This window comes from Crocodylus siamensis, chromosome 6, assembly GCF_052110815.1.
Source record: "Crocodylus siamensis isolate JL-2025a chromosome 6, ASM5211081v1, whole genome shotgun sequence".
NCBI lineage: Eukaryota > Metazoa > Chordata > Crocodylia > Crocodylidae > Crocodylus > Crocodylus siamensis.
In genome coordinates this window covers 39423323-39495411 of record NC_143400.1, presented here as the reverse complement: position 1 = coordinate 39495411, position 72089 = coordinate 39423323, and the positions used below count along the sequence as shown (strand labels likewise).

Below are 72089 nucleotides of genomic sequence, written 5' to 3'. Positions count from 1 at the left end.
CTCTGGCTGCTGACAGGCAACACTAGTGACATGGGTGCTTGTGCAATGACTGTGTCTGACTTGGGGCACAGGGGGTGAAAACTGCAGGCCTTCTAGGCCCTGCTGCAGCCATGAAGCCTGCCAGCTGTCAAGGAGATCAGTGCAGTGGGAGTCTGGATTCTGGGGCCCTGAACCCCGCTAGCTGCTGACAGGCAACACTCGTGACATGGGTGGGTGACACTGTGTGTGTGTGTGTGTGGTGTGTGTGTTAAGGTGTGCCCTCACTCAACCAACACCAAGACAGAAAGCAGGGCAGTTCAAACAATACTGCCTTTTATGCAGGTTTTCCATCCCTGGAAAGGACCTCAGGGAAGGATGACAGTCACTGGCTAGCTGCACAGCCCATCATGAGAGCACTCCTTCCCCACCTTCCCCCCTCCCTCTCCTTACTTTAGTTTCTGTTTCCCTGAAGGCAAGCCCAGCTTGAGCTTCCAAACTCAAAACATTTCAAAATTTTCGAAAGGTTTTGACTTGCCTCGTTTCATTTCAAGGATGTTTCAGTGCTCTCTGTTTCATTTTGATTTCACTGTTTTGAGCTCAAAACAGCATCAAAAGAAAATTGCTGGTGAAATTTCACACAACCCTATCAAACAGTTCATTTCATCTCTCTCTGTGTTTAGTCATGTGTGAAATGGGAATACCACCACCTACCTGCATCAAAGAAGCCACATTCATTTTCATAAGATGCTTCAACGTTTTCCAGCATAGAAACTGAGTAGAGTTCCACTAACTTCAGCAGAGCTCTGCTGATTTACTTCACCTGAAGATCTGTGCCTTGGTGTTTGCAGTGGTAAATCAAATAGCTACGGTACAACTCCCTTTCTATTGTAAGCCTCTCTTTCCACCTACTCATGACATTTTCATGTCATGCTCTTCTTCACTAATTTAAGCCCAAAAATAAATACATCCGGGAAAGCCAAGGTCACTAGCATTAACACAGGTTTGCTACCAGAATTTATCTTACTCTTATTTAATCTTTAATTTTAATATCCATGTGGCTAAGTTCTTCTACTAAGCCTATGATTCTGATATGTGCAAACGTATTGTTGAAAAAAGCTCTAAAATGTTTTTAAATGGCAGTTTTTCAAAACCAGGCTTCATCTAGTTCTTGCAGGAAAGGTTAGCTGCTCCACTTTCTTGAACAGCAGACTAGAGAATTAGCACCTTTGTTTCTCAGGATGAAGGTCCATTATATAATATATAAACTATCTGCAGGACTCAGCTTTCCCCAAGACATCTCAGATCCCACAATTCATAGTTTCACAGTTTCTAGGGTTGGAAGGGACCTGAGTAGATCATCTAGTCCGACCCCCTGCCATGGCAGGAAAGAGTACTGGGGTCAAACAACCCCAGCAAGGTGTACATCTAACCTACTCTTAAAGACCCCCAGGGTAGAAGCCTGCACCACTTCTCTTGGAAGTTGGTTCCAGATCCTAGCCGCCCTGACTGTGAAGTCACGTCTCCTGATGTCTAGCCTAAATCTCCCCTCTGCCAGCTTGTCACCGTTATTCCTTGTCACTCCTAGCAGTGCTCAGGGGAACAGGGACTTCCCCAGTGCCTGCTGGTCCTCCCTGATTAATTTGTAACAGGCCACTAGATCCCCCCTCAGCCTTCTCTTGTGGAGGCTGAACAGGTTCAGGTCCCGTCGCCTCTCCTCATAGGGCATGCCCTGCTGCCTCTGATCATGCGAGTGGCCTCTCTGGACCCTCTCCATGTTGCCACATAGAGGGGGAGTATCACCTCCCTGGACCTGCTCAAGATGCATCTGTGGATGCATGACAAGGTGTGGCTGGCCTTCCTGACCGCGTCCCCACACTGCTGGCCTATGTTCATCTTGGCATCAATGATGACTCCAAGATCCTTTTCCGCCTCTGTACTGACAAGAAGGGAGTTCCCCAGCCTGTAAGTATGGTGCCGGTTCTTCCTCCCCGGGTGCATCACTTTGCACTTGTCAGTGTTGGATCCCTCCTATTCTTGTCCGCCCACCCTTGTAACCTGTCTAGGTCTGATTGTAGCCTATTCCTCCCTTCTAGCGTGCCCACATCCCCCCACATCTTAGTGTCATCAGCAAATTTGAACAGGGTGCTTTTTACCGCCTCATCCAAGTCACTGGTGAAGATGTTGAACAGGGTGGGCCCAAGGACTGAGCCCTGGGGGACCACACTGCCCACATCCCTCCAGGTCAAAAATGACCCATTAACCCCTACTCTCTGGGTGCGGCCCTCCAGCCAGTTGGTGACCCAATTGACTGTGTGGGTGTCGACAACACAGTCCCCCAGTTTCTTAATGACAACAGGGTGAGAGACAGTGTCAAAGGCCTTCAGAAAGTCCAGGAAGACTATGTCCACTGCTTCCCCTGTATCTAATGATTTGGTGATCTGATCATAGAAGGCTACCAGGTTCGTCTGACAAGACCTGCCACTAATGAACCCATGTTGGTTGCCCCTAAGCATGACCTCCCCTGCTGGCCCCTCATGGATATGTGCCAGAATAATTTTCTCAAAGAGCTTGCCCAGGATCGAGGTAAGACTAACTGGGTCCTCCTTCTTCCCCTTTTTGAAGATGGGAACCACATTGGCCCCTTCCAGTCCTCTGGCACCACACCAGAGCACCACGAGTGCTCGTACAGCCGTGCCAGGGGTCCTGCAATGACCTCAGCCAATTCCTTTAGTACTCTAGGGTGGAGATCATCTGGACCGGCTGACTTGAATACGTCCAGTCCCTCCAGAAGTTCCCTGACTAGATCCTCACTAACCCTTGGCCTAGGTGCATCTCCCCTGGGGCCTGAGGGGGGCCCAGCATGGGGGTGACTGTTCTGGTCCCTGCTTAGGAAAATGAGGCAAAGAAATCATTAAATATGTTGGCTTTGTCATCTGGTGCGACGTCCAAATTTCCTAATGTGTCCTGCAGGGGCCTCACATTACCTGGAACCTTCTTTTTACCCCCTATATATTTAAAGAAGGACTTCTTATTGTCCTTAATCTGGGAAGCTAGTCCCAGTCCCATCTCCGCCTTGGCCTTCCTGACTGCCCCCCTACATCCCTGAACAACTGCAGTATAGTCATCCCTGGTGATGGCCCCTCCTTTCCATTGGGTGTACACATCCCTTTTAGCTAGGAGACATTCCCAGATGCTTTTGGTGAGCCACAGAGGCTTGTGTGCCCTCCTGCTGTCTTTGATCCACATTGGGATTACCTCCCTTTGGGCTTGGAGGATCATCTCCTTAAGGAGGGACCACTTTCCTTGGACCCCTGGCTCCCCTCCCTTCTAGGACCTCAGTGGTTCCCCGACTATTCTTCTTAGCTCATTGAAGTTTGCCCTCCTGAAATCTAGGGTTGCTTCCTTGCTTCAGGTCTTTGCTACCTTGTACTGGATGGTGAATTCCAGCAGGCGATGATCGCTGTCGCCCAGGTGGTCGAGCACCCGCAGCCCCCTCACCAGGTCATCCCCTGTGGCCAGCACCAACTCCAACAAGGCGTCTCCCTGGTGGGGCTGTGCACCTCCTGGGTTAGATGGAGGTCCTGCACTCTGGCTAAGAACCTACGTGAGCAGTCAGACCTGGCTGACTGCTGTTCCCAGCAGATGTCCCAGCAGATGTCCCCATGACTACCACATCCTCAGACTTCACTGCCTCCGTGAGATGACCTAAGAATTCCTGGTCTAGCTCTTCCCCTTGGTCAGGAGGTCTGTAGTAGACCCCCACTGTTAAGTCTCTTTCCCCTTGACTGCCTTGTATTCTAACCCAAAGCACTTCAGAGTGCCCTTCCTCTGATTCTTTGTTAATTGCTGAAGATGTGTATTCCTCCTTAATATAGAGAGCCACGACCCCACCTTTCCTTCCTATCCTGTCCCTCCTGTACAGCCTATAGCCCTTGACATTCACTGCCCAGTCATGCCCTGGGTCCCACCACGTTTCAGTGATCCCCACTATGTCCGGGATGGTGTCAGCTAGCAGGAGGGTGAGTTCCTCCTGCTTGTTTCCCATACAATGAGCATTTGTGTAGAGGCATTTGAGGCCTCCTGTGAATGTGTGCACTGGCCCCCTAATCACAGCATTGCCCTGGCCCCTGTCACTTACCTGTGTATATGTTTCGCTTGTCGGTCTAGGCTGGGCTGTACTTGTGAGTGCTGCTTGGTCTGGCAGTCCGATGATTCCTCCACCCTCATCTTCCCCTTCCCCCCAATGAGCCTAGTTTAAAGCCCGCTGGAGGAGGTCCACCAACCTAGAAGAAAACACACACTTACCTTTTGGGGAAAGGTGGAGCCCATCCCATCCAAGCATGTCTGTCATGATGTGCCAGTCATGGTTGAGGAAGCCAAAGCCCGCCTCGAGACACCATTCCCGAAGTCGCCAGTTGGTCTCCACGATGCACGTTGCATGCCGTCTTCCACGTCCACTCACTGGTAGGATAGAAGAGAAAACCACCTGTGCGCCTATCTCCTTTAGCACGCACCCCAGAGCGTGGTAGTCCGCCATCAGGTGATCAGGGCTTCTCCTGGCCGCATCATTAGTACCCACATGGACTAGGACCATGGGGTAGTAATCGGTGGGCTGAATCATGGTTTGGAGCATCCCTTTTACTTCATGTAAATTGAATTGATTTAATGTGATCTTATTCACAGGATCACAGCTGGGAATTTCCAAGAAGCCTGAGTGGATTAGGTAGCCAGTTCCCATTGCAGGCCTAACTCCCTTAGCTTTCACTGAAAACTCACAGCCCACCATAGAAAATGCCTTCATGACAAATCAAAAGTATGGATGAGATAAAAGAGAAGCCAGTAGATGCGTGTGTTCAAAAGGCATAGAATACAATTCTTCTGAGATACCAGAAGCTGCCCGCTGAGTGATTTCAGCACGTGTACAAATGCATGATGATATAGGGGTTAAGCAGAAACAAGACCTTTACTGAGTAACATGAGGATACACACATAACAGTTCTTACTCAGGTGACCCAGTGAGTAATTTTAGAAAGGCATTAAAAAGTGATGCTATTGTGTAATTTTCAAAATTACCTGTTTTGAGGAATACTGACAGCTCAGGAAAAGGCCATTTGGTGGTAAAGCTCCCCAAGGTTTTAAAAAATAGCACAACTGGCTCACAGACACAGTTCTTGGTGCATTCACATGCTGATTAACCATCTGATTTGTTAGATATTTAATTCTGACAGCTGCTTTGCAAAATTTAAATGTGCCCATTAAAAACTCGTAAAAACATTTATGGACATTATTACATATCACAGACTGTATGCAACAGGGGAAAAAATCCAACAGTATAAGATTGTTACTGTCTCCAAGTAAAAAGTATTATTAGAACAACTGGAACATCTCCAGTTCTCCAGCCGATCATATTCCGTTCCCACTACTAGCAGGATCTCACTCCTTTTAGAATCAAGAAGGAAACATGCATACCACAATAACAGAAGAATACACATGCCTAAATGCTGCAAGGTTAGTTTTACTAGCCAGAAATTGGATAACAGAAATCAGCAGGATCATCCTACCTGTATAGATACAGTCTAATGCAGTTTTTTTGTTTAGGGGTCTTTAAAACGGTGATAGTGTCCTCCTTGCTCTGCACGCATACAAGTTGCCATAACAGTTCCAAGAGCAGTGTTTAACTATAATGCCCTTGGGCAGATTTCACCCACACTCACTCTCCATGACTTTTCTGTGTCCTTCAATGCCAGACCTTTTTAGGGAGGTGTACAAAGAGTAAAGGAATCTCCTCTCTGTTATTATATATCCCATGCATCAAAGCAAAATAGCTGTAAAATGCCACTATTAGACTCCCTTTTTGCAGTCACATTGCCCAGGAATAAATGAGTACACCAAGTGACAGGCAATAAAGAACTAAGCCCAGTAGTGTTTTAAGTAAAGCATAGGAGTCACCATCATTTAGTGCTTTCCTATTCTCCCAGTTGCAATGGTTCACCTCACATCACTGACTGACTGTAATGGTATCTGCGATCTCATGGACAAAGAATCACCCTAGCCTTCAGTGCAGATTGGCTGGTCCCGGGCGTTTCACTTCATAGACCAATTATTTCATTTTGCATAGTCACTGCTGGGTGGTTTCTTTTGCAGTGAACGATCAATCCTTTTTGTCTGAATCTACTCAAGGTCAGGATGACAAGTTTATTGCAACTTTGCAAACAACAGAGGTTAGAATATCCTGATGGGAATATTTAATGCTGCTTCTTCCATTGTGGTCATAAGTGATTAGTTTGCTGTAATATCTGGATCCACCGGGCATTGTCCACAGTTTGTCATTGTCTTTAGCTTTCATAAATTAATGATTTACATTGTGCAAAGATATACTAATATAAGAAATATTCTAATCTATAGTTTTACTAAACAAGGACCAAGTAAAATGGGCAGGGGAATCCCAATATATTTTTAATGAACATTGATTTTCACGTTTGGGGTCTTTTCTTCTTCCTTTCTTACCCTACATAAGAATCAACCTAAGGATGTCATTCATCCTGGAAATAAGAATGTAAGGGATGATATTGAGAGTCTGTCATTTTCCTATATATTAAAATAAAGCCTGAAAGACACAACTGATGTTAGGAAGCCATTGTGCTGGTCACTTTACAGATGCATAGCAAGAGGTAGGATTAAGGCCCCATTGTTCTGGGCACAGGTGAAATACAATTGCCCTCTTATTAAAATAGTCACTGAGTATGCTTCTTTTCTGTATCCAGCATTATCCAGCACTCACTCTCTATCCAGCATGATCATGTTTTAAAGAACCCCTAAACACAAAACTGCATTAAAGTGTATATGGGTAGGATGAAGACTTCTTAGTTGATGCTGCTGATTTTTGCTATCCAACGTCTGGATAGAGATTCAGATTTTGTTTCCTCTTAGGGCACCATTTTTTTTACCATTTGCAATGATCCAGGTTTTCCAAGTTGGGGCTATGAAGACTCACTTCAACAAAGTGAGGGCTTTAAAAAAAATAATACACCCTACACTGCATCCAAGAGTCAGTTAAAGCAACGTCAGGTAGCTCAGATAGAGATAAACAACTGCCATTGCTGTGAGAATACCCATCTCCTTTTTCTCACGTTCTCCGATTTTATTTCATGGCCAAAAATCACACGTCATTCAAGAAACAACACACTTAGCTGTGCCCATCTCTCGTGACGACATTGCGCTACACAGCTAATAAAATACAGTCCTTGAGATGTGCGAGATCATATTTCAAAGGACCAATGCCCCTGTTCCTCACACCTGTTATTCACGTGAAGCCAGATCCTACGACTCTAATGCAGTTATTACTTGATGTCAGTGAGAAATGAAGCAAATGGGCTTTTGCCTCAGCAATGCAGAGTGATGGTAGCATCTGCCCTGTTGGGATCTCTGTTTTAAAATTCCCAAGGGCCAGATGCTTGTGAATGAGGCAAAGTCTGACTACATGGGATTGTTGCAGGGAAGCCAGGCTGGATTTGGGAGTGAGGAGAGAATTGTTCACTCTAATACTCAACAAGGGGTCAGACTCCCATGTACCACTGCGGGCATAAGGTTTACCTGAGTTCCCAGGCACCAAAGTAGTAGAACACAGCAGCATTAATAAAGCCAAATTCCCTCTCTCTAACTTTCCCTCTCTCTTAACATTTCAATTCTGTTCTCAGTATCCCAAGACTATGTGCATGGAGAGCAGAAAGATGGAAGAGCTGATGCAATTAAGTGACCAGCATCACTGTTTTCATGAAAACGCCGAAGAAAGCTTTGCCTCCGGGGCTTAACTGTCCTTCCTAATTTGTTATGCACTTTGTACTGGCAAGGAGGAAAAAAAACATTAAAATGGACACTAGTAAGCCCAGGTTTTGTTTGTAGATTCAGCATGTAGTACCATTCCTCTTCTATAAAACAGAAAAGTAGCACATCGAGGCCACACTGGAGTTTAATGGATAAATATATTTTTTAAACGTGAGGTGCTCAGGTGCCATGTGCCTGAGATCTAGAATAGTAAATAAAACCAAAAAATGTTGCCCGTGGTGTGAGTAAAAAAACAGGATCTGATACCTGTAAATGACAAGAGAGTGGAGTATCGCACTTGTCATACAGTCCAGGTTCTTCGTCTGCACTGTCAGATAACAGGCAAGTTTGGGGACTGGGCATTGCATTGTCCAAAATTATAACTCTTTGTATCCCAGAGAATGTAAATAACTCTCAAGCTACATGTCCAATGTCTCTCTTACGCCATTCAGAAATGTAACAGTCATCCCTTTTCACACATGGTTAAGCTCCAAATGATAAATGGCTGCTGAAACTAGGAAACTAAAAACATCCCCAGTCATAAAATGAACTCGGGTGTTCTGCCCTTCTCCACCGCCTCATGATCAGTAGTCAACCGAATTTTTCCCTTTATTACGTGGTTCTGCATATAATCCCCAAACTTAGAAGCTGAAGCATAAAACAACATGAATCACACCAGCCGAATTACAATCAGATCCTCACCATGAGGGATTTGAGAACTCTATTTATGAGGTGGCAGATGCTATCAGCTGATGGTCTGGGATTGCTGGAACAGATGTCTTGTCTGTTTGTCCACAAAGCAGATCCGCTCTGGCATGCAGACAACACAATGCAAATGTTCTCATCTCAGTAGACAACCACACTATGTCTCGGCCCATAGAAAATAATAGTTTTGCCATTGACTTCCGTGTGGCCAGGGTGCCATCTATGGCCTCCAAACCATAATCCTGGGCTCTCCCTTCAGTGCAGAGAGAGTTCATCTGTGTTCGTGTTCTGTGGCGCTCTTTATTTAAATAGGCAAGCCCAGCCAAACATTTATGATGATTTTGCAAGGGCAATTGCATAAACTATTCCTCCGTGGCCTAGGCAGAATCAGCCAAACTATCATTGTTAATTCATCAACTGAATTGAAGCCAAATTCTGCTTCCCTTTAAGTCAGTTGCAAAACACTGATAGAGTTCACTGGCTAGTGTCTTAACTTCTTTAAATTTGTCTTTTTTCTATTGCTACTCTGTCCAGCACTTTCGGTTCATTAAAACTGCTCTTCCAGCAGCTTTGTTTTCTCATTTTATTTTTACTTCAAAAAACTTCTTTGACTCAGCTCTTTGACACAACGGCACATCATGTTTTGTCTCAGCTTCTTATAACAGGAAACATGTGACTACCTGCATAGTGCCTTATCTGCATGGCATTTCTTCTTTGTGCCTTTGCCACATGGTGATAAACAGTGGATTTTTGCTTTATAAAAGGTAGGTGAAGTGCTGAGATAGGCTAATGTGACTTGAAATCCCAAATCCTGTCACCTGCAGTATTTGGTAGGAATTGCCTGCCTCCACCTTTTCAGTATTTTTTTTAACATTAAAGATCTAAATTATGACATCTGTAGTGCAGGTGACAGGACCCCATGCCTGAAGTTATAGGGCTGCTATAGAAGAAGAAGGGCTGCTATGCTCAAAAATCAGGGATATCACAGAAAGGAGGATCATAGAACAGTTTTAGAGGCAAGTATAGTCTTAGGCATGAGTTCAACTGTATCCTGGTAGCCTCTGGATCAATAAGGCATGTGGCTTCCCCTGTCACTTTGTGCAGTGAAGGAACACCCCCCCCATGTCTGCACTCGCCTCATACACCCAAATCACTGCCAAAAAACTGTGCATCTCCTCTTTCCATCCTGGCCCATCCCATGCTGCTCTCCTTTAAGACACCTTATGCATGCAGTGACTGAGACAGCTCCCTCTTGTGTATGCAACTTTATTATTTTAACCCAAACTATTTTGTTTAAAAGAACTTGTCAAAGAGTTTTAATCTCGTCTCTGTGCACTTGGAGTAAAGGCGAGGGGACAGGATGGTTCTTTAGCGCTCAGTTGCTGCCAAATCTGCCTTGGTAATATTTGTCATGAACCCAGACACAAAAAACCCTCCTTGTTTCATTATTCACACACCCTGTCTAATTCCCAAACTGGAGGGAATATTTTTGAATGCTGCCAGTTGGATTAGGTCTGTATGATTTGAGTTATAAATATTCCACTGGGACTGGCCTGTTCTGCTTTCTAGCTGAGTTTTAGTGGGCTTGATTGGCATTCTTCATAAACAGTGAACACCATTCACTCTGCTGGTCCCTTTCATTCTGCTTTTCTAGCTGACTCTTTGGTGCGTTAGAGAATGTAGTCACTCCAAAATGAATAGCACGTATCAGATTTTATTCCCTTTCTGCTGTAGAAGTTCAAGGCTGCCTCCTTATTCAGCTCTCAGCTGTAAGAGCTCCATCAAGAAGAGCTGTTTCAGTGGCATAGATGTGATTTACATCTTAATGATTTGATGTGAGCACCTGGGCTGTGTTTGTGAGCCTATGGAAAAGTATTATAATTGCTTTCTGAGAGACAGTGAAAAAATCTCACATTACTGCTATGGATTAGAGGATGCATTAGCTTTGCACTGACCCTTGACCAAGTGCAGCCTTTTTCTTGAGGACAGCTTATCTGGGAGAGAGGGCACTGGAATATGAAGTCGATTCCATTTCATTCCTCACCCTGGAACTAGCACGCAGGGAGTCTCTCAGCAAGTCGCCTCCTTTCTCAAATTTTAAGCGCTTTGGGTAGCAACCTCCTCTGGAAGAGAAAGAATAGTCCAATACTATGATATTAGCTTTGAGTCCAAAAGACTCAAGTTCTACCCCAGACATATTGTATGACTTTTGGATATATTAGTTTGGGCCTCAGTTTTCTGTCTCTGAAAAGGCAACAATAGTACTTCCTTGCCATATCTCCTGAAAACAAATATGTCAGTGATTGTGCATTGTTCATTTTCTACGACAGTGAGAGTCACTGAAGTTTTAAGATAAATTTTACAAATTAAACAAGGTAAAATAGGTTAGTTTTTCCTCCCCCAACACATGGGTGAATAAGCAAGAATAATACTGTTGTATGCTTTATATTGTGGGAGTATAGGGAAGGAGCCTTTCATTAGGCTCTCCACTGAACAAACGTGTCTAGATTTATAAATTACTTATAGTAATATTGGGCGCATCTACACATGCCCCCATCTGCGCACGGGTTGTTTCTGACCCTACTGCACACTAGCAACAAACACACTGCAGTAGCATTGGCATTACGGTTTGTGCCCGCCAATACTACGGCAACGCATTGTCTCATGTAGATGCACCCACTGGTGCCAAAAGCCCCAATCGTGATGAGGACCTTATTGTCCTAGGTACTGAAGGTATTGCCCATATAAAGTAATTGGGTCATATTCATTCTAAGGGTAAACTCTCTGAATTTAGCAGAGTTAATCTGGCCCATTTATTCCAGCGGGCTTTCACAACATACCAGTCAGGACAGAATGAGACTCAGGCCACCTACAGCTTGCTATGAGAAGACACAGGCAGATTAAAAATCACGTAGCAAGTGAGAAGGGTTCATGCTGGAATGTAATAAGCTGCTTCAGAACCAGATACGTAGGCCCCAATGCAGCAAAATAATTCAGCACTTAATTTTAAATGTATTCTTATCTACATCTGTGCACTGGTATATGCAGAAAGCTAAGAGTTTTGCTCAATCAAGGAAGACACGGTTATCTGGGTAAATGTAATATGTTTTAGTAGACCATCTGAATAGCTGGATAAAACAACTATCTTGAATCAACTCTGGGAAAATCAACTATGCTAAATCAAGGCCTCAACGCTTTTACTACACTTATTGACTAGGTACCCTCCAGATCAGGACTGCAGGTATCTGGAAAGACACTGTGGAAGGCAATGTCCCACTAATACCATTCATACTATATGTGTTCCATTGAACACAGGAAATTTTAGACTCCAGATGCTGCCCGCGTGGCCCTTTTCAGCAAAACTAAACACAGAAAATGAAATAGCAAACAAAAAGATAAATGAGAAAATAATAGACTTGTTTGAAAACTTTTTCCAAGACAAACATTAAACATGTCAGTTTAAGTTAAGGGTGTTTTTGAGACATGGAAAATCTAGGAGGACAGTGTGTTTGTATTCTTGGGCAGTTTTCAGTTCTGACATCATGGCACGGCTAATCAGCCCAGGCACACACAAATCATCTGATCAAAATTAAACCCAGTGATGCTGTGGAAGTTGTCAGCCAAAGTATGGATGCATTGTTCCAGGTTGAAATTCAAACCAAGATGTGCTCATTTCCCATCCTCTGTGTGCCGTCCTGCACTGTGTTCCCTCAAGTGAAATTTGCCCTCCATGAAGAGGAACTATACTCAGGTAAGTCCAACTACAGACCCATGTAGAAGATTATAGTAGTTCAGAGCTTTGGCCAGATATATGCACTGTAGCAAGATTTGCCTAAAACACAAACAAAAGAATGTAGGAATTGTCCTACTAATCAGATCAGTGCTCTCCCTGATCCAAATTCCTCTTCACCAGTGATGGTGCAAACACTTCAGAGGCGCGTGAAAGAAACCCTGTTGTAGACTGGTGTGGATAACCTATGTCCAGAGAAAAGTCTTCCACGACTGAGAAGTTGGAACATGCCCCAAAGCCCTAGGGTTAAATCCTTTCCTACACCTTTGGGATTTGGTTTTTCATGTTGTTTGTTTTTAAAAAGCCCCACTCTGAACAGTCTAGTTATTTGTCTAGATGTCTAGGCTTTTTTTCAGTCCTGTTAAGCACTTGGGCTCAATGGCATCTTGCAACTGAGTATAACACTGTGAAGTCCCCAAATTGTTCATAAACATTTTTCTTGCTCTTAGCCTAGCAATAAATATTATGTTCTGAATAATGCTCCTAGTGCAGCTCTTAGAGAAAGTAGATATTCCAACTGGCAAGATTGGGGGAGGTGGTGTTATATCAACTTAACCAAACAATTGTACATGTAAATATAGCCTGCCTCTGCTTTATCAATTGGCTTTTTTCTCCATACCAGTATTTATGATTAGAGACCTACTCAAAACATGATTTTGCAGATTTCATGGAAATAGCGAAATCAGGCCATCTCTGTGAAATCTGGGGAAACTTACCGGAAAAAAAATGCTGGTTCCACAGTGGGAACCAGCAGTCCTCCAAGCCATGCAGCCTAGCACAAATGGAGCTGGTGACACGAGCAGGCAAGATGGCTGCCACCCCCACCCTTCACTGCTGATTGGTGGAGAGGGTTGCCTGTCAGGCAGCCCCACCCCTTTCCACCAATCAGCAATGATGGACAGGGCCAGGTGATTGGCAGCCCTCTCCACAGATCAGCGGTTGGGGCAGGGTCACTGGGTCCTGTCAGCCAATCAGAGGAATGAGGAGTGCCATCACAATAATCCCACAAAAGTGGAGGCTGGCCCCTCAGTCTGCCTGTTTATGATTTTAAACAAAAGCAGAGCGGACACTTCAGCATTTCTTTCACAGCTAATCATTTTTATTCTTTGTTTGATTTCTCATTTCAGCATCGAAAGCCTCATTAGAAAGATATAAATTAGCTTATTTGTCTACAAATGGGGGTTCAGAGAATGAGGGAGGCAACCTAGTGACGGACAATGAGGAAAAAGCTGAAGTACTCAATGTCTTTTTTACCTCACTCTTCACAGGCAAAGTCAGTTCCCAGACTACTGCACCAGGCAGCACAGTTTGGGGAGGAGGTCAGCAGCCCTCAGTGGTGAAAGAACAGGTTTGGGACTATTTAGACAAGCTGAACATGTGCACTGTGCAAGTCCATGGAGCCAGATGCAATGCATCCAAGGGACTGAGAGAGTATGAACAGTAGGATGACACAGAGAAACCAATCAATGATGCCCAGAAATTAAAAGTCATCAGAGGGGAGAAAGAATACAAAGGAAGGATTTCAGAGCAGCAAAGGGTCCCAAAGAGGGAAACCTGAGGCCACCATGGACAGAGGGCATACCACCAGCCTGTCTCACCTACCCCACTTGGGGGAGGAGGGCGGGTCTCAACCTTCAACTTCCAGGCTGCTGACATCTGACATTCAAGAAAGAACCTCAGGGTGAAGCTCATGTACTGGTCAGACATAATTTGACACTGTGACAGCTGTAGAACTTGTAGATATAAAATGTTTGCATTATTCTTATCTGTTATCAGTGTGTGTCAATAAAATTCGCCTATTATCAAATGGAGAGGTCATGGTCAGTCTGAAGGTTTGGATATACACAGAACAAGATATCTGGATCATAAATCCAATGCCAACAATTACCTGAAACTCTTCCACATGTCAAAGTGGATAACAAACTTTTCACAAGTAGAGTTTGCATTCTCGCCTGCATTGCTCTGTGAGTTTTTTAAAATTCTCCGCATTTGATAGTTGCTTTTCAAGGTTCTCTCTCTCTGAACCTTTGAATTCTAAATTCCTGCTGACTGAAAAATAAAACAGTAATAAAGCAATAACATAATGCAAGAATTTGAACAGGACTGTAGTACACCTATTTGGTTTAGTACACCCGACTTAGATCCTTTCCATTTAGTGCTTCCCTCAGTTTTTAGATTATAGTTAGATGATGGTTTTTTGTTTGTCTTAAAACTACAAATCTGTCTCCCTGTTGTAAGAGTAATTGGTATAGGACCTCAATGAACAACATCCAACACTGAGCAACAGTCAATATCAGTGTCAGTATAGTCACACTCCTGTCAAGGAAAAGGGAGTCAGCATGTGCACTTCTGTAGCTTGCTCAAAGATGGATGAATGCCCTTGCTAAATTTTTATTGCTAAATCACCTAGTCCATAATAGAATGTGCACTGATATCCCTTCTATTCACATGAGCTAAATAAATAAGTTTATTCCTATATGGTACTTACCCTGACTACTGTCACTCTTAAAAATAAAATGGACCCACTCTGCATGAGTTGGTTTGAAATGAGATGCATTTCAGCTGCACCCTGCAGACACGCTTTGTAAGTGAGTTCACAATGTGAATTAGGGTAGGATAAGAGCAGCAATATTGCTTAGCATCTGTATTTCTTAAGAGTGTTACTCAATTTCCACCATGAAGGGACTGATCTAAATCCCATAAAAGTTCTTGGCAGGCTTCTAGCACCTGAGAACCAGCCTGCACATTTAAAAGGATAATTTTTAGTTACCTGCCTCTGTTTCCCCTCTTCCTTTACCAGTATCACTCATGATCTTCCAAAGCTCTCCTAACATGGTCATCAAAAGCAGAACCCCAATTTTATGGTATTAGTGTAATGGCGGAGGTGGTTTAATTATTAGGCCTGTGCAAAGTGGCTAGTATTCACTTCAGATTTGGCTGATTTGGGGGACAGTGATTTAATTCGGTGATTCGAATCACTGTCCCAAATTGATCTGGCCAAATCTGATTTGGAGATTCAGCTGCTGCCGAATCTCCAGATCTCCAAATCACATGGGCCCTATCCCCCGCCTACTGTCCCAGCTCCCGGCACTTTGGAAAAAAAAGCCCCAGCTCACCGGGTGCTGCTCAGCAGGGGGGCCATCCCTGCTGCCCACCACTGCCCCATGCTGCATGGGGGGCTCTGCCATGAGCTCCCCCCACCCATGGCTGCCCCACCCACCCCAGCTCCAGCCCTTTAAGAAAAAAAAAAATTCTCACTGGTTCCTGTCCAGCAGGGGGGCAATCCCCACTGCTCCCTGCTGCCCCATGCCTTGTGTGGGGGCTCTTCCATGAGCCCCTCAAAGCCCTGAGGCCACTGCAGGAGCTGGTGAGTGTGGGTTGGTTTGTTTTTTTTTGTGGGGGGGTTCTTAAAGGGCCAGAGCTGGGCTGGATGGAGCAGCCATGGGGGGCACTGGGGGAGCAGACAGGGGTCAGGGAGCTCATGGCAGAGCCCTCCATGCAGCGTGGGGCAGTGGGGGGCAGGAGGGATTGCCCCCCCACCAGGCAGCACCCACTGAATAGGGGCTTCTTTTTAAAACACCAGGAGATGGGGCAGGCAGGACAGCCATGGGGGGGGCTGGGAGAGCACCTGGGGGTCAGAGGGGCTGGGGGAGTACGCAGGGGATGGGGCCTGGCAGGGGTCTCCCCATGGTCCCCTCCCCCTTCCTCCAACTCCCCCCTTCCTCACCCCTACTTATCAGCTCCAAGTCCGGCTCCAGCTCCCTGCTGCAGTGGGCAGGGACTGCCCGAATCATCGAGCCCCTTCAAGTCTTTTCCAAATCAATTTGGAGAGCTTTGCATTGATTCAGACCTTTTTATTGGTCCCGATTCAATTCGGATTTGGAGGTTCAGCCACCAAATTGAGCCAAATTAATTATATCCATGTTACAGTAGAATCTAAAAGTTCCAGGCTGGATCAGATCTCATTGCACTAGGTGCTGTACAAACACATAGTAAGATGCCATCTCTGACTCAGAATTTCTAAGCCAAATGTCTCAAATTATAGAAATATGCATTGCCAACATTACACTGATGTTGCTATAAAAATAGGAGCCAGGGAGCCAGTGATAAAGGCTCTTTGTGAAGTGAACACCAGTATGCAAGACAATGCCAACATTTACCATCTTCAATATCTTTGCACTCAAATCACATTGAGCTCTTTTGCACTCTTTACGTATGAATATATTTCAATATACTTGTGTTGTATTGTTAACATGTTCAGGAGATTTCATAATATATTTGTTATACTTTATTCTTCCTATGACAGTGATACCTAAATGAAATCAGGACCCCATGCATTCCCTGATGGCTGTCAGAATCAGCAGATGAAACAAACCCTACTCATCTGTTATTGTCATCCATGAAAGAAGTTTTCCTCAGGTACAAGGGGTGAGTGGACAGAAGAGAATCCCATAATGCATTCAAATGTATCTGAATAATATTCATTGAGATTTGAGCACCATAGCCAAAATCTTGTCCATGTGTATTTTCCGGTTTCAGGTCAAAGCCAAGAGTTAGCTCACAGTGGACATGTCTACACAAGGCTTTAATGCACAGTTGCCTGTTCTACTGCACATTAAAGTGGTGCATAAAAAACCATGTTAATATGTTAATGCGCAGTAGGACAAGCTACTGCACATTAAGAGTCCCCTGTAAAGTGTCCATTTGTGCATTAGCTCTGTCTAAAGTATGTTTATTTAGCACCTCATATTGGATGGCACTTTTACACGTGCTCTGGGGTGGAACTTTAGTGACAGTGGCTCCAAGAGCTGCTCTAATTAAAGTGCCACTGCTTCTCATGTATCAATATCCCCTCACCTAAAAATGGCAGCAGGGGCACTTGAACTAAAGCACATTCAACAAGATTTAGTCCAAGCGCCCCTGCCGCCATTTTTACATGTGGGGATCCTGATACATGAGATGCAGGAGGGTGCTGAAGCACGGCAGTTGCCACACTCCAGCAGACTCAATTGATGCAGTAGACTTCCAACGCACTGGAGTAGCCTCTGCACTCATGTATAGGTACCCTGAGGTACTAAATTTAATGCACATAGGGAAAAGTGCATTAATTCTTGTGTAGACACACCCAATTTTAAAAAGCCAGGAGGAGCAAGAATAAAAGCCTTTGAAGTTATTTTCCTGTGATTTAAAGGAAACCATTCTTTCTGCATGTTTGCAAGGTAAGTGCTTGTGAACAGCACTGGGGTGACAACCCTGGAACCTGACAGCCTGTGTTCATCCACAGGACCAGGACGACAAGTTCAGCAAAGCAAGTTTCTCCCCCAGTACCCTGCCCATTTGACTCCCCGCTGATCCTTGAATTCTAAGAGATACAGCCATTTCTTGGCCTCTTTAGTATAATACCTATTAAGGACCTAATCCTTTTTCTTTTTTCTGCTACCAATGCCTGCTAGAGTAAAATGCAGAGAGTCCTGGTGTGTGTGCATCAAAACAGCACACAGCATAGAGGCCTTGGTCTCTGCTGAGATGCCAGGTACGACTGTGAAATGAATGAATATCCTAGACACAATCCACTTCAAACAATGGAGTGCCACAACTCTGGACTTGTCAGATCATCACTACCCCATTTCAAGATTCCCCCATCTTACAATACATCAGTGTGATTTCCTTACTCTTTCTGAGTAATGCTTTACTCCAAGCGGTGCCGCTGAAGTCAGTGACTTGACGTAAGTAATGGAGTTGCAGCCTAGGACGTAGGAAGAGGTATGTAATAGGGTATCAGTTCTGTTTATAAGAAATGCATAATTACTTAGAAAATAATTCGCAGTTCACATCTCACAAAACATACTTTTCCCCCAATAATTTATTTACCTACTAAGATTTCATATACATTCAATTTTGTTCAAGAAAATGACCAGCATGACTATTCAAATGTATCACATAATAAACAATGTGTCTATAAAAACAGCATATAGAAAATTCCATAACATTGAAATACCATAATCAAAAAACGCAGTGCCCGTTCCGAAAATGTGAAACATATTAAAAAACATCAGCCGCCCACCTTGTACAGTGAGAATGCAAAATGCTGCATGTGGCTCAAGGAAAACGAACACATTTCTGCAACCAAAAACGGGGCAAGCATTAGAAAGCACACCAGCCTGCATATCATTCCAGCTGTCATCATCACATATAAAGTACAATTGAACAGCCAGCAATATTCAGCAAAGATATTTATTGATCCACAAAATATAATGGCACTACGATCATTAGCTGAGATATCACAAGTCACTGGATAAGCTCCTTCATGTGGAAAATTGTAGAAATGCTGGTGGGTTTTGTGAGTACTGCCTTGCTCAGAAAACTGGCTTACAAAGACCAGGTTTTACAGGAGAAATATGGATCAATAAGACAGCACTTTGCTATTCAATGTGAAACACTGAGTACTGTGATTTTTTTGTTGCTGTTGTTAATGTAGGCATGTGGCCATTCTTGAATGTATTGAAAGAGCTGATAAGATCCCAAGGTGTTAAAGCCAGTGATTTTTTTCAGTGTGAATTTGATTTTAATATTACAGAATGATGCTAACCATATTAATCAGACCTTTCTGTGTGTCATAGTGTTAAAAGACACATTATTTTCTTCATCAGTGGCTGATTACAATCCATAGCTCTTCTTTCTATATTTTCATTTTCCTCATAGCTCATCCTGTCCATTTTCTCTCTTTCTCTGCCAGTATGAATAATATGCTATGCCCTCTGTATATAAAGCATGACATTTTACTTGAACTTTTAATACAAATGTTTAATCTCCTTTTGGGAAATGCTGTGATTCAATTACATTTATCAAGCTAGGTAGAAGATTTTTATTTTAATACGCTATAAACTCTCTCTCAGTGCCTAGGATTTTCATAATACTGTCTTGTAAAGTACAAGATCCACCTCTGAAAACCCTTCCCAAGCAGTTGATTATGTTTATGGATGAGCTGCAACTTATAGATACAGAAGCTTTAGTTTACTTACGTGCAATGATAAGAAATAAATGGATTACCCTGGCAAGATAGTCTACCTTCCCCCTTGAGTTTACGAAGTCTCATTTTAATTAGGCAAGGAACAGAACGGTGCAAATACTGAATGTGAGCTCATAGGAGTCATTCTTTGGGCTTGGTGGGAAAAACAAATGAAAAGTTAAAACGCCAGTTAAATTAAAAGGATTCGGTGTAAAATGATGACTGGAAATAGAACGTGACTAATGCAGTTAACAATAACAGACAGTAGTGCTATAAATGATGCTGCGTCATTGCAACAGTTCTCTTGCTAGCTATTAAACTCTCCCATCCCTCTTGCTGCTTGGCAAACAGTTGCATATTATTGTTGAGTACCTACAGATGCTTTGTGCTTAGGACAGCTTCTTGAAGACCAGCCATTTTTTGCAATGCTGATGGAAGCAATCAACCAGAAAGAATTAGTGTCATCAACTGCAGCCTGTCCTAATGAGCTGCTTTTTAATGTTGATATTTCCTCATCCAAACAGTTTGAGGCCATAAAAGAAAGAGGGTGGGGGCATGGAAAAGATGAATTTATGATTAGGGCACAAGATTTTCTGTCAAACAACCAGAGTGCTATACCCATGGCAGCCAAAATCTAGCCTGGATAAGTCATTGAAGCATGTTGTGCCTCCGTTTCCATGGGTATCATATGTATTTATCCCACAGAAGCATTAGGAGAATTTGTGAATATGTTTAGCGTGCTCAACAACCATAATGAGAAGCATCACACTGATGCCGAGAATTAAATAAATCCAGCTCCCAACACGTTGACAGGAATGCTGCTGTTGACTTCGAGGCGTGTACGACTATGCCCCTAAAATGCTCTAATCCTAAAGCTGTTCCTTTTCACAGAATCAATCAAGGCAGGGATATTTTACTTTCACACAAAAACTGGTGGTACTGGAAGAAATATTTTGTCTCTGTTTTAGTTTGGCAGCTAAAAGATTCAAGAAACAGCTCTAATTAAATGGATTAAAGTACATAAAATGACAGAAAAAATCTTATGCAAGAAAATACTGTTTTACACTATACATAATTAACCCCTTGAATGAACTGGATAATATCAAAATCAGGGGTTTGGCAAGATTTAAACAAAGATCAGATATTTATTTAGATAATGGGAAAATCTGCAGTTACTGTACATTAGATTTTTAAAAGGTTAGAGGGGATATAAATCTGGAATATTAAAAGGAAATGGTCATATGAATGGATATCTAAAGTAACACTGGACAACAGAAGGATGATCTAACTCCTTTTCAGGGGAGATTTTTTTCTGTACTGTCAAAGTCATTTCCACGTCCACCATTTTTCTATTTCAATAACTCTTTGGCCCTCTTTCATTGCACGCATGTACAGCTCCTGGCACAATGGAGTCCCAGTCTCATCTAGGTCCTACTGTAATACATGTAGTAATAAATGGCAGGGTAGTGAGGGAATCTTGCACTGCTAGTGTTTGTTAAGTGGATAGAGACCTTCAGTCTCCATGGTTGTCAATCCTTTACCAGTGCAGAATTCACTTTAAAAAAGAGAGAGAGAAAGAAAGAAGAAAAAATTCAAGTTGGTTAATTCTTCAGTCACTTGATTTTTTCCAGCGTTCCTTAAAATGCTTGTGGCACTGCCAATCCGAAACAGACACTCATGAACTCTATGGAGACGTTGTTGCACACACCAAGGTGCCAGGCCAGTTTCCAAAAGGGATTCCCAGTTGAATGAGTAAAACGAACTGTCTGCATTTATTTCTGCGGATGAAGGTAGCAGCTGTGAGCATGAGCAGAGAAGTAGCTAGTGGCACGATGACCACTAGCCAGCTTGACTGGTTTGAAAGCTGTTTGAGAGAAGAGAAATTCTCTCAGTGGGAGAGAAATGCTGCATGTTTGGGGGGGCAAAAGACAGAGCATCACTTTTTCTGGTATAGGGGAACTTGGAGGCAGCCTGTCTCTCTGCAGAGAGGCTGACAGAATGGGATGGCATCCAGCAATTGTGACCGAAAGGGTGGTGATCCTCCAAATGATCCTTTCAGCAGAAGAGGAAGACTAAGCCAAGCCCAATTGTGACCGAAAGGGTGGTGATCCTCCAAATGATCCTTTCAGCAGAAGAGGAAGACTAAGCCAAGCCAGGCAGACCAGTAGCTGTCTAGTTATACTGCCATAGTGGGAGTCTACGCCCCACTTCTGAGCTCGAGTAGCTCAGCCTCCACACAAACAAGGGCTGGCAATACTGCTAGAGAGACGCACCCTCCCTATCAATTGCTAATGATCACCTGTCATGGATGATTTGGAGAGTTTTATCCCAGAAACTTCTCTTCACTCTCATTCTTGGGGCAGAGTACATTGTGAGAGGTGACTATGAAAGAAGGCACCCAGCAGTTAAATGCCTGGTAGCTACATGAGAGGTAATTCTCAGTGTTGTGAAAAGGACAAAAATGAGCTTTTTTTAGTGTAAAACACTTCAGCATTCTGGCCCTCAACATCCACAACCTGGGAGCACTTTGATCAAAAGGTGACCCTGGCCACTTGTCTATCGATATGCCACCCAACGGTTTTGACATAGTTATGATAACATTGCAGGTTTGAAACATATTATTATTATTACAGGATTACCATCCCACTTGCTCCAACCTATATATAGATATAGAATAATCCTCTCAGTCTTGCAGCTTTAAATATTAAAAATATAGTTTTCTAGAAGCCAAGACTACAGCCCTTCTCTCAAAAGGACTATGGGATGAGTGACAGACAATGATATGTCCATTTAAGGATTTTACTGTTACAATTTACAGGATCCAGAATATGACTGAGCACAAACTCAGAAGATGGAATATCCTGGCTAGTAGGGCCGTGCGAAGCTTTGGGTGCTGATTCGATTTGGAGGAGATTCGGGCCAGTTCAGTGGCGAATCTCCAAATCCGAATTGAATAAGTGGACCAACAAAAAGGTCTGAATCGATTCAAAGGTCTCTGAATCAATTCGGATAAGATTCAGAGAGCTTTGATAATTCAGGCAGTCCCCACCCGCTGCAGCAAGAAGCTGGAGCCGGACTCAGAGCTGGTAAGTAGGGGGCAGGGCAGGGGGCTGCAGAAGTGGGGAGGGGACCATGGAGGGGACCCCTGCCAGGCCCCATCCCCCGCCTGCTCCCCCAGCCCCCCCAACCCCTGCTGTCTGTCCCAGCTCCCTCCGCCATGGCTGTTCCACCTGCCCCAGCTCCCAGTGCTTTAAAAAAAAAGGCCCCGCTCACCAGGTGCTGCCCAGCAGAGGGGCAATCTCCACTGCCCCACACTGCATGGGGGGCTCTGCCACGAGCCCCATGACCCCTGTCCACTCCTCCAGCACCCCCACCCGCCCCAACTCCAGTCCTTTAAGAAAAAAAAACCCTGAACTCACCAGCTCCTGCAGCAGCCTCAGGGCTTCGGTGGGCTCATGCAGAGCCCCCCACGTGGTGCGGGCCAGTGGGAATTGCCCCCTACCAGGCAGGAACCAGTGAATCTGGGGTTTTTTGGGGGGAGGGGTTTCCACAAAGCGCCGGAGCTGGGGTGGATGGGGAGCCATGGGGAGTGGGGCTGGGACAGCAGGGAGGGTCAAGGGGCTCATACAGAGCCCCCCCATGCAGCATGGAGCAGTGGGGAGCAGCAGGGATCACCTCCCCCCTCCCCCCCCTGCCAGGCAGCACCCGATGAATCGGGGCTTTTTCTTTCAAAGTGCCAGGAGCGGGGGGCGGGCAGGACAGCAGTTGGCAAAGCTGGGAGAGCAAACAGGGGATGGCCCTGTGTGATTTGGAGATTCGGCAGCAGCTGAATCTCCAAATCAGACTCGGCCAAATCAATTCGGGACAGTGATTCAAATCACCGAATCAAATCCCTGTCCCCCAAATCGGCCAAATCCAAAGCGAATACTAGCCACTTCGCACAGGCCTACTTGCTAGCAATGTTCTCATTATGAAAACGTGACAATCACTTTCAAAGTATTGCAGAGTTCAGGTTTAGATCAGATGAGAAGCCGAAGTATTTGAAGTCTATAAGGCCGCAGAACTTAGCTTGGACTTTTGAAAGAACAAGATTTGTGTATGATATTTGCAGCTCTTCCCCTTCTGGTCTGGCTTGAAATGCCAAGAAAATAAACTTTGTATGACATTTCAACACACCTGGGTTTAAAATCCTGGAGAATCTTAGAAAAGGGTCAGAACAGCTCTAAAGAAGGTTGGTTTTCTTCCACTGCAGGTGGACACTGCCAGAAATCAGGGCTAAATGCTTTTCTGAAGTTCAGGTATCGTCATGGTCCAGGGTGTTGATTCTAATATTAAACTATATCAAACGTTCTGTAGTTTTTCTAATACAGTATTCATCCGGGAAAACTGAAAAAAATGACTGTGTCTACTTAATCCAATCAACTAAGTGGGATTTCTCACAGCAAGGAAAGCTATAAAGTGTTGTTTACTGACCTGTGGAATACAACAAAGTTTTGATGAACTGGAAAGCTGGAAAACTGGAAAGGAACTGGGAGAACATCTGTTCACTGGGGCACTCCACAGGAAGACAAGAGCTAATGGACACAAACTGCTGGAAGACCGTTTTAGACTGGACATAAGGAAAAACTTCTTTACCGTCCGAGTCTCCAGAGTCTGGAATATACTCCCCACAGAAGTGGTGCAAGCACCTACTCTGGATATCTTTAAGAGATGCTTGGATGCTTATCTTGCTGGGGTGATGGAGTTGCTGACTTCCTGCTACTCGGGCAGGGGGCTGGACCCGATGATTTCACAAGGTGCCTCCCAGCCCTAATGTCTATGAAATCTATTAAATCTACAGCATTGCCTTCCCTTACAACCTAATTTGGCTGTAATGCAGGGCGACTCACATATACAGTCAACCTCTATTTATAGGAAGTATCTGTATAAGTGGAATGGAAATGAATTCATGTCTACAAGACTAATAACTATACCGCTAAGTCAAATGATAGAAGGACTAAACAGCAGCATTAATTATGCTTGGTAACCCTGGTTTACACTCTTCCAAAGCACATACATTCCTAGTCATGTTAGAACATGGCAGGTGGTAATCATTGTGCTGCTGTCCCAGGCTGGAGAGAGTGGCATGCTTGCTTAGTTGGGGTCAGTAATTTCCACCCAAGTGGCTGATCCACAGAGAACAGGAGCCATAAGGAGTCAGGGGGTGCACCAGCATACTCAGGGGGGTGCACCCGTGTCACCACTGGATGTGGCTTTACAAAGCCTTGGCTAGGGTGACGTAGTTAACTGGTCCTGTTTTCAGCAGCGGGTTGGACTAGATGTGACCTCCCGAGGTCCCTTCCAACCCTCATTTTCTATGATTCTATGAACTATTTTGTCTGGAGAAGAGAAAACTGAGAGGGAATTTGATAGCAGCCTTCAGCTCCCTGCAAGGTAGTTCCAAAGAGGATGGAGCTAGACAGTTCTCAGTGGTAGCAGATGACAGAAAAAGGAAAAATGGTCTCAAGTTGCAGCAAAGGAAGTTTGGGTTAGATATCCAGAAAAACTCTCTCACTAGAAGGTTAATAAAGCACTGGAACAGGTTGCCTAGAGAGGTGGTGCAATCTCCATCCTTGGAGGTTTTTAAGGCCTGGCTTGACAAAGCCCTGGCTGGGATGATCTAGTTAGGGATGGTCCCTCTTTGAGCAGGGAGTTGGACTAGATGTGACCTCCTGAGGTCCCTTCCAGCCCTCCTTTTCTATGATTTATGAAAGCAGATGCTGTCATGCTGTATGGGTTCACCCCTAAAAGTCAGCTGCCACATTGCAAACTCAATTTGCTGTGAACAGATTTTATTCTTACAGCACCTGAAAAAACACACATAAAACATGTATTTGAAGTAACTGGTGGAAGGAAAATGGAAGGAACACAAAGGGCGCATCTACATGTCTCCCTATGGCAACATTGCTCCTGCACTGTGTACACGGTGCACAATTAGTTTTAGCCACTAGGGCGCACTAAAACAGGGGAGCACACCACTACGGCAAAAGTAGCTGCTGCTCGTGTAGACTCATGCAGTTGCTACGTCACCGTAGCACTTCGTATGGCAACTTAGCATGTCGCTACAGTGACCTAGGGTGATGTGTAGACGTGCCCAAAGAGTATCTGAAGTGCTCTTGATCAATAGAGCAGAAAGAAACCAACAGTGTTATGAGATCTTTCATGCCTCTTAGGTCTTGAGAAATCTTTGAATTAAACTCATGTTCTCTGAATTGACACCAGCTATTTAGTGCACTCAGAGTACAGCTGCATGGAAATGGAGTGTGAAATTTTGTTGGCCAGTTTAGCTTCTGTTTATAAACTGTCTACCAAAATTATACTTTTTCCTACATTCATCATTAAAAATTGGCTAGTGATACAAGGTCTGTGAATTCTTTTTGACCAGACTAACTGAGAGATCTTTGATAGCTAAGACAACACTGGCCAGATTTCTAAAGGAACTGAAGTAGCTCAAGAGGCAGGTGTGTGCTTTACTAAATACAACTACCTACTGAACAAGGTTAGGCACTTACCTCCCACTGAAAATTAGGAAATAATTCTAACTCCCTTAAATACTCCTATTGACTTTACTGGGCATTTATCTGCACCTTTAGCTGCCTAAATGCCTGTTGTAAGTCTCATCCCCAAGTCTGATGATACTTTGCCTGGGAGTTTCTTGAACTGAAAACATTCTTCTGTATTTTGTTCTTACCTGTAGAACTGATTTACACTAAGTCTGCTTTACAACCTGATGCTGATTTACACTAAGTCTGCTTTATTTCTTCCTGGCCACATAAGAAAGTCTCAACATGGACATTACATCTGCATTCATTTTGCAGTAGCTTTACTGAGAGCCAGAGGTCTAAAGCAACCTGAGTGCATTTGAGAATCAAGCCCTTGAAATGCTAATTTTGCAGTGTTTCACAGAACAGCTGACAAGGTCCAAATGACGCTGTGCATTTGCAGAAGGAAACAGTCTAAGTTGTGCATAACTGAAAGACATTGGAGAATCAAATACCATCAATATGAGGACTAATTACTGAATGAGAGATGAATGAATAGTGATTCCTCATCAGTGATGTCCAGGTCCCTTTTCAAGGCCTTACCCTGCAAAACTCCCAGTCACTCCTTTAGAGGCTGAGAAGTCTCCATCCACATTCATATCAATGGGTATCATCTAGCACCTCACAGGATTGACACATGAGCATCAGGAAAGCTTTGTGCTTTGTGACAAGAAAGCTGCTTTATTACTTGGCAGGCTCAGTAGGTAATTATATTATTTCCTAATATTGTACAAATAATTCCTCCCATCATCACTTCCAGGTGCAGAGCTGTTTATTTGTTTGAATAACTAAGGTAAAAATCACTCCAATTATTTTCCTTCAGCATTCCCAGTCAAGGGCAGGAAGAGAAGAGGACTATTTTATCTCATATATGTTTAACTTCCATTGATCCGAATAGAAATAAGGGGCCAATTCTGAGGTGGGAGTTTCAGGACCTTACTATGGGAGCATCAAAGGAAGGATGCAGTAAAGATCTGCAGTGCCGCAGCAGTAAAACATCTGAATATCTTCCAATGATTGCAATACATCAACATGCCACAACCTGGCTACTGCAAGTACCTGGAACTGGAGGGGTTTAATATGTCAATAGCCCTTTGGAGGCCTTACCATGACTAAGAAAATAAAATGGTGCAAAAAGATCACCCTCAAGATGCATAAATCTCACCTGGATACAGGTATTTTTGTAACTTAACTAAGGTGCAAAATCCTTTTAAATGAACCTGGAAGGACTGAGTTCGCATTTTGTTTGTTTTTAAATTTTTTTTTAAAGAGGAAACTCTGGCAGATTTCTTTTTTTTTCCCCCTCAAATGAGGTGCAGTGCAACTCTTTTGATCATGTTTTGCTTCGAGATGGAGTTTGCTGGAATCCAGAATACAAAGTGGGACTTAGGGCGGTGCTGCCAAGCAGGGCAAAAGCTGAGGGGATGTTTCCATTAAATCTGCAAGTTGAACTCACCAAAACGCCAACATCGTTGAGGTCAAGCCAGGGAATGCTGTCCATTACACGAGGCTATGCCCTCCACTGGTATCGCTCACCATCACTCCATTGACAGTGAAGTGAATGATGCTACACAGATCTGCACCAGTGGAGGACATGACCCAGCGTGTGGTCAACTCCCTGTTTTCTTCAATAGCCCGGGATGCTCAGTACCTCACAGGATTGGGACTGGAACTGAACAGAGGCACAAAACAGTTGAAAAGCCTTCACACATCCCTACTGAATACCCCTGTTGAAGGACACTCCAAGATATGTAACGTTCTGTGCAAAGCTTTCCCTTCCCCAGGCCCTCAGCTTGAACTGCACTGCATCAACAAGTTCAGCCTTAAAAAATAAATAAATAAATAAAAAGAGATCATAAAATGGCTCTAAAATTAGAGCCCTTTGAAAGCATCCATGCCAAAAATCACTAGAATATTTTATGGTACTCATTGGGACTTCCTCCCCTCTGTTTTCACTGAGCTTCAAAACCAGAAGGGTTGGAGCTGTAAAATAAAAAGTTACAGTGGAAAAATAAGGCCACTAAGCAGCAAGGAAACATTGCTGCAATCATTCCAAGTGGCCAGATGACTATCATGTCTGCAATGCCCATTGAACTCAATTGTCAGATTGCCAGCAACTTCACTGGACTTTGGATCAGACCCACCACCACCCACTGAAGTTAACTTCAGTTCTCCACACATCTCAAGCTGCTTTACAAAGCTAAGCTGTTGACCTCTGTGCTCACCGTACTGCAACCCCTACCCTGAATTCCCATTAAGAAAAGTAACGTAACCCCCCACCAGCAGCACCACCAGGTTGCCAGAGCTGAAAAATCACATGTAAAGATTCCTACATGACCCTTCCTGCTAGAGCTCTCAACCCCTTTTTAGACCTCCTCCCCATTCTCACTGAGGGAGATGGTGTGTATTTTAATGGTGGGCACTTTACGGTTCTCCCGGACAGTATTCCCTGATGTGCCAGTACAGCAGCATGCCCTTAGGAACCCTTTGCTCTTTACTTTGGCAACTGTGCAGCTTGACTGGTCCTTAGAAATTGCACTTTTTGCAGACATGCTTTGCACGGTGGAGAACATCTTCCACTCGCAGACCCCATCGGATTTGGAAATCTTATAGAAGGTTTCCCCAGAGCCGACAGGGATACGGACCACGTCCTTGCCACTTCCCATGGCCGGGCTACTTGGATGATTGAGGTTAAAGCCAAAGGATTGCTTCTTGGTAGACTGCTTCCTCGAGGGGCACTGAACTCTTAGGACGTTCTGGAATGCTTTTTTAAACTCTTGACTTGAGCACGGGTAGATGATGGGATTGATGCAGCTGTTTAAATATCCAAGCCAAAATGTTATTTTAAAAACTGTGTCCGGGGGCTTGATTGCAGGAAAGAAAGAACCTGGAATGGAAAAGATGTGGAGCATTAAGGCAAAGCCAGTGAGACATTGTAGATAATCAACTGGAAAAAAACAAATAAAGCACGGGAAAATAAAATTCAAGGCTGTTTGGTTGCTCTGACAACAAATAACTCACAAAACCTCTGCTCTCCTGGTGAAAGAGAGCATCTTAGTGTGCATGGTGTTGAACAGTCATATGCATGGTATCTAACTGTTCCCAAGGGCAGGTTCTACATATCTGCACAATTAGAAAGGCAGCCGTAATTTCATATGTCGGTTCTGCAGAGTCCTAAGGCAAGCAGCTGCAAGTGTTGACATGAAGTGACTTAGGGGAAATTACTTTCTCCCTAGAGATGTAGCACTAGACTGCTCAGCTAAATAACAAGAATACTCAGAAGATAACGGAGTGGGATTTGATATGCAAAGGGAATCACCACTTCAGGGATCAGATCAAATACAAAAGGAGAATCAGTCAGTGGTTCACTTTCTGGCTGATGTTCCTGAAGGAACTGGATACTTCTGAACATCCTTAAGATATTGTTGCATCATGGGACTAATCCATTCAGTTCCCCTTTACTTCAGTGAGCAATGGATCAAGCCCCATGAACTGTAACTACATAAACGTGATGATACAATTTAGTTACTTGTAACAGGAGGGCACTGTACTTGATGGCCCAGGAGATCCCTTCCAGTCCTAAGTCCCCATGAAATCTATAAGCAGTTTCTAAAGGTCTTTAGTTGACCTGCGTAGAGAGTGCCTAGAAACTTAACAGAAGCTGCTAGTGAACTGTAAGGATGTTTCCCACTTAAGTAGCTTAAGGAGAAAAAAGCAAAGTCCTGCACTGCACCTCTGTCAGCAGATATCAAAGCACTTTGCAAAGGCAAACAGTATTATGCTCTCTATTTGACAGATAGGGAAGCCGAGGTACTGAGGGAGAAATGACTCGCCAAAGGTTACCCTCCAGATCAGTGGCAGAACTAGAAATTAAAACCAAGGCTCTATTTTGTAGGCAACACCATCTTTCTTTGTTGAGCTCTGGCCAGCAACAGGGAACACAGTGGTTGAGAAATCACACTTCGGCTCTGCTTTCACTTCCAAAGGAAACCCAGTTGGGAGCTGAGAGGGTGGTCAGGGACACAGTTATAACAACAGTGGGATCCAGCTGTATCTGCTGGGAGAGAATGTGCAGATGTGTCTATGGCAGGCACACTGACCTGACAGCTCACTCCTTAATAACTGAATAAAAATGCAATTGTTCCCATGACTATGATCTATTCATTATTTACTTCAAAAATCCTTCCACTAAAGAAAGCAGCCAGCAATTCAGGATATGATGTCTCCTGGGATCTGTGAAAGCCACAGACCACAGCAGCAATTTGTATGTGGCCAACAACAGGGCACAGAACTGCAGAAACTAGATCAAATCAGGGGCACATCTAGTACAAGCATGTTATTTCTGACAGCAATTAGCACCAGCAGGTTCATCAGAAACTGAAAGAATGGCAGCAGGAAAAAGCTGTAATAGCCTAAGAAGGGCTTTCTCCCTGATAGCCATTAATACAAACTCTCTTTATGCTGTATTTATTTAAACCATAAGCAGAACTAACTGTATATCAGATATTCACAACTGTCCTCAGCACCACTGATTACAGGTACAAGGTTAAATGTAGTTGGTTTATTACATCCCTCCTGGGTTGCAGTAGACTTCCCCTTCTCCAAGCCAAACTTCTACATTCAGGTGGGCCCCTTTATTTTTGGTACACAATATCAAAGAAGGGAAGATTAGATTTTTAGGGGAAAAAAAAAATCACTCATAACCAGGGATCCTGTTTTTTTGTTCACTGCAGGAAAACACAGATTTTCTCACTTTAAGGAGAAAACCACAGATTTTTTTTCCTTTCATGGAGAAAAGCAGGGAACAGCAGGTTTCCCCTTGCAAGCTAGCAGAGTTCCAGCCTGCAAGGGGCTGGAGGGAACGGGAGGAGGGCAATCAGGCAGGGGTGTCACGTGCATGTGCATACAGGCACGTAGCAGCCAGGCAGCATGGAGAGCAGCTCCTGGAGCTCCCTGTAGGTTAGTCTGCGGTGGGACAGATTGAGGCCCCCATAGCAAGGGAGGGAGGAAGCTGGACAGGGCTGGAGGCACTGCCCAGCTGGGGCAGTATGTGGGGCCAGGGATTTGGGGCCCAGGGCCAAGGTGGGAATGCAGGACCATAGGGCCCGAGCAGGGAGCAGGATGGAGCTGCAGGCAGCTCTTCTGGGGGTTGGCATTACGCACACTCCTGGGGAGAAGAAGCGGGGACATGTGCTCCCCAGATTTCCAGGGGTGGATGCAGACCGCCCGCTACAAGCTCAGGACTCCCCTCCCTACTCCCCTCCCCGGGGCCCAGGTGTAAAGTGAGAGGCACCGGCAGGACCGGAGGGCTGTGCATTGGGAGTGAGGGGCAATGGCATGGGCAGGGCACTGACATATCAGGGCTGCTCAGTCCACATAGTAGTGGGGGGTGGGGGGAACAGCCACAGCTGGACCCACATCCTGGTAAACAAAGGGGGCAGGGGGAGCTCTGGTTTTCCATGATAAAAAACCCAAAATCAAATTCCAAAATGTAATGGTACTTAGAATTTATTTTATTAAGTGATTGAGGTACTGGTAGGCTTCCAAACTGCTTTAAATTTGTACATATATCAATAACACATTGTGTTCAACTGATACCTATATAGATAGTGGTGTTTCATTTTAAATCATGGAAAACACGGATTTTGGGTTTTTTAATTAGAGAATCTGTGGTGGGGGGGGATTGAGATTTTTAAACAGAGAAAACCAGGATCCCTGCCCATAACCACATTTTCTGTTCATTGTACTTGGAAACTGATCTCTAGTTCCCATCTTGGGGTTAAATAGTTATTATTTCAGAAAAATACTGAACATTTGTCATCACTGCTGTATATATTAAATGAGTTGCCTTGTGCAGATACCTGCCCTCTATCTTTTTTCCCCATGTGGAACATGGACTGAGCATGTGTCATAAGCCCTGTTTGGCTATTTAAACTAGAAAGTATTTGTTAGCTCAACCAGCTAAGAACAGCACTTTTAGATCAAGATAGGGGTTCGATTCAACTGGTTGCTATCCAGTTCTGCATGAGGAAGGACAGCTGTGTGTCCCCTTATTGATCACAAAATATTTTCCATGCATTTTACTACATATTTCCAGCCTTTGGCTGAACCCAGACTTTTTGCCATGGAAGGAGAGTAGACAGTGAGCAGCTATCCCAGACATACTAAGAGGAAATGTTATTCTACAAAGAGCAGAACAATTAATCTGAATGACTTCCATGTAATGAGTGATGTTAATGATTTTTTAAATTTCATCAACTATTCAAACATCCACAGAAACGCCTGGTATGGGGTAGAGGAGGTTGCAGCCAGTACCTGGGCTGGGCCCAGCAGCCTTCCCTGGGCTCCTGGGGGCCTCCTGGGGCTGCAGTGACAGCATTCTGCATGTGCAGGGCCTAGCTGGCAGCTGGAGCATGGCTCTGGCCAGTCAAGCTCTGGTTTTGGGCAGCGCATGCACATGGCAGCAGCATGCGCTGCCCAAAACCAGAGTCTGACTGGCCAGAGCCATGCACACGCGGATTCCTGGTATCAAGAAAAAGCACACCGAAAAAAAGTGGCATGATACCAGGATGTTCCTGAAAATATGCAGCACGGAGAATCAAATCATGTGTATGGGGTGCATTTTGCATGGGGTACACAGAGTGCATTTTGCAGCACCTCAAAAGCCTTTGAGGCTCAGCAAAGAGCACATGCGCACTTGTGTGAACATGCCCATATTGTATTCAATTCAGATCAAAACATCAGTAAGTACTTAATGTTAAATAGTCTAAACTGGACTCAGCACATGCTCAAGGGATTTACTGAGCTGGGGGCCCATGATTATCAGATATGTGTAGGCCCCCAAAGATGCTGACAGAGAGTTGTTTATAAGGTTTCTTTCTGAATGACCGTGGAAACTAGCCATTGTAACAAGATTCCCCCCAGCTAAGTTCTTGTTTCTTGGAAATTAAAATAATATTCTGGATATGGAATTATTCTAGACTGCCAAAATAATGGTTGCTCTGGGAATCTGTGAGTAACAGGAAAGCTGATGGGACCAATTTCTGTTATAGTCCACCATCACAAAAAAAAATCCCTAGCATGTTTCCAAGGGAAAGGTTATTATTATTATGATGATGCTCCCACTTTAATAACATGACCAAAGAATCCCTAAGTCAGTAACTAGCTTGGACAACACATCCTGAACACATGCATAACTTCCCAACTTCCCAGAAAACATGATTTGCTTGTTTTGGTTGTTACAGACAAGTTTTAATAAATAGGCCTTTTAGCACTGAGAAGTGCTTCCTTTCTCCTCCAAGAAAACATAAGCATGTTCAGATTGGAAGAGAAATTGGGGCAGATTGTGCAATTCGTAAGGTTTCCCAGCAAACAAGTATTGGTCAAGATCATTCTGCAAAAATCACATACACCAATGCTGCTAGAGAAATGCATTAAACCAAGACAAAATATCTCACATCGTAACTGAGGTTTGTGAGGGTCAATTTAACCCCCAAATTTTGTCTGCCTGTCATGTCCATTCTTTGCCCAACTAAACCTGCAGAATTTAACACTTCCAACACCTAAGAAGTTTGACACTGAATCCTAACTTCAGTCTTTCCCTCCTCATTAACTATGACAACAAGCAGTTCCTCTACTTTACAAGTCTCAGGAGAGCCTAAAAATGGATCTGAAAGTATGGGCAAGATGAACAATTCGTATGTGGTTAAAAGGGAGAAATGCTTACGTGCATCAGCTAATCTGCTTTAACTGTTGCATAGCTGTCCCATCCTTTGATAAGTGGAAGCTAAACCACAGGTAAGCTGTATCAATGTACCATCCATTTACTATGGGATAGGAGCAGGCATGGATTAACTGACACGGTATGTGTCCTCCCCCTTTAATTTTGTATGGCACATTTCGCTGTCCATACCTTCTGCATCTTTAGAGCATCTGATGCTATCATCTTCTGGACACACGTTGAAACTGAACCCTAGAAAACTAAGAAAAGATTTCTGAGCTGCATATAGTGAAGGGGAACTCTCTTGATAAATTTGTGCATGAGAGAAAGAGAATCAAAGTCTTGTCAGAATAGTGCAAAATGACTTTCTTTCTCTTACTCTGCTTCTGCTGAATGCAGTCCCCCCTCAAGCACAAAATAATTTGTTCCTGATAAAACAGCAATCCTCACTCTCTAAACTGAGCTGATGAGGGAAGGGGGCACGCTGCAGTCCAGGGAGAAAGGGAAGGTGTGGCAGAGCGAGCAGTAGCTAGCTGATAAAGGATCCCTTAAAAAAATGGAGCCACCAGGTGCAAATTAAAGCAGCCAAGGCTGTTCAGAGATTCACTAGGGATTGAGGACCAGAGGTCTGTAAGTGATGCCCTGACAGCTCTGCTGAGCATAGAGACTTTTGCCCTTCATTTTCCAACAGCTATACATCCAACTGCACTGCACAGTTATTCCTAGGGCACTGAACATTATTCTACATTGATGTTCCTAGTACAGTTAAAACATTTCAGATCACATTTGCTATTAGACAGCTTTAATCCTTAACCAAATGGATCTCCCAAACTTTTGTGCAGAAGAAAGCAGATCAGTCTTTCAATGCAGTGTTCAATTGCAAAAGAGCCCGGAGTGAGCCCTGTGCCCAGATGGCCATTAACGGTCTCCTTTTTCTAATGACACTCACCTCAACATAGCCATTGCTTTCCCATTTAATGTCAGTGTAAAAGATAAGAGGAAACCAAGCCCAGAAAGTGTTTTATTAAGTTAGTGTAGCAATGAGTGAGAAAAAAAAATAACAATTTTCTGTTCACTATGACTTTTGACTCACTTTAGACAGAATGCTAATGGCCTGCCAAAGTCTGGTAAAAATAGAAAACAGCCATGTCAAACTCAGTCTCCTGCTCTTTTGTGGGTAGGTTATTAATGTAACCTTTTTGGTTGATCAGTGTAGGGACTTCCTATCTTGGAATGACACAGTGTAAATGACGCATACATGGAAATAGTGTGAACAGTAAGCAAATATTAGTGGCTGTAGAAGCTACTAGCCCTTATTTTTAATTCATGCATTCCCTTGGTAGATGCAACTCATATTTTGAAACTAAAATGTTGTTTTCATTTCCATGCACTAGACCAGAAGTCAATGACACATTGTAATTTCGGAGTGAGGTGAAGGAAGCCCTAGCCCGTTTACTTCGTTATTGTTGGATAAGTGTCCAGAGACTAAGTAAGAGGTATGTGAGCATTGTAAAGGAATGTCACTGGTTGTGTCAATTTAAAGGGAATGACAACTGACTTTTTAATCCAAGGCTAAAACCACAAAATAATGTATACCAGTGCAAAATGAGTGCCAGCTGCCTCGCATCAAAACAGAAGCATTTCCCATTCCCTTTATACCAGCACTAATCACTTGCAACAGATCTTAAGAAATAGTGCATCAGACCTACTCCAAGTCCTTGAGAAATTATGTAGTGAAATCTAAATAGCCTCTCAGCTGCAGATGTGTAGTACTTGTCAGTACAGAGTTGACAGTGGGCATTCTTGACCGAGTGTTTGTATCTTTTGTTGCAGAAATACCGCATTGGTCCTTATTAAAATCAAAAAAGGGTTATATTGCAGAGCTAACATCTGGACAATGTACCCACCCCAAAGCTTTGGGTATGATGTTTTGATCGTAAGCACTGGGCAGTCCCATTACTAAGATCTAGATAAGCATTCATTTCTGGGGTTCTGAATCAGATGCATCCACGGTCACTGTCATTATGCACATCTTTTACAATGAAAAGACACTGCTGCCAATTAAACTAGACTCCAAGGGAATGCATGGCTATTCTTTCCCCATCTTCACAAAAAAGATGGACATTTCATTTGCCTGCCATCTACAAGTACTTTCCTTACAGATCCTATATTCTCTGGGGAGATTTTATCCATTCCTAACTCTCCTGCTGGATTACACCCTCCTCATAGGGAAACAGGAAGGACTATGCCAAGTGTGATGGACTTCCATCCTTTCCATTTTAACATGCTTAATGCACCAAAGGGTAATGGAGCACAAAAAAAGCAGGGTAATTTTTATTCTGTAGCAAGTGAAGTCTTGATAAGATTAATTCAATCTCCTGCCATGATTTCCCTGTCCTGCCTGCCCTTGAATAAGGGAATCAAAATACCATTTTTAGCAGAAGCTAGATACAAACCCTACAGAACTAGAAATGAGTATGACTTTCGCTACCTATATACAAGGCCTACTGGTAAATATAATGCCCTACTCCTCTCTCCAAATGTAATCCCACAAATCAGTGAAGTGAGCTAACACAGGGTGTGTCTACACAGCAAGCTTATCATGCCATGCAAGGAACAGACTAACAGTTGCTGATACTCAGCAATGCTAATTAATCCACCTGAAGCAACCAATTTATGAGGCAGCCTGTGTGGAGTAGCACAGCATTCAAAGGTGCCAGTGCCTGGCACAGTATATTTGACTCACTCCAGCTGCCTGGCAATACCATAGCCTCCCTGGTTCTTATTTCTGTATACGATGTTGTATTGAAAAAGTCTGACAGCAAATATATAACAACTTGGTTTCAATTTGCTAGGTCAGGAGTTCCAAAAGTCTTTCATATAATGTAATCTTTCCATGACTATAGATTCCCTTGCTACTCATATTGGAAAGACAGACAGAGCTTCATGAGCTCCTGAAACTGCAGACATTGCCAGGCTGAGAATTCACAAAACCCATGGGGCTTTCTTGCAGGCAGGATTCAAACAGCTGAGTTTTAGTAAGAGTTATAAGCACAACTCAATCCATTAAAAGAAATAAATACAAATTATTATAAGCCTTGTCAGTTAATTTGCCAGTTAAACATTTGTCATTCCTTGACCCCAGAATGGGAGGATTTAGGTTTTTTCCCCCTCATTTGAAGCTCGCGTTCCTATATTTATGCCTTTGACTTTAGTTTGCGAGACATGTGGGGGGAGCCGACAGCTCTGTTTTCTATGCATGTTCTGCAGATTAGTATTAATTCAATCATGAAGATGTAATCTTCTTCCTTGAAAATCAATCAGAAGTTATAAAGTTGCTTGCTTATGGCTTATTCAAAAATCAGTACTGATATCAAGTATGGATAAACTGACGGAAAAAGCACAATGGCATATATTGAACCTAATCTTCTCAGTCATTTAATACAGTAGTAGCCCATCCACTACCATAAGAAGTAGCATGAGATTTAGGAGCTCTTAAGTTTGCCTTCTCAGGGCTTCATATTACTTAAATCCAGCCCTGTTATTAAGTGCTCTAGTGGTGGTCACTAGGACTGGTGTGGTGTTGTCTGTGATTGAGCACCCAAAGAAGATCAGCACAACAGAGAAAAAAAAAACAAACAAACAAAAAAATCACCAAATATAGTCTTTTCCTTTGCCCTCAGGCTTAGAGAGTTTTAACTGAACTTTATTCCGGGAGCACACTCTCACTGGCTTTCGGGTTACAAAGAAAATATGCCACGGAAGAGAGCGAGCGAAAGAGAGAGAGTCTGAGTGTGAGTGTGAGTGTGTAGTTATTATTATTGCTTTGAACGGATCACAGCTGTGATCTGTACTTTTAAAGTCCCCAGCACATCTCACCCAGCTCTTGTCTTATGGAAAGTCTCTTGCATGGGAACAAATCTATGATCAAAGCAGCATTGAAAAGTAGGAAACGCTTCAGCTTTTTGTACCATGAAATCTGTGTAACACAAACAGAAGGGCTGGCTATTGCTTGGGCAGGATGGGCATCTGAAACTGCACCTTTTCGTAAGTTGGGTGGAAGTGAAAATGCAGCTGAAACTGGAAATGCCACTGGAGGCTGAGGGTCTGAACAGGCAACAATAACACTGTTAAGTTACACGGGTTTTGTAAAATTAGGATCCGGCGTGAACGCACAAACTGCACACAGCCACCATTTGCTCATCATTTTTACTTGTTTTTAACAAAGACGTAAAGACTGGTTATAATGGTATGAACATGCGTCTAACCAGATCCTGAATTCTGAGATTTGGAGCATACAGGGGGACGCGTGTTTCGCTGGGGTGAAACTGAGACTGTGTGGGAAGCTGGGTTGGATACTGGTGTTAGAACCAGGAAGGCGCTCTTTGCTCAGATCTACAAAGATCCCCCGTGTCTGGGTCTGGATTTCCTCTGAAGTGCTATCATCCGCCCAATTCTCTAAAATGCTGGCACTGTACATCAACATCTCAAATATGTCCTAAGCAAGCCAGTTAGTGTTAGATTTACTGCCCAGATTTGCAGACTCAAAATGCTCAGAGAAACACCTGGAGCCAAAGTCAGCTTGCATTGATAGCAATATAAATCTGAAGTGACCCAACTGACTTGCAAATCAATTCCATGTAGCCCCTGTGCCCATGATTACAGCAGAAGTGCTCTCAATCGTACTGTTGCAACTCTTATAATTTTATTGCAATAGTTGCTGTTCTTCCTAAAGCCCCAATTTCTGAAGTCATCAGATTGTGACAGAATCCAGGTTTGCATTTTTTTTATGCAAGCTTCCAGACCTATTGTTTTCAAAGAAAAGCTTGAAGGCTTGACACCTAAAAGCCTCAGAATAAAATCAGCTCATTTCTTTAAATAATCCCACTACTTCTAAGCCAAATCTCATACTTTTTCCTGGAACTTGGAGGTCTGACTCACAATAGCTCAACATCTGGGATTGACAACACTGGCATTTATACCCCCAGAGCAGTTATCAAGATTTGTCCCTTCAACTTCTGAACTAAACTAAAATTCTGAAGCTCTTTGTGACTGGTACATCACAACTTCTGTACTGCATAATGCTTTCTGAAAAGCACTCTGACATTTGAGACAGCCAGAGGAGAAAGACGTTCCTCTTGGCTCATGCCCTCTAGAGGCATGAGTATGGTGACTCAGTCATCCATATACAAGATAAGAATATTTTAGTGGTAAAGACATGCCTTCTGTTTGACAGGTGAATTGTATAGGAAACCCAGAGGAACAGAGCTTAAGTCACTCCTACATAAGATGCAGAAGTTGTTTAAAAATTTCCTCCCCCATTTTCGGGTCAAAATATTACTACTAGGATCCGCTCTGCAATTTGTTTTGTAGGGTTCCTGATTCAGTGCGATGCAAAGATTTAAGTTTAAACCCCAGGATGAAATCTCTGTCCCTTTTATGCCCAAGGGCATTTTTCCATTGACTTCAACCTGGCCAAGATTTCATCCCAACACCAACAACACATTTCCAAACCATGCTTAGGAAAAAGATTCCCCTTGTCATTAAGGAACTTGCCAAGAAAATAGTCCGGCTGTCATCCTTTCCAGCATATTTTCTATTGCTATTCAGTAGCTACACACAGATACAATAAACTGAAGGGCATACATGCTTTCCCTTTACTGAGCTCCTGCCACGCAACTCTGCAGGAGCCATTTGGTTTCTTTGTCATTAAGGGAACATGTTGAGATGCTAATATGGAGGAACTGAGCTCTGAATGCCGCCCTCGTGTCTAGAATCCAAAATATTCTGATATGAAAACTGCAGGGCTGGCCTGCTGAAACCATTATCCGGCTGAGAGGGAAAGTAACAGGGAGGAAGCTCTCTTCCTTACTCTTTTAAAACAGCCCTTCTCAGGGAAAAGCCTGGGCCTGCTATTTCTTGCTCCGTTCGTGGCAGAGAGTGGGAGAGGGAGAGAGTGAAACCTCCCCTGTGCTCCTTTTTGAGATTGCCAAATTATGTAGAAGACAGGGGGGGAGATGGGAAAGTAATGCACTGCCTCCCCAAAGGAGAGTGAGAGCAGAGCAGAAAGTAAGTGTTATTTCTGACTTCCTTGTGGGCTGTTGCAGCTATCTGCCACCCTGGAGACCAAGATGGAAAGCTGCTTTCACCCAGCCCGCCATAAATAAATAAATAAATAAGTCTGTCTCCGTTGATGCATGGAGACCTCACTGTCCTTTGTTTTAGCGCCTGACCCTTGCTCAAACTTCCCACTCTATCTTTGTCAACCACCAGAATAAGTTATCCTGTGGCAAAAAAAAAAAAAAAAATAAAAAGCAAAAAACTCGCCCCCTCACCAAAAAAAAAAAACCCAGCCTGTTTGTATCACCAAGACAGTCAGAAAAGACCTGACAAGAGCTGTGATAATGAAGCTTATAAAGGCAAAAAAGAAAAGGGTTTTTTTGGCCTGTATAGTTTGAACCAGTTTTCTGAACAGAAGTCAGGTAGGACTATATAACTGCGTCTATACTGCAGCTTGTGCTGGTATAACTATGTAAAATTTGCCACACAGCTACCCAGTATTTCCATGCAGAGCCACATGTTTTGTTCAAGGGGATGAGGTCTGTGACAATGCATCCTTACACCAAAAGTAATTCCCAAGAGTTAAAAGCCTTAATAGTGAAAAAGTAACTGCTGGACTTTGATATGCTCATTCATACTTAGAAGGCTCTGAGTTCACAGAGGCCACACTGACTTGAATTAAACACATTTTGTATTAAGCTGCTAAACTCCACAAAAAGTATATTACAATCCAGTCATCATTGGCTGCTTTTTACTGAAAAAAGGTTTCATGACATCACTGGGTAGTTTTCATGCAATAGAAAAGACAACTTCTGGAGAACATTATGTAAGAGAAAAAAAAACACAAAGTAAATGTGGAAGTCACTAATAGCAGTTATTTTATAGTTTCACGTAAGCTTTGGCAGTAATACTTTTACTATAGGTTGAGTTCATGCTGTTAAATATGTAGTATCCTGACAACCAACATAACTTTCAGAAAGGGACCCGACTTGCTTTTTCATGGCATGACATGGGAACAGGATTACAGCCATAGATCTGAGTGAAACTCTCTCATAATGAAACTCATGAAGTGGGGAGAACATGGTTTGCTTTGTCCTGCTACATTAATTAAAGTTTGGGATGTGGTTCCCATAAAGCTGCTGTTCAGTTTAAGGGGTTTGGGTGACTTCAAATCAGACAATATCCAGAATTTTCAGTTGGGTTTCACTTTGAGGGCAACTCAAAGCAAGCCTCTGTAATGGGGAATGAGAAACCAGGCTCACCCTCCTCACCCATAAAGATTTGATGTCTCCACTCATGTTCAAACCAGGTATTAATCAATCAAGCTGGAGTCAGCTATAAACAGACAAGCCCCTTGCCTCTAGAAATGACAAAGCATTTTTCAAAGGACAGGGCTAAGCTTGCTTTACCTGCCTCTTAAGGCTAGGGACAGACATTACACATAAACGGTTTAAGTGATCAGAAACTGGTTTAAACCTGTAACAAAACAGACATTCAGTGCACATAAACCAGTTTGAAAATGGCTGAAACTGGTTAGAGATAAGCTTGGTTGAATGTAGTATCAGATTTAACGGATTTGGCTCAAACTGGTGTATGCAATGTCTGTCCCAGACCCCTTGCTGAGTCCCCCAGCATCCTAGCATGTTCTCTGGGCTGGGTGAAGCTCTCTGCTCCATAGCAAGGCTGGCCTCTCCCCTCTGCTCCCCAGCCAGAGCTGCAGCAGAGTCTTGTAGGTACAGCAGGGTCTGCTGGCTTCCCCTGCCCCCGCACCACTCGCTGCTTAAGCAGGGATCCCTTCCTCTTCTCTCCCACAGCACAGACCATAGCCAGCATGTGGTATGCTAGCTAATGCTGTGTAAGGCTGCAGCAGAGACTGCAGACACAGCAGGGTCTGCCTGGCTTCCTCCTGCCCTACACTCCCCACCCCCACTGCTCAAGCAGGACATCCCCTCCCTCCCATCTCCCACAGCACATTCCCCAGGCCCATGGACCCTAGGCATGTAGTCCTACAGCACACACCCCAGGCCCATGGACCCGAGGCATCTAGCTAATGTCAAAAGGTGTTTGTTTGCATCTATCTCGAATTTCACTGAGGCAGGAAGACAAAACAGTGACTGCTTAGGGCTGTTTGGAGCTAAACAGGTCAACCAGTAAGCTATTTAAGAAGGGACCTCAACGTCATAACTCAATGAACATGAGTCACCAATGTGATAAGGTAATAAGTAAAGCTAACCACACCCTTTCTTGCATAAGTAGGTGCAACACAAACAGGTCTAGGAAGGCAATACTTCCCCTCTATGTAGCATTGGTCAGGCCACAATTGGAGTACTGCATCCTGTTTTGGGCACCGCACTTCAGGAGAGATATAGATGGCCTGGAGAGGGTTCAGAGGAGGGCCACCCATCTGGTTAAAGGCCTACAGAAAAAACCCTATGTGGACCAATTGGGAGACCTGAACCTCTTTAGCCTCCACAAGAGGAGGCTGAGAGGTGATCTTGTGGCCATCTACAAACTCATCAGGGATGGGGGGAGATCATCAGGAAGTAGGGAATGCAATGTTTACCAGGGCGACAATTGGGGTAACTAGAAACAATGGACACAAGTTAAAAGAGAGCAAATTCAGGCTAGACATCAGGAAAAAGTTCTTTAAAGTGAGGGTTGCCAAAATATGGAATAGGCTTCCAAGGGAGATGGTATTGTCCCTTTCCTTGGAAATATTCAAAAGGAGATTGGACAGACACCTGGCTAAGGTCATCTGACCCCAGCACTCTTTCCTGCCCAGGGCAGGGGGTCGGACTCAATGATCTAATAGGTCCCTTCCAGCCCTAATAACTATGAAACCGTAAGTCTGAAGTAATGGAGAGACAACATTGTTTTGCTAAACAGGTGATAAAGATTGTTATCACTATCAGCCCCCAGCTGGCTTGCTCGCTTGTCAGTTTGCTGCCAACAGTATGATGAAGCAGGGAGGGAGATTTAAAAGCGGCGTATCATCAACAGATGCATGCACTGCACACACACTCTTGCCTCAGAGTGCTAGCCCGGGGCAGCCAGGAAAAGCCTGAGACCGTGCAGGCAGACCTCCCTAATCAGAGAGTGCTGCTGGGGCCTGGCCCTGTCACGGAGTGGGGCCTGCGAGCGGCCGTGATCTCGCTAGCGCCCCCTGCCGTATCAGTTACGGTGATCCAGCACCCTCTTCTCGCCCGCCACATCTTTGATCTTATGAGTTCAGTAAGGCAGGCTGCCTACTTCCACCTTGACACCACGCTGGTATTACCTCCGTTCCAAGTGGGGTGCCCCAACACCCCCAGCCTTATGGGCAATGCGTGCCTCCTACCTCCCCTTTAGCACGCCCCAAGCCTCGCAGCTGTTCCTGGACGTTATTCTGTCCTTGCCCTCCGGCGCTCTCTCTGATGCCCCTTGGGCTCATCTTGCCCTGGTGCCCCTCTCTGGCACCCCCAGGCCTGTCACCCACCTGGCACCCCTGGGGCTTGTCACACCCCGGTGCCCCTCTCCAATCCTCCTGGGCCTATCACGCCCCTGGCACCCTGTTACCAGTGCCCCTGGGCCAGTGCTGCAACCTGCACCCCCATTACCAGCACCCCTGGGCCAGTGCTGCAACCTGCACCCCCATTACTGGCACCCCTGGGCTTACCATGCCCAGGCCTCACCCCACTGGGCCTCTCTTGCGCTTCCCCTGCTCCTCACCCCCTCTAGGGCCTTTTGCCGTGCTTCTTGCCCCCTCTAGGGCCCCCCCACGGGGCCTGAGCACACTTTCACGGCTAGGGCTACAACCCCCACACACCGAGCGCCTCTCCGGTACTTAAAACACTGTGCCCACTGTGGCACTGCTCACTGTGCCCCCTCTGGGCACCGGGAACCCCCAAGCTACTGGGGAGCCCCCATGAGGCCTCCTCACACCCCTACAGCCTCACCCTGTCCTCCGGTTTAACCATAACAAAACCATGAGCCACGCGGCTGCAACACAAACTAGAAGCCTACCGGCTTATAACACAAAGTCTGCACTCACTTGGCTCTTAGTCACAACCCCTTCTAGGGTTCTCACTCCAGTCCATATCCTCAAGCAGCCAGTCTGGGTAGTCAGGCTGCAACCATCCCCTCAGGCTGCTCAGCTCTCAGCTCACAGAGCTCCTGCAACCACCAGAAGGGAACTGCCAGCTAAGCACCAGCCTGGGCTGTTTATAAAAGCCCGGCCCTGCCCCCTTCTGGCCACATGACCTGCCTGGTTGCCCCAGTAACCGGCACCTGGGCTGCCCTGGTGATTGGCAGCTCTCTATTTCTTTTTAGACACGGGGCACCCAAGTGCCCCCGTGACAGTAACAAAAAGGTATCAGCATGGATTTGGAATTGCACAGCATTTTTCATGCACAGATCTCAAAGCACATTAAGAAGCATGAAGCCTCTGCAAGGTTAGAAAATAGGCCCATTTTACAGATGAGGCAATTCAGAGGGAGATAGGTTAAGAAATTTGCCCAAGTTCATTTTTTAAAGAAACTGCATGGCAGAAGTGAGAATGGAAGAATTCAGCTCTCCTAACCATCAGTCCCATGCTGTAGCTCTAAAAATATCCTTTCTTAAATGAGTCTTTACATTTATTTATGTAAATTAAAGCAAACTCCATGATACCCTGCTAATTATACACCACTTGCATGCCTCATGTCCGTGTCAATGGAATGCTTCAGTGCTGTTGCATCACTGGCACACCAATCACAGACTACCACAGCATGCAGAGGGACAGGAAAGGTTTTTTAAATGGTTATCACCAGCCAACAGGACTGGCAGGGAAGTAAACAAATGCAGGGAAGCTAAGGCAGAACCAACTAGTGCAACACATGAAACTGAAGTGACTGGCTGTGAGATATGTGAATGTGCATACGAGGAATCTGAAGTTACTTCCATTGAATCTGTTCAAGTAAAGCTATGCATGCATTTTCAGTGTCCTTCCAATATATTCCATGCATGCCAGCCTGGCAGCACTCTTTCCATACTTGTGGTTGGAGTCATTTTATTTCAGAATACCTTTGGAAAAATAAAAAAAGGTGTTAAATTGTGGAAGAAAAGAGATGACTGTCAGGGTGAGAAGGCAGTCCACCAGGCCAAGGTTTACACTAAGGGAAAGAAGGCACTGAGACACTTGGCATGGGGGAAGGGCATGTGAGAGTGGTGGGACCCAAGTGGATAGGGGTAGCTTCTTTCCAACCACCTCCTGAGGACTGAATCATAACTGGGAGGAGAAGGTGTTCTCATGGCGTAGTTATGAGCAGGCATCAGCCTGTGCCAAGAGCAAGGCAAGCAGTGAAAACATTTTAGGGTTTCTAAGCAGCAAAGCAATCCATTCAAAGGGCTAATTTGTCCACACTCCACCCACAAAAAGTGAGCCAGGAGAAAGCTGGGTGCATGGGAATCATGATCGACTTGTCTAGTTTTCCTTTGCAGAATCTAGGGAACGTCCAAGGCTAGGAGCTATGGCTCCATCTCCTTGGGCATTTCCAGGCTCAAACAATGGTTTGCTATGAAATGTTTTCAAGAAAGTTCTGCATAAACAATGCAGCATTTCTGCAAGCGCCAACATCTTAAATGTTTTGTCTGCATAAAGTGCTGTGTCCAGTCGAATGTAGTCCCTTGAATTCAGAAAATTGATATCAAGACAAAAAAAAATCCTGCCCAGCTGTTCTGGAAACACTAGCAAAGAAACCTGAATATCCTTGGCACTGAAGCAGAACAATTGCCATCCAGCATGTCCCTGAGAGCCCAAGTCCTGTGATTTGAACTCACTTGCCTGTCACCTCCTTCTGTCAAGCCCCTTAGGTCTTTCTCGCAAGGCTAAGTCTACATTCAAGACAGGCCTCTACAGGCCTGCTTGTTTACAGCAAAAGCTATACCATTAAACATTACCTAAGCTTCCCCATAGGTTACGAATGTTTTTTGATTGCACTGCTGCTCCCTATTGTACCAACAAAAGCAATCCGGTATATAAGCAACCACAGCGATCCATACCCACTCACTATGGACCACAAAATACATCTATTCTATGGCTAGCTTGATAAGCCAGCACCCCAGCCAAGTCAGAGAAGTTTGTGATCTATTCTGCACCCTGTATCATAAGCATCTAAACCATCTAAAACTGCCTGGAGCAAAACAGGTCCTCACAGCAGGCTTTATATAAATCTACCCCCTCCTAACAGGACCCTCTCAGCTTAGGTGTTTTCCATTTCTTGTGGGATCCTCTCCATTCAGAGTTGAATCAGATGGCTCTCTTCCTCCTGGAAAAGCTGAGACAACACAGAGCAACCTGTGGCTGATTATTACTAACTATCCAGCTGAAGCCGAGAAGAAAAGGTTTCCTCAGAAGACTGGACAGGCTTAAATTATTGCAGGCTCTGAACTGGGGAGTGGAACGTGTGCTCTGGTTCCATTTCTCTTCCACTCCCTGCAGCGATAACTGATCCAGCTACCCAGTACGAACACATCAGTTACTAAGGCAGCAAAAAGAAACCTTCTTCCAGGCACCCGCACCCATCGTCCTTCACCCTCTTGCAGCATGTTGTGAGTGGGCCAAATGCCTTTCTAGTTATACTCCTGAGTTCCAGCCTTGATTTCCAGCTTACCTGGTTATGACTTGACTTGCCTGAACCAGGCAGATATCAGAAACGCAGGTGTTGAGTGCAATATTAAGTATGCCCCAGGGCAGCCTTACCACTTCATTTCCAGGATTGGCATACATGGAACAAGAGCAGGTGGACAGTACACATTTGTACTGCAGCCTAACTGAGCAATGTGCTGCATCCCAAGTAGTTCAAGCCCTTTGCTCTTGGGGCTTGGAAGGGCAGCAAGACTTTAGGGTTGATAGTGCTAGTAAGCTCCCTTCTGATAGAAACTTAGCTTTCCTCCAGTTCTAGAGGAAGAAATCACTTACAGAGATTTCCTGGTGCTTGCAAAGCCACATCTTGTAGAAACGTGATTTTTCTAATAAATACGAGTTCTAGGAATTTTTGAAAGCTCACTTCATCAGTACAGGCCTAACCAGAAAAGTAGCGACTGATATTCAGTAGAGAGTGCCTGGAGTGCTGTCCACACATTCTCAGCACAACACTAGTATTTTCCAGTGACAAATACCTTTTTTTTTTTAAAGTAATCTTTTTATGGAAAATAATCTGATGTAATTAAACTGACTTTAGGAAGACAGCTCAGGTCCAGGATGGATTCAAAGACAACACTGTGCAGCAAGAGCCCAGTGATTAGCATGCCCATCTGGGATGCTGGATACAAAGCCCACAGTCTATCTAGCCCCTGCTCTGAATGAGGCAGGCCAGAGAGACCTGAACCTGCAACTCCTACATCCCAGACTTGACTCTGGCCCAAGGCAGAATAAAAACAAATGCCAAAGCCATGCAATTTTTCATGGAACAGGATTCTTGTTTTCTGGCCAACTCTGAGAGCCACAGAATTCCCATCAACTCCAACTGGGTGTGCAAACTCACGGCATATCTGAAAACCAGGCCCCAGAGTTTCATTCCTGCCTCTGCTGCTAATCTGCTTTGTGAAACCAGGCAGGTAACTTCCCCTCATTTCACCTGAGTTTCCCCATCTGCAAAGTAGAAGATAATTATGTTTATTTGCCTTTGGAAAAGGCTCTGTGGTCCATGGATGAAAACCCCCATTCAAATTCATCTATGGAGGGGCTTGTGATAAAAAACAGGTAGGAAAGTTCTGTCTGGATTGAGACATGCCAGTGGTTTTGTATGAGATAAGTTACTCTGTGCTGCATTTCTACTTAGCTTTTTTTTTTCTTCTAACAAAGGAGGCAAACAGGTTTTGAGAAGACATACTATGTGATTTTAAAATAACACAGAAGCCACATAAAGATAGGCAAACTAACCTTCCCTTATAAGGGATCAAAGATACAGAGACAGATTTCCTACCCCTAAAGCAAATGAATCAACAAGAGCAGCTCTATCTGGGCAATGACTCTTGGGGATGAAATAAGACTTGTGTATAATGCAGTCTCTTGAACCCTTTTTGGGTATGTTTAGGGCATCTTGGCAACCAGCATTCCAACATAATGATACCCAGGGCAGCCTGTCCTGTCAAGGACTCTCCCGAAATCTTTTACTCAAATGCTTTCCCAATAGTGGCAGACAACTCCCAAGTCAAAATTAGAAAGATCCTGCACCCATTGACATTTATGTAGCAGCAAAAGCTAAAATAGCTAGTGATAGTTAATTTAGAATCTAGAATTTAGTTAATCTACAATGCAAGTAATAGTTATATTCCCACTCAAGAATTCAATGGGAGAACATCAAAAAAGCTATAGAAAGGAGATCATGTTCCATTTCATCCTGTCAATTTTTAGGGTAATTTCCATAAGATTCTGTTAAATATTTCTTTAAAAATTTCTACAAAACCCTCTTGGTGTCTTGCTTCTTATAGAATATATAGCTCTTCCACAAGGAAAACAATGGAGACTAGACCATTCAAGGATAATATTTAATTTTCTAGAATATCAAAACTGAAGTTTAGGTAACAATTTGGAAGCCATGCAAAATCAGTTTGAAAACACATTTTCAATAGGGCTGTGCAAAACGGCACTGTTCCATTTTGACTTGTGTTTCGACGGAACAGCATTTCAATTTGAATTTTGTTTCGATTCAAAACTGCTGTTCCGTTTCGTTTTGTCGAAACAGTTTTGCTGCTTCGACATCTCGCCCATAGGATATAATGGGGAAGCTCAAAACAGCCTATAACTTTGTCATTTCTGGCCTGATTTGAATGAAACTTGCAGAATTGGTAGCCCCTTCTGAGGGCATGAAGCCTGCCAGGTTTCAAGGAGATAGGTACAGAGGCTTGGGGGAGATTTCACCTCAAACTCTTGAAAGCAAAAAACTTGAGTCACATGAATGTGTTAAGCCACAGTGGGGTCAAAACTCCAGGTATGCTAGCCCCTGCTGAGACCATCAAGCCTGCCAGCTGTCAAGGAGATCAGTGAAGGGGCAATCTGGGTTCTGGGGCCCTGCACCTCTAGCTGCTGACAGGCAAACCAGGAACACAGCCCAATAAGTGACCCCAAGCAGAAAGCAGGGCAGTTCAAACAATGCTGCCCTTTCTGCAGTTTTTTCCATCCCTCCCCCAAAGCACTGGGATTGGAAGAGACCTCAGGGAAGGATGACAGTCACTGGCCAGCTACACAGTCAATAATCAGAGCTACAGCTGTGTGAAATTTCATGGCCATTTTGTTTCAACATTGTTTCAACTCATTTCGAGCTCAAAACAGTGAAATCAAAATGAAATGAAGGGCTTTGAAACAGCCTCAAAACAAAACGAGGCTAGTTGAAACGTTTAGAAACTTTCAAAACATTTTGAAGCAGCCAGCAGCTAGGTGGTACAAGACAGGGGAGAACCAAGGCTGTGCTCCCAGCAGCTCCAGGCTCAGCCAGGCAGGGAGCACAGTCCTGGCTCTCCCCACCTCCCACAGCTGGGGTGGGAAGCCAATCACAGCACAGGGGAAGCCAATTACAGCACCACCACCCCCCCCCCCCCCCACCGCTGCAATCCGGCTGGAGAAAGGAACTGAGCCAGATTGCTCAGTTTCCCTCCTCAGCCCTACAATCAGATGGGAAAGGCAACTCAGGCCAGCTGGGCTGAATTTCCAACCCCAGCATGACCATCGTGCTGGGGAAATGAACTCAGCCCAGCTGAACTTCAGCCCAGTTAAAACAAACTCAGTGCAACAGCTGAGCTGAATTCATTTCCCCAGCACAATGGTTGCACTGGGATTGGGAACTCAGCCCAGCTGGGCTGACTGCTCATCCCCCGCCCGATCTAGCACTGGGGAGGGGAACTGAGCAATCAGGTTCAGTTCCCTTCCCCAGTCCCAGGTGGCAGCACCAGCTTCCCACCATCATCTGGCAGGCAGATCAGGGGTCCTCAGCCCCAGGAAGACTGACACAGCCCCAGCAGCCCTCCTGGGGTTGGCCCCCAATCTGCCTGCCAGATGAGAGAGGCTGTATCGAGATTCCCCATTGTAGCGAATGGGTGAAACATCAAAACAGCATCAAAACAGTCTTACTGTTTCAATGAAGCCAAATAGAAGAGCTGTTTCGACTCGAAACGAAATTCAAAACAAAATGCTGCTCCATCGAAACCTCAAAACTCTAATTGAAACAGAACAGTGCCATTTCACACAGCCCTAATGAGAGCACTCCTTCCCCCTCCCTCTCTTTACTTTAGTTTCTGTTTCCCTGCAGGCAAGCCCAGCTTGAGCTTCGAAACTCAAAACTTTTCAAAATTTTCAAAATGTTTCAACTTGCCTTGTTGCATTTCGAAGCTGTTTCAAAGTTCTCTGTTTCGTTTCAATTTTGCTGTTTTAAGTTCAGAACAAGTTGAAACAGCATCAAAACAAACTGCCGAAAAATTTTGAACAGCCCTAATTTTCAATGCTTTATTGCGCACTAATAGAAGAATACTCTGCAAAGGCTGGAGAACAGCATTTTGCAAGTTTGTTTCAGGTTTTTTGTTTTGGTTTGTTTGGTTTTGTTTTAATTAATTGCAGTTTGCAATCACCCAGTAAGAACTAGTCATGGTAAATCAGTTGGATTCTTCACAGTAAGTACCACACCTCAAAATTCTTGTTTAACCCTTTTGAGGCAAAAATTGGGCTACCCAGAAAATTTTAGCTTGTTGATGATGGTTATGATGATTGAGCTGGTTTGGACAGGAACTAGTTTAATAGCTAGAACTCGAAAACTTTTATCCACTTTTCATTTAAATGTTTGTTACATATCACCAGACAGGGAAAGAAAACCACTGTAGTATACTAGTCAGTAATTTATAGAGTATTCAGGATCTTATTTTTCTGGAGGGCAATTCATTGCTATTAAATAATGATTTTCTCTAAATTAAATTTCAATGATTGACGTATTGAACTTACAATTTTAGAAGTTAACAACCAAAAAAAAAAAATCAATTCATACATGCCCACTTTGCTCTTGGATCCTAAAGACTAGAATAAACATAACCATGACCATAATCTTCCAGGATTTAAGTGGTTTGCTCTTTTTTCCTTTCGCTATAGTAATATGTTAGACTCTTGTGCTGCTTTATGAGGTCTCTTAAATTAAAGTTCATTTCTTAAAAGTTATACCATAACATTTTGGAACCATTTGTCATTTTAGCTTTTGCAAATAGCAAACAATTAGTAACACTTTGGTTTTTTTAAAAAAAACCGTACTCACTCCTTAGTTTTTTAAAAAAAGGTCACATTCGACAACAAAATAAAGAAAAGATAAAATAAAATAGTACTTCTATGGTGGTTTAAGTTACATGACATTCACGTCAATGGCAGCCTTTCTATTTATGGCTGTGGGGTTTTTATTAAGCCCTTTCAAAAGCTCAGCTCCTATTTACAAAATTTACAGAAACAAAATAAGGGCCCAGATATCCATTAGGTCTCAATACACTGGATGCACATGCAATATTCAGCTTTTGAAAAGTGGCATAATAGAAGCTGCTGCCTGGTGACAATATCGGAAAAACTGTACCCAATATGAGTGCTGAGCAAGTAAAAATGTAAAGCTTTTAGCTCCTCTGAGAATCTAGTCTTGAAATAAACTGAGTTTGACTATCTGGGCTATAAACACATATGCAGACACAACTACACCTGTCTGTCTAGAGTTGGGCCTGCCCTGAGGACAAGATTTCTATCTAACAACAAAGGATTTCAACATTTGACTTTGCTTTCAATCAATGTGAACCTTGACAGTTTGGGGATTATTTGCTAATGAAAATGGGGGGAAACAAATCATTTATATACAAAATTTTACAAGGCCAAAATGGAGTGAAACACATTGTATTACACCCCCCAATATACATTTTTTTTTAACTGCAATAAACCTTTTATTCTGACATCAGAATTTCACAATTTTTTTTTGACCACTTGTGGACAGAAGTTTGGTGAAACAAATACGATTTTGTGAAGGGTTTGGATTTTCATAAAACTGCCATTTCTAGCTGCAAGTAATGGTAAGAACACAAATATCTCCCTACCTTTGGAGAAATTGTTATAAAAAGCAGGAGCTTTTGCTTCACTTACCAATAGGCATGACTAGAAAGAAAGGAAGCCAGCACAGTATGAAGCATCCCACCACTATTCCCAGCGTCTTGGCCGCTTTCTTTTCCCTGGAGAACTTAAGGAGGCGCACAGAGAAGTGGTGTTTCATCTTGGAACAGGATGGGGTCCCACTCACTTCCCGGGTGTTTCTGCGATGTATTCGGAGAGTCACTTCTTCAGAATGAGACTTCTCAGTCTTCAAGCCAGAAGTCAGGCCTTTGCTTTCCCTTTTGGCCACCACGTATACTCGGCAATACATCACCAAGATGATGGTCAGTGGGAGGTAGAAGGAGCCAAGAGCAGAGAACAGCACATAGCCAGGCTCTTCAGTGATTTGACAGATGGTCTCATCTTCTGGAGCTGGTTGCTTCCAGCCAAAGAGAGGTCCAATGGATATCACGACAGACAACGCCCAAATACACAACAAAGCCATGAGTCCCCTCTTTTCTGTCATTATACTTGGGTATCTCAGTGGGTAACTCACGCCAACATACCTGTCTATAGAGATGATACACAGACTCATGATGGAAGCAGTGCAGCATAAGACATCAACAGCTGCCCAGATGTTGCAAAAGATCCTCCCAAAAACCCAGTAACCCAAAATCTCAAAGGTAGCTGAAAAGGGCAGGACAGTGGAAGTCAAGAGAAGGTCAGCCACAGCTAGGTTAATTATATAGTAATGAGTTACACTCTGAAGGTGTCTATGACAGGCTACTGATAATATAACTAGAATATTACCCAAGACACCAAAAATAATCAGCCCTCCCAAAATAACCCCTAATAATATCGCTTTAGAAATGTTCACTGTGCCCACAGCATGGGTGCAATTTGAACAGTTAGAGGAGTTTCCAGGGAGGAAAACCATTGTTGCTCACTGATAATGTTCATCTGACTCCTATGTGCCTTACTCTCCTTTCAGGTGCTAGAAGTGCCAAGATCAATTTTTTCTGAAGATTTTGCAGGCAGTATTTGCCAACTCTTTTAGGAAACCCATTTATATTAATGTAGAAACAGAAATGGAACACAGAAACATTAGAAAACTTGCATTTTTCTCTAAGTTTCTACTGTTCTCTGCATTTCTGGCAGCTAGTTAGCAACAGAGCAACTGTTCTGAAGACTTTCTGAGACTGGCTTCCTTTGCATTCTTCCTGGGATGCAAAAATCTCCACTGTGCAGGGTATAGTGGGGGCATAGATGATGGCATTTCTCCTATTTTGGGGATAATTCTAAGAGAAGTAATTGAGTTGTAGTGCTAAAATCATTCCTGCTTTATGGAGAAAGGTTCAGTTTGCTGGAGTGATGGGATAATGAAAAAGATCCAAGTATCTTAATTTAGATTTCTCCCCAAAGATAGTGATGCTTTTAACTGCTGTGCTCTGTGTCCAAATTCTGTTTCACACTTGGCTTTGCAGAAAGCTTGACAAAAGACGGCAATGATGCTCCATCAACTCAGTTATGCTCCTCTAACTAAAGGATGCTAAATCTACTGTAGGCTTCAGGGTCTCGATGTACTGATCAAAGTCTTTGCATTCGTCGGAAAAGTTCAGCTCTACACACCTGGTCTCCTGGGTTAAGGATCCAGATTTATAAACACCAACTTGTTGCAGGCTCAGAAGGGGAGAGTAAGGTTTCCCTTTCCAGAGTCTTTGATGCCGTGCTCTTCCCCGACATGATGCCTATAGGAGGCAAAGAGACATGGAAAATGTGACTCTCAGAACCTGGAGTAATATTTTCCTAGGTCGGAGCATTTTTCAGAGCCTGAAAATCTATTTTTATGCTGCTTCCCCATCCCATTCCCTTCCAGCCTGTAGAAACCACTACTGGTTGATGTTGCTCCAGAAAACAAACAACAAATGCACATTTTGTTACTTAATCAGCATCCCTGACCTCTCCCCAAATGAAGAGAGACACTATTACAAGTTGAGTGGAAGCTTGTTTCCCACTGGCCTTGGGCTAAATCAAATCAAACCTGATTGTTAATTTTCTTACACAGACCCTGGGATAAAAATCAGGACTGCAACCTGACTGTGAACAAAATCTGCAAGTCAAGAATCCTCTCGCTGTAATATAAGTGACAACCTCAGAGGTCCAACAACTTCTCACTAGGCTGGACAAACAGCACATCTTAGAAAGCTATCCAGATATAAGCCATTTTTACCTGCTGCAGAAAAATATGTTTTTACTAAATGGCATAAAATTTCAGAATATCTGGCAGCCAAACTCAGTGTCCTCTGACTAAATATGGAAAAGGTATATCTCATGGAAATGTAAGTTAAAGCTAGGCATTAGAAGCAAAAAAAAGCCATGAAATAAAGCTACAAGGGCCTGCTGATTATGTCTTATAAAAACAAAGTCCAAATGTCCTATCTGAGGCCACTACTCAGACATTTGAAAAGCCACAACTAACAACAAATATCTGAGCTCCCAAATAAGATGGCTTTCAGTTCATTCTTATTAACAAAAAAAAAAATCCACTCTCTTAATAGATTATGGAAGGAAAAAATAGTCCACTGCCACAAATCACCATATATCTGTATAATTTTAATTACCATCCCTGTATAAAAGTAAAATTCTCATTTTAAAACCTGTTGATACCCAAATTAATATGCAGGGAAGATGAACAGGTGAAAAGGTGTCCTTTCCTTTAAAGGAACTTGCCTTCCTTCCAGTGCCAGGAAATTAGAGCTTCACATTTTGTTTTTCCACAGGAGAGAACAAGACCAAGGAAAAGGCAAGTTTTAATGAGCACATCAAATAAAAATTCAGCCCCCATCTGCAGGTTATTGAAATTATGGTTGTTATTATTGTAAAGCAGAGGGTGGAACGGGAACTTAAATGATCCAACTTCATTTCTAAGTGCATGAAACAAAACTTCTCAGCGAGTCAGGGAAAAGGTGATGCAGGAAAAAAGGTGAGGGAGGTGGGAAGTACAGGGAGTATGGGATATTCAAAACCAATACACACCTCACAACCAACCTGCTGGGAAAGTCAGAACCAGAGTGAGACCCTATTCCGCATCCCTGCCCCTGCCCCTCATCCACACTCACCTCCTGAGTCTCGGGAAGGCTGCACAGCTCCTCTGGCTGAGCATGTGGAAGGGAGATTCAAAGCCAGTCCATAGCACAGCAAAGCACAGCAAGCTCCTCTCTCCATGCAGGAACAGGACAATCTGCCTGAAAATTCATTGCCTTTCACCACTTCTTTACCCACTAATATTTTGATGACTCACAATTGCACAAATTCCCTGTATCCCAATGGCTGTGAGGGGCTTGGTGCCAGCTTCCCTGAGCCCACCCCCGCCCCCTTGCAGTGTTCAGCTCCACACTGTCAAGAAGCAGCAGTAACTTTACTGCTCTGCTGATGCAGCAGCCAGCATCCCCTACCATTACCGTAATCTCTTGTCACTCCCGTATTGCTCAGAAACAAAGAGCACAAATCTAATGCCAACATGTCTCAGCAAACAGCAGCATTTGTGCCTGGCAAAAATGCAAGATATTGGAAAGTGCTTCTCCCCTTCTCCCCCCACATCCATGTTAGTTGGCAAAAATATCAGTTACACACAATTGATGGGTTGATAATTAACCCTAAAATTAATGGGCAAATATCATCTGAAAATTGCTTGAAAATAATTCCCATGCCACTCTCACAGCTCTCCTATAATACAGAAAATGACATGCCTGCCAGAAAAAAAAGTTAGAAAAAAAGCATACAGACACACCTGTCATATTGGAATAGCAGGCAAGGCTAGCATGACAAACTGCCATAGATCCTGCATGCTTTTCTCAGCTGCTCTGCTAAAGTCTATATTGGGCAAACATTGCAGGATCCTGCTCTTTTTCACGATTCTTCCCAGAGGAGCAAGCAACAGTGCTTGGGAATTATTAAAGGCCTGGGGAGCTGAGACAAGAAAATGTGTCCAGATTTAAGCAGAAGTCAGGAAGGATTAAACATGACAAGAGTAGGTAATAACCATCTGTTGTTCCATTTCATTTTTGTGCAGAGAGTAGGACAGGTGCCTTATAAATACCAATCCGTAAGTAAGCAGCAAAATACTAAATGTTGTGACAAATTAGGGTCAACTTAAAAGCTTCACCTTTAAGAGTAATTCCAGTAGGCACAGGATGTTGGATTGGATGAGCCACACCAGCATGGTTAGTGTTCCCTCAGCCTCTTACAAGGATGTGAGCAGGGACCACAGTTCCACGGGTCTCAAAAGAGGAGGCAACACAAGTCACCCAATCACTTGGATGCTAGCTGAGCATCCAGAGTATCACTTAACCCATCCTGTTCTCTTCAACAAAATGAAAATCAGAACAGATGGCTGAAAATAGAGCTGGCTAAAAACCCGCCAAATTGTGGTCTGTTTTCAATTCATAAGTCCGCCTGCAAGTGCAAAGGTAGCTCCCTCAGGCAGGGAAATCTTGTGCACTGGCAAAAGTCTGTGCCTGGAAGTCAGGCAGCACGGGCTCCAATCCTGACTAGCACTTCTCACATTTCTCCTCTTTGACACTATTATCTGCCTAGGTGAAAGGAGGGGTAATGGGATGCTGTGACTAATTCATTCATGTTTGCAAACTGCTTTAAAAGCTGCTAAGGGAGTGTAAAGAATTATTAACACTCCTCCTGAAATAAAATGCCTTGCTGAACAAATCTATGGAATTTCAATCAGACAGATACAGATGGGGGAAAGAGAGGGGAGATGAATAGCTGTATGGACAAGCAACTGATAGAAACCACCTCACAGCAAAAAAATCACCAGATTATTGTATTTCACTAAATGAACTTTGCAAGAAATCACTGAAATCAACTCACAGCATGTGGAAAATCTCACCTGTCAATCAAAACTTTAGAAAAAGCAGCTTGAACAAAGAGCTAAAAAGGCATTTTTCTTCTTGAGTTTAAAAAAGAGGGTAGAGATTACAATTTTGGCTGCCCACAATATTGTTGGCTACTTTAATTATTTACAAGAGAATTGAATGTCAAAGCAAGTATAAAAAATAACAACTTACATCAAAAATAATTTCTATGTACATGTATGTAGAAGTTGGACAAGACGCAAGTGTTCCAGGAGAATCAAGTCATTTTTGCTGGAAGAAAAAGGATTGTGAATAAATATTGCTTATACAAGAAACTCTAGTTGAACCAATTGCACTACCCACCATTCATAGTGTTCTACATTTTCAGTTTTTATTTTCAAATAAAAATTCTAGGAATTTTTCAGGGTTTATCTCCCAAATATAAAAACCAGGTTAAAATCGGGATAAAAGAAAGAAAATTTAAAAATCAGTTTAAATCAGGGAAAATAATAATACATTCTTGCGGCAGTGAGGGCCAGCCTGGAGTAAGGCTGGAACTAGTGAAGGGGTGGGTTGGGGCAGCCTGTCAGCCACTTCCGGGGCTGCAGCAAAGTGGGGGGAGCTGTCAGTGGCACGGAGAGGGACGGGGGGCCGTGGCTCTTGCTGCTATGTGCCCCCCAGGAGGGCTGCAGAGTGGGGAGCTGTGCTAAGCTCTTCCCAGGGGTCACCTGCCCCCAGGTCTGCACATGAGACAAGAGCAGGCTGACACCTGCCCCACGTACCAGGAACAGCCCGGTCAGTGGTGCCACCGCCAGCCCCAGCCAGCAGCTATGACCTGCTCTCATCCCACATGCAGATTCAGGGTCACACACCCCACAGGAAGACCCTGGCGCATCTCCCAAAAGTCCCCAGCCTGCAGCCCTCCCAGGGGGCACATAGCAGGAAAAGCATGCCCCCCCCTTCCCACCCTGTGCCCCACACCTACTGCAGTCCTGGGAGCAGCTGACAGACTGTGCCATGCCCCTTCCCCCTGCTGCAGCAGCCTGCTATCAGGCTGCCCTGGCGCTTAGGGGAAGGGGGAGTGGTGTGCGGCTGGACGCAGAGTGGGGGGGACCCGACCCCAGCACCGGCACCGGCCCCTTCTGCCCTGCCCAGGGACAGAACTGGGGCCCTGCACCCCCAGGCAGCGGCTCCAGCCCTTCAGGGCCATGTGGAGTGGCTGAGTGCAGTGCCTACTGTAGGGAGTGGGCCTGGGCTCTCCTGCCTGCCCCCCCTGGCCAGGCTCACAGCTCCCAGTGCCCAGGGCAGGGCCGCAGCCAGAGCCACTGGGTGCAACTGGGATCCACCCACCCTGGGAGCGATTCCTGTTGCCCCTCCTGCCCTAGGCAGGGTCAGAGCTGGGAGCCCCATGCCCTCAGGCAGCACCTCCAGCCACTCTGCCCCGGCCTGCACATGGCCACCATCACTCCACTCACCACCCAGCCCCTCCAATCGGTTTGTAATGATTTTCTCTGAAAAATGGGTAAATCAGTACAAACAAATAACTTCAATTAAAAAATCCAGTAATTTACCAGTGGAATTCAGTAAAAACTGAAAATGTGGAACATTACCCATTCGCTATGCTTGTGCTCAAAGACAGGCAGTGAAACTATTCCTTATATGACAATTTACTTTGTTATTATTCCCTTCCCTTCTTGCATGTTTATTTCAACTACCTGTTTCTTCTTACAATCTCTTTGGGGGTGATAATGTCTTTTGGCCAAACAACCATACAATGCCTGGTATAAAGTGGTCCTTGAATAATGTCCTCTATGCTCCGTCACAATATTACTAATCCTACTACTGACCCAGAGATGCTTTATACTGGCCAGAAAGGAACAAAGGCACTGAAGCAGTGGCTAAGGCATCTCCCAGAAGTCCAAAATACAAGACAAAGTTGAGCAAAGGAACCCATGTTTGTGACATAATAAAATTTACTCCCCTCAAACAAAAATAGCCATAGATTTACGTTGGCAGGAAGAAAAACTATACTTTTGCCCTGGATTATTTTTCCACTTTCTGAGACTGTCAAACCTGCAGCTAAATAAGTAATCATGATTATCAAATTCATGTTTCCTGTACATGATATGCTCTATATAATCATGTCTAACAACAGGCTGCACTTTACCGGGCATGAGTTTAGTCAGCCTGCACTAAATTAGGTATTGCCAGTTTAGACATTAAATTGTCACTCTTGATTATCCTCAAATCTAATACATTTGTGGAAAACCATGTGAAAAAAAATTAAGCATCTACTAAAAATGCATGCAGAGTCTGACTCTGATCCATATTTAGCATTCTTAAATGACAGATTGGCACTAACAAAGCCTGGGTTGTCATCTGCTGACGCTGCGTTCAACAGAAAATGGAAAACAGTAATGCTTGTACTGGAAAAAAAATCTCATCAGTCACTGGAGACTTGGAAGTGTATAAAGAGAAAGAGAAGGCAAAACAAGAGAGCCACAATATTATTTGGGTCCTGAGAGCAGCCATCACTATGTGAAAACAATGTTGTTCATACCTATCGTGGGAAAAAATGGTCCCCAGCAGCAGTGGTGTCACAAGAGATAGCCCTGTGGTCATATGGTGTCTTACACTCACATGTTGAGGGAGAACTGACCCGATCTTCAACTCTGACAGGAAGGAGATAAGGACACTGAGTCAGCCATTTCACCCCCGGTCTCAGACAAACAACAATCACAGCACATTGAAATGACAAGCTGAGCCCTGGGACACGACACAACTGGAACTAATGGCTTTAGTGTTGCCTAAAAATCGTAGTGCTTCGATGTCTCAGGGGTGACCTCCATGGCTAAGTACAGACACAGAAAAAGCCCAAGCCTGAATTGAGTCCATCTTTGCAGGTTAGTCTAACCTGTGTAGATGGAACAGACAAGCAAGTGAATAGACATTCATTTTTTATTCTGGAAATGCAGCCACACGCCTGCAGTGGCTCGGGCTAGAAGCTGGGGGGCACTAGAGTGAGCCCTCCCTTCCCTTCTGCAGTGGCCAAAAGGCTGGAGGGAAGCTGAGCTGGTGGGGAGATTGCCAGACCCTGGCAGGTGGCTGAGTATGGCTGGGGAGGGGTTTAAACCCCCAGCCCAGCCTGCAGGGGCTGCAGCCTGGGTGTGCCTGGAGGAGGAAGGAGGGAAAGGGGGAAGCAGCCTTTGCCAGGATTTTCCCCAAGTAGTGGGGCATGTGGCCAGCTCGCGGCCCAGGCAGTGCCTCAGAAGAAGGTAGAAGGAAGGGACGGGGATTAAACCCCCCTGCCTCCCCTCTCCCATCAGCTTTCCCCCCCGCTCACAACTCAGCACAGCCCGGGACCCCCCAGAACCGCCCTCCCAGCCAGGGGGCAATCCCTCCGAGCCTTCCCAGCTGCCAAGTTGGGGGTTTTGCTTGGGGCAGCCCAGGAGTAAAACTGGCTTATGTGCATTTTGAAACTGGGTTACCTGCACTGAATTTCTGTTCTGTTACAGGTTTAAACCAGTTTTTAGTCACTTAAACCAGTTCCTGTATAACTTCTGTCCTGAGCCCACATGTACACAATAGCATAGAGAAATTCAGAGACTAACTGAACATTATGAGTGTGTTTCACTGACAGAACAGTTAGAAGTATTTTAAGGCAGTGTTGTGTTGAATTTAATTGATGCTAGTTGTTTTTTGTCCTGTGTGTCTGGGAAAAGGAAAAGTGAAGACACCATACCTTCAAGAGGACTGGGCATGAGCTGGCTAGAGTGGATTATGTTATGCACAGACTTACGTTGGATGGGGCTGATCAGTTAGGACAGTGACACAGAACTGAAGCAGGCTTCTGTCAGAAGACTTGGCTCTGCTTGATTACTGAACAGCCTGCACCTACGACCACCAGTGCTGAACACCTTAGTTAGCAAAAACTATTTTCAGTGCAGCCCACAGACACTAGAGAGTAAAAAACTTGCCCATGATCACCCAGGAAGTTTGCGCTGGAGCAAGAAACTGAATCCAAAATTCTCCTGATTTTGCAGCTAATATCCTTATCTCTGGGAACCCAAAGATTTTGACTGAATGTGGTAGAAATAACATGAAAATTCATATACCTGGCAAGGATCCCCTCTTCTCTGGTGGGGCCTCAGAGCTGAACTTCAAATCATTTTCAGAATCTGACCCAACCATTCATCTATAGATTCACAAAGGGGTTGTGAGCCCTACTGCAAACTTAGCCTGAGTATATTGACTATACAGTGACAGCAGAACTAAACCAGCAAGGAGGCATTTTCAGTGAACATTACTCACAGAGTTGTGCAAAATTTCCCCCAAGAGGATGCACAAATCTCATTGCCTTTCTAAAGGGCTGAAAACATTATATAAAAGTTATGATGTAAAAGGCAAAGCATATCTGAATTTTCCAAGACATCACTCAGCCTGCAGGGGATTGGGGCAACCATCAAAAAGGAAAACGCACCTTTCAAGCTCTAACATCAAAAATGTGCAAGGACCATTACAGACCAGACCTCCACATGGTGTAAATCAGCATAGCTCCATTAACTTCCCTAGAATATGACCTGGCCCTCTATATACCTTAAAGGCAATATTACACATCTCACTGCTCCTTCTACAAAGGATCTGATCAGTGTGCATTCTTTGAAGGAGCTTAAGCATTATGCAGAGATATACGGTACTGGTGGACTCACTAGGACACACATATAAGAAACAGATGTGATAACACAGATAGCAACGGGCATTAGTACAGCAGCGATCGCAAAGTCCTTTTACAAACATTGTCTCTAAGTCTTACAACAGCCAAGTAAAGTCATAACTATTTTGGGGAGTCATGTTGGCTTTAAAGACCAACGAAATGATGATGAGTTGTGAAAAAAAATTCAATCAACTAGACTCCTGCTCATTATGTCATGATAACTTTGTATGGAACACTAAATTATTGGGAAAGATCCTCCAAATTGAAAAGGACACACCTACCAGGCACACTCTTGTGGATCAGAACAAGCTTTTTTCCTATCTGTGCAAATTAAATGGTAACATCCCCTTTCCCATGGCTGGCTAAAGTACTCTCCGTTCACCTAGTGCAGAAAACCAGCATCAAACCTATGCAGCAGGGTCTGCTTTGAGGGCTTGAGTTTGACTTGATTGGTCCACAGATCTTGTGCTTGCCCTGTGGCTGGTGTGAAATGTTTCTCTGAACCACTGTATTCATCCCTCTGGCTGATGAAGGAAGTTGAAATAATCTCTCTCTAGACTAGAGGAGCTAAGGAAACTGGAAACAGTGGTAGTGGGACCAACATGAGAGGAGCAACAAGTCTTGAAGAAAAAGCTGATTTGCAGCATTTGTTCCCTGTCCAAGTACAGGGTACATAGAAATGAATCTCACATCTTAACCCCTTAACTGTAAAATTAAAAAGAAACTTAGATTCATAGCTATAGTTATCAATGCTGAGCTCAGAAAGCATCGCCTCATTTAAGACAAATGTCCTTGTTAGAGGACATGTTTCTGCTTCACTCTTTTTCAGAACCAGACTGCTCTTTCTAGCACCACCTGCTCCTATGCCTCCTCACTCCCCACAAAATGCTAGCAGATGGGTGAATAATGACTTTTACACATAATTCAAATAATTGAGCGCAGATGAACTGAGGCGGATTCCAGCAGGTTTGCAGAAGGCAGAGGATCACAGCAAATCTGTATTCAATTGTTTCTCCCACGTTTCTGTGTGATCCTGGGTAGTCCTTTAAGCTCACTGTACCTCACTTTCCCACCTGGAAAATGGTGACAATATTATTGTTCTCAAAGATATGCTACACTGAAGTCTAGGGTGACTGCAGCTCACGTAAACTGTAATTAGTACTCAAGCTAGCTAGTTTTAACTGCTGCAGCGTGGAGACTAGCACAGCTACTTAGGTAGGTTTTGCAGCCTGTGCTGAGCTTTACAGTGTCACAGCGTCAACAGTAAGAGGGCATTCTGGTTTAGAAAGGCCTCAGGAATATCTACATGAGCTTCAGTCACATCTTTGAGTGAAGTCATCTTAACATCCCACTGTAGGTTTTCGTACCTGCAGGAATAATTGCTTTGGGCCTGGATTCTTGTTTTCTTGTATGATGGATATCTGCAGTCAAATGGAGCTACTCACTCCCACTGGACAGCTGTACTTTACCAATATGAAAACTAACAGATTGTTTTTTAAATATGTATCTTTGACTACAGACAAAGGCTACAATTTTTGACAGCCTGGATCTGAACGCCTGATTCAGCCATTTGAAGGGAATGAGATATTCAAAAGCTTCAAGGAACTTCAAAAATCTCAGCCTTGAAACTTAGTGTGACATTTTCCAATGTTCCTAAATTCACTTAGGTATAACATCTGAGTACAAATCAACGGGACTTGGGTTTCTTAAAAGCCCCACACCAAAAGAATTTACAGCCAGCCCTGAAATTCAACATACTCCCCAAGTGAGAAAGTTGGAGCCATTCTCCAAACACAGGCCATTTCAAAAGAACATACAGCTGGCATAAATTAACATAACCCCATTGTTTCAAGTGAGCTATGTCAGTTTACGCCCGTTAAGGATGTCTGGCCCAGAAGAATTTGGATGACAGTTGTGGGCTGGCTATTAGGTACCGATCGATCCTTCGACATTTGTATTTGCATGCAACTCACAAAGAATGACTAATCAATTTCCCGGCACAATTTATTTCTTGGGTGATCCGGTAACACCCAGCCACAGAGAGATCTGTGTCACTTTCTAGCCCTGGGAAGATTGATTTTTACCTACCGCTGAAGTCAAATCTATCAGCAAATGAGAATCTACTTCAATTTCACTCCCTCCTACCGGCTTCCTGTTCACCTCCTGTGTTTAAGTCAAGATTTCCAGGCTGAAGTTCCTGTAATATTAATGCTGCTTTCTCCAAAACCTCCTTTGATGGTAAAGAGGGGATTTTGTGCTACCTTCTGTGTTCTAGCTTGAATTTAGCCTTGTATGTAAAGCACTTTACATACTCCTGAAATTAGAACAGAGAAAATCGTTTTGCATACATACAAGCACACACAAACACGCCCACCGAAAGGGCACCACAGATATAGTATGGGCACCTACATCTGACAAGCGATGTTTCCCAGTGCAGAGAGTACTAGCTCAGAAGTCAGGAGATTTAGATTTTATTATCACCTCCAACTTGCTTTGTAATCTTAGGCAAGTTACTTCATTGCTACTTCCACTCCTACCCCTTCTCTATTTAAAGTGAAATTGCTTTCATAGTTTCACAGTTTCTAGGGTCGGAAAGGACCTGAGTAGATCATCTAGTCCGACCCCCTGCCATGGCAGGAAAGAGTACTGGGGTCAAACAACCCCGGCAAGGTGTACATCTAGCAAGGATCTTACGTGCATGTACAGTACAAACCAGAATAAAGCTCAGATGTCATTTGGGGCACCCAAGCCTGGTAACCCACAGGGACTAGCATAGCTAATACACTCCAGAGAGTGAGTGAGATCACATCCAGCTCTGACTCTCCCACCCAAATGACCTGGATTGGCTATGGATGTTTCCTGAACAAACCTGAGGAAAAGCTCAAACCCATGCCTGAGGAGCTGCCACAAGGTACCTTAACAGCTCTGCCACCATGTCCCTATCATGCAAATTTATTGCTTATTAATTCTTTGTCAACTCAGTACTAGCTTTAAACTTGTGTTTGTGTAATAATGGCTCATTATTAGTTTGTGACATTCCTTTTCTATCCAAAGCACACAATCCCTTTACTTCTGTAGTGTCACAGCTTAGAAAATGTGAAATTCTCTTCCATTTATTCCACCCCCATTTTTTGCATAGGGCTGAAATTCACTTAGTCTATTTATCCTCCCGTGTCATTGTGATTGCTGGGCTCATCATTTCAGAGCCAGGGTTTCTTGTCCTGCCATCCTGGATTTTTGTTGCTCTGTGACTTACTATATTATTCTGTCATCGCTTATAAGCCACCATCTCCCTATTGTGTTTGAACAGCAACTTTTGTCTGACTCTCCTCCTAAGCAGTTTAGGGCATAACAGTAACTTACATTTGATATATGGCCCCTTTCATCAAGAAGCTGCCCTCGGTACTTTGTAGACTGAAAATGCAGACCTCATTTTATCCACTGCCACCTCCAGGCAGTTACTGTCTGCCAGCAACATTACACAACAGTGTTTAGGAGGGGATGGAGAAAGGATGTATGGCGTTACAGGAGAACCAAGCTTTTTGCAGAAGTCTGTTTTCCCATTACTTTCTGATCATATATCTTGTGCTAAATCTCCTTGAAGTAGTGAGGACCCAAGCAGATGCCAATGAAAGTCAGCAGCTTTAAAAGCTAAATGACAAAAGTAATTTTGGTGGTGTATTAGAGCACATGGCACTTGAACAACGGCATCGTCTTTTTGGATGGAACTGCTGCCCAGGGGGCACAGTCTGAGGCCCTCTGAAGTCCCTAGCTGGAACTTCAGAAATGTGTTTACTGAGCACACCGGCCTCTTTATTACACCTAGAAATTGCCTTTGCTGAATAAATCAATGCTGCATATAAATTCAGACTCCTGTCAAGAGTGGCCAGCACTAGATGTTCCAGAGGAAGAAATTAAAGCAGTGACTGCACTATAATGTACAGATGGACCAATGTCACACCAATGGAAGAATAGTGCTGCATTTGGGATACACAAATGAGGAGTGACACTTTTTTCTTAAAAACCCAAAGTGTCTACAATGCAGGCAGAGCACATGGATGCTGCTTTGCTCTGCTCTCGAGATGACTGCAGACTACGTTAGCACGAAGGACTCGCGTTAAATATGTTCCCCGATTTGCTATTCAGCAGGTCACAGCCATCTGCATTTTGTCACTGGTCTCTCAGTATTCAGAGCCCTGAAACAGTCTTTCTACAGCTGATCCCAAGAATCACCCAGCTATTGAGCTCTTTGCCTAGTTAAATACAGATCGTGCTGTTTTTCTCTACCGCATCCTTACAGTAATCCTCTACATAGCATCTGTGACATGCAGTGTTGGCTCCCAGGTTCCTGCTCCAACCACTAGATAGTTTTCTGGGGATTTCAATGTGTGTTTTCAGATCTGCTCTCTGTACTTGTACAGCACCTCGATACTTGACATCATACAAAACGAATGCACAATGCTCAGAGAAGATTTCTGCTCCAGCTACTAGACAACACTGACTCGATACGATTTTAAAGGAACTTCTCTTTAGCCCAAGAAAGAATATTCTTAACAGTCTTTGCTTTATCCTCGATGAAATCCTTCCTTCAGGCTCACCTTCATAAAAAACCATGCTAATTAGCATGGCTGGAGAGCTGGTGAGCTATGACTGATCTTACTTGGGTAAAACTAATTTCCTTCTCCTGACATATCTGGTTGCATCTTTATCTACCTGTTGCATTTTGTTATGAGTCAAGCAAATGTGATAAGTGCTGCCCTCATACTGGTAGGTTAGGGTATCTAAATACCATTATAATACAAATAATAAGAGTAGTTTCCTCTCTTCCCCTCTTTATAGTCTTTTCATGAAATGATCACATTTCACAAATGCCGCTTCCATTTGTGAGCACGGTACAAAACCACCACCCTCAGTACTGCTGGCTTCTTGTTTTAATTCCTCCAATTTGCTGTAATTAATTCTGCCTATAGAAAACATGTGTTTGATTTCCACCTCAATGGCAGGCTTGTGGATGTAGGTGTTTGAGGAATCTTTTATGCAGATCTCTCACTCCCTTAAAGCAAGGAAGTTGGAGTTTCTTTCTAAAGACGTGAGTGCTTTAGTAATGTATTCTCTTTCCTCAGGTTTTCTGTCTCTCTAATCATTATTACTCAAATCCACACACCAATAACTCCCTTCCTCCGAGCCAGACTCCTAAGTCTGTATAATACAATTACTGCAAATTAGCATTTCATGATAAACAAAAGAGCAAAAACAAAACAAAAACCCCTTCCCAACTGACTGATATTTAAATACTCTACTTAAAGCCCCAGCAGGCAAAATGTTAATTAGATTTGCGGAGGCACAATGTTTTGACATGGTGAGGACTTTGCAGCAGTAGCGCTGTATATTTTCCTTAGGCTTAGAGTACATCTCCCAAGAAGATTTGCAGAGCAAAAATACTCAGTCTATTACAAAAGATAAGAGGTAATGCTGTAGGTAAAACAAAAACAGCCAAGATACAGAGTGACCTGAAGTACCATCTCAGACAGCATTAATGAGGAGACAAGTGCAATTTCTTTTATCTTACTGCCTCTCTCCTGAAGACAAGACAGCCTCTAAAACCCCTGAATGTGAGGAAGGGGCATTGCTGAGCATCTAAACCTGGATCCATCAAATACATTGTCTGAAACTGGAGTCTCAACCTATGCACCTTTGAACTTTGGGGTGTGGAGTGAGGCGGTAGCCTGAAAACCTTGATATGACATACCTCAAATTTGCAGCTGGAATTCATGTCTTAATTCAACTCAGATAAATGCCAGTGGGGGTCTGCATGCAAAAAGGCATCGGTAAAATAAAAATCTGAAAACCTAGTAAGCTTCTACACAGAACATATCCAGGTCTTACATTTGACTTTGTGAGAGCCTCTGTCAGAGCTGCCAAACACTTGATCTGTAAAATGCTCATGCGTTGTTAAAAAAAAATCATATGGATGAAAACAGGACACAAGACAAATTACTAGAAGATGCTAATCAGCAGAGAACCTACAACATGCGAATCTGGTGGAGGCGAACCTCTAACAGCTGCGATTTCTACACATCTTTGAAAACGCAAGCCCTGCTACTCATTTCCCTGGCTAGACAACGTACAGTGATAGTCCCCTACGTTCAAGACTGGTGCAGAGAAGGACTACTAGGAGGAACAAGAGAAAGCAAGAGTATCACATGACAGGAGACTACAAAAATTTGGCTTCTTTAGTCTAGTAACATGAAGGCTGAGAGGAGAGATGACTGCTGTTTCTATAAAAGACTGGAAAGAGAAAAGAGCTGGAGGACAATGCTGGAACAAGGACAAGTGGGTACAGATTAAGTTCAGCTGAAAATTAAAAGGAAGGCTCTTAACTATTTACGCCTGGATGGAGGGAACCAACTATTCTTAAGATGGAGCATAGTAAATTCTGGAGGGGGTTGCTATAATGCACTGCCCCCAAAAGCAGGGACCTGGATTTAATGGTCCAGGAGGCCTCTTCCAAGTCCCTATACACCCAATGTTGTGTTTATGCCAAATGACAGTTCAGGAGAGCAGAAACACATTTATGAAAACTTGTACAATACCAAGCTTTGCTAAGCAGTTTTCGTTTGAAACTGCATAATCCTTACGTTAAGCAGCGTGAAGAGAAATGGGTAGTTTATTAGCCAGGAGCCACTATATTTCAGGGAGAGGAATGATGCATCTTGCCACTTATTACACTCCAGACCCAACCATAACTACAAACAGCTGGTTATCCAAGAGACTAGGGGCACAATTTACAAGGAAATATGAATTCAGTTACTCTGTCAAGAGACGAGTGTTTGATTTACAGTTAGTTGCTCGTTGATTCTCCCCGAGGAATAATTTCTGTGAGATCAAGACCCAATTAGAAGGAAATAAAAGGAATAATTAAAAGACATAAAGGACCCTTCTCTGTGCTTCTGCTTGCATCCTACTTGCCATCGCGGTGTTTAAGAGGTACTAAGTATCTTGTGGTTAGAGTGGGAGAATAGGGGTCTGATTAACTTTATGTGAGTGCAAAGTGGAAACACTTAGTATGCTCACGTGTAACTCTGCAAGGCGTACAGAAGTTGGGAGTCCTGGGTTTTACTCCCAGGCCTTGAACTAACTGGGGGTTTTCAGGCTAAAAACCATGTTGGCTTCACATTGCTAAGCTCCAGGAAATCCATCCCAAAGTCTTTGGGTTCATTACGAACTCTGTCTCAGTTCTTAACTGTGCTGTGTCTGTGTGAGAACATTAAGCAAAACCTGCCTTTGCTGTTAGGAATCACTATAAAATCCTAGGGAACTGATGAAAGGGAGAACAGCTGATAAAAGATTTGGAAAAAGTATATGGGTAGAGGGGGGTTTCTTCCAGATTGTCTTTTGATTTACTAAAGCAAAGCTCTGCATGTGAGAGCGAGTCAATTCCTTATTGCCAGTGCTCTAGCTGAAGTCACGCAGGCGGAAAACAATCATAATTGAGGTTCTTGCATCTTGGGGCACAGTATTATTGACCCTTGTGCTAAATTCACTACCGCCCCACTGTGCCTTAAACTCTGACTCATTTTACTGAGGAGGAAGAGTGGGGGGTTAGGAGGAGGAAGAAGAGGGATTTAATGAGAAAACCTGTGTCATTAATTTATCGGCCAAAAAGCCAATAATAATGTCTTGCATGGGTTTTTTTAAAATTTTCTTTCTTTCAAAATCAACACACAAGAGAATAAAAGCAACCATCGTGCTGTCTTCCTGGATTTAAACAATGACCAAGCAGCATTTCCCAATAGCATGTTTGAAGCTCATGTTAAATAATCATCTCTCAGACATTTTGTGGTTCAGCTAACTCTTCTTCTTGGTAATATTATTTAAAGTTAATTGCTTCCTGCAAGTCCTTCGTATTCACTTGCAATAAAAAAGCAATCACCTTGTGTATTAGTTATGAAAGTCATATATTCTTTTACATTATAAGAACTCTGCAGCTGCTTTTTTCCCCACTGCAAGAAGTGGTAGATGATAGACTAATGCCCACTGGTCTATAAAAATGCTTAGATAGTGCAGAAGCCAAAAATAAGTTGTTGCTCCTTACAATGCCCCTACCCTAGGCACCCCCCACCCCCTACCTTGATTCTACTTTTTCTAGAATTTTTCTATCAGAAAATTAACATCAGAAAAGGTTTAATACATTCTACATATGGCCCATGCTCTGAAGAGGACATCAAAAGGCTACATGTTTCCTGCCTGGTCCAGAGAGTGGATCTTGGGGCTACTTGAGGGATCAGGCAGAAAAGGTTCTCCTTGGAACAGAAGTTTGTTGAAATGGAGTTTGAAAAATATAGACTAACTGGGATAATTTGAATTATGCTGTTCCAGAGAGAAGTGGTCTAAGCAAAAACACCTGCTTGACAAAAACAAGCACAGCTCTTCACATTGTTGCAGCTTCAGAATAATTTCATTTTTTTGAAAATGCTCCGATCAACTCTAATTTGCACACTGCTGGCTGATTCTCATCCAGTACATTCTGCCCTGCACAGTGAATAGTATAGACTCAAAAAACTAGTGCCAAGCAGATGGTTCTGATTTTACTTAGTCTCTTTTTGCCAGCAACCATGTGCTCATGCCATGAAGAAATTCAGCCACATTGGAAAATATTCTCCTTTTACTTCTATACAAGGCAAACCTAAGCATTTTTGCTTGTAGCGCTTTTTCACTGGACTCTGAAGCCATAATAAATGTTTTCAATCAACCATCCACTGCTCTCTCCAAAGGTCATGTGCTAACCATTACCAAGTGTTTGTGTCATCTCTCATTGTGTAGCTCATTTATTTGAATCAAGTAATTTTTCCTGTTTGCTGGCATTTATTTTATTACTTATGTACAGTGATACTGGTCTGTTCCAAACAACCTGTACTGTATGTCTGGAAAGCACTGAACACATTGTGGATAGTAAAACAGCAAAAATATGTAGCCTATAGTTGAATTGCCACCACCTCCAAGTTGGAAAAACAGATGCCTAACAGTGCATAGCAACATCAAAGTAGTTTCAGACAAACAGTGAAGACTGTCATGATCTAAGTGAAATATCAGGAGGAATTTCAGGTAGTTAACAGCAGAATTTGCACAGGGCTCCAGGGTTGAACGCCTCTCCTCATGCAGAAAGCAGCTTGGTTTTTTTTAATGATGCCTGACTTGAAAAAGGGTACATTTGGTAGGCGATATCTCTAAACAGCATGCTGCAGTGTTGTTTCTCTATTTGGTTTAAATGAAAGAATCACATAGCACCTAGAGGTCTTCCATCAAAGTACAGACTGGCTTGACTTGGGCAAAATGAGATGCTACAAACTCTGCCAAAATAGGGCCAATTGAGTCCTAGAGACTTGTCTGCTTTCCAATGTGCTGAAAGTTTTTCTGAAAAAGATGTAGAGAAGTGGTTGTACAAGAAGGGACCGATCCAAAGGAACCCTCCACATCTATCAGGCTCTTGATGTCAGAGTGCTCATATGTGGTGCTGAATTTCTCCCTCCATGATAAGCCTTACTGAAAGCACACCCAGGCTGGTTATTAACATGCTAGGCCTTTACAGGCCTGCATTAAAAACACAGCATGCTCCATTAGGTAATCCATTTCTTGAGCCATTCAGTCCTGTCCTGTATGCATCTGTCTCTACCCTGTGAGATTTCTCCTTTAAATCACTCTCTCAATCTTTGACACATCTATCCACATTTCACATGCGACCATGATTTCCCATCAGTGTCCCCCTTTTCTTTTCCCTTTGAATTCTGGAACACAATCCATTGAGGACACATCTGCTGTGTCACTGTTTAATTATTTTAATTTTCTAGCCCACTGGGGCATGATCATTAAAAAAAAAATCAGTTTCTTAACCCAGCCAAACGCATCCTATTCTTTAAGCAATGACCTTCAGTCAGTGCCGTGAACACTAAAGCAACAATAATCTGAGTTTATTTAATGTCTTACTCACTGGTCACTTGCCCTTCATATGTTTGTTCTTGGCTACCCTTGGCGTCTTTCAGGACTGCTCTTCCCCTTAAAAGGATGGGGAGCACCTGGAATAAACCAGAACCTTGGAAACAACTGAGTTATAAACAGGAACTGACCACAGAATAAAGAGTCATCCAAGCCAGGTCAGATTGATTCAGGAAAGCTTCAGAAAAGATTTGCCCGATTCACAGATTTGTCCATAGACTAAACAAGCAGCTGGTAAGTCTGTTGGAGTTGGGAGTGGGGGGAGAGAAGGGCCGTGGGGGAGGGAGGGATTGGGGCTGGGGATAGGGCTGGGACAAGCTGCCCAGTGGGGCGGGAGACACGTTACTCAGGGAGGGAGGCAGGAGGGGTGCGGGATGCAAGCACAGGAGTCCTGGGAGTGGGGGCTCTGCTCTGCCGCTGCTTGCCCAGCTGGGGCAGGCGGGGGGGGGCGTTGAATGTGAGCATGGCTCACTCCAGGCAGAAGGGGGCAAGTGGCAGCAGAGCATAGCCCCCACGCCCAGTGCTGCCACGCCTGCATCCTGCGCCCCCTCCCCCCCGCACTGACTGGCAAGCAGTGGCAGGGCAGAACCCCCACTCCCATAGCTGATGCAGATGAAGCAACACTGGGAGAAGGGGCTATGCCCTGCTGTCACCCAGCGCGTGTCACACCTCCATTGCCAGCTGGACAAGCGGCAGCAGAGCATGGCCCCTACAGCTCCCCCCCCCGCTGGTGCAGATGCAAGCACAGCCAGAGGAGCTGAGGGAGAAGCCCCCATGGTGCCCTGCCCAGC

General features: G+C 43.9%; 1 protein-coding gene across 1 annotated transcript; it reads right to left on the bottom strand.

Moving 5' to 3' along the window:
- Nucleotides 1-28242: 28242 nt before the first annotated feature.
- On the bottom strand, nt 28243-52660 carry ADRA1A (adrenoceptor alpha 1A). The gene is made up of 2 exons (XM_090051936.1): nt 51778-52660; nt 28243-28775 (listed from the first exon to the last, which is right to left on the bottom strand). The coding sequence occupies exons 1-2, from the start codon at nt 52658-52660 to the stop codon at nt 28255-28257; spliced, it is 1404 nt and encodes a 467-aa protein (XP_089908062.1). The 3' UTR covers nt 28243-28254.
- Between the last annotated feature and the right edge of the window lie 19429 nt (nt 52661-72089).

Bases quoted from the DNA above. Each gene is read 5' to 3' on its own strand.
- ADRA1A (XM_090051936.1), bottom strand. From the start codon at position 52,660: ATGGTTTTCCTCCCTGGAAACTCCTCTAACTGTTCAAATTGCACCCAT. The intron at 28,776-51,777 runs GTAAGTGAAGCA...TTTCCATTCCAG, and splicing joins CTTTCTAGTCATGCCTATTG to GTTCTTTCTTTCCTGCAATC.